General features: G+C 48.6%; 3 protein-coding genes and 1 long non-coding RNA gene across 6 annotated transcripts; 1 reads left to right on the top strand and 3 right to left on the bottom strand.

Annotated features, from left to right (window-relative positions):
- Window positions 1-5943: 5943 nt before the first annotated feature.
- LOC138768622 (forkhead box protein E3-like) lies at window positions 5944-6606 on the bottom strand. Its single transcript, XM_069946573.1, has one exon. It carries the CDS (start codon window positions 6604-6606, stop codon window positions 5944-5946), a length of 663 nt encoding a protein of 220 aa, XP_069802674.1.
- A 5114-nt stretch (window positions 6607-11720) lies between these two features.
- TMEM201 (transmembrane protein 201) lies at window positions 11721-30749 on the bottom strand. 3 transcript variants are annotated; one of them, XM_069947118.1, is made up of 11 exons: window positions 30585-30749; window positions 27148-27268; window positions 25355-25549; window positions 25058-25234; window positions 24343-24692; window positions 23810-24013; window positions 17919-18136; window positions 16512-16583; window positions 15565-15843; window positions 14141-14325; window positions 11721-12056 (listed from the first exon to the last, which is right to left on the bottom strand). In XM_069947118.1, exons 1-11 carry the CDS (start codon window positions 30674-30676, stop codon window positions 12036-12038), a joined length of 1914 nt encoding a protein of 637 aa, XP_069803219.1. In that variant the 5' UTR covers window positions 30677-30749; the 3' UTR covers window positions 11721-12035. The 3 variants fall into 3 exon arrangements, with proteins under 3 accessions (XP_069803219.1, XP_069803217.1, XP_069803218.1); XM_069947116.1 differs by having other exon boundaries at window positions 14191-14325; window positions 30585-30747; XM_069947117.1 differs by having other exon boundaries at window positions 14191-14325; window positions 15586-15843; window positions 30585-30747.
- A 7569-nt stretch (window positions 30750-38318) lies between these two features.
- SLC25A33 (solute carrier family 25 member 33) lies at window positions 38319-59952 on the bottom strand. Its single transcript, XM_069947585.1, has 7 exons — window positions 59750-59952; window positions 46547-46729; window positions 44302-44379; window positions 43768-43868; window positions 40859-40925; window positions 40486-40769; window positions 38319-38820 (listed from the first exon to the last, which is right to left on the bottom strand). The coding sequence occupies exons 1-7, from the start codon at window positions 59791-59793 to the stop codon at window positions 38618-38620; spliced, it is 960 nt and encodes a 319-aa protein (XP_069803686.1). The 5' UTR covers window positions 59794-59952; the 3' UTR covers window positions 38319-38617.
- A 111-nt stretch (window positions 59953-60063) lies between these two features.
- Window positions 60064-68399, top strand: LOC138769245 (uncharacterized). Its single transcript, XR_011359228.1, has 3 exons — window positions 60064-60149; window positions 64171-64575; window positions 67896-68399. It is a non-coding gene; the product is annotated as an uncharacterized lncRNA (long non-coding RNA).
- Window positions 68400-72089: the final 3690 nt, after the last annotated feature.

The raw sequence follows: 72089 nt of genomic DNA, 5'->3' as shown, positions 1-72089 counted from the left end.
GGAGAATGTTGTATGAGAAAAACAGGAAGTCTGAGGCTTCTAAGGACTCTATGCTGCCGGCTGCCTCCAATCACACTCCATCCTGCACCAAAAAGTCCCCCCAGCTCCCACCAACGCATTGTGCCACTTACTGGTAATTCCACCAGTTCACATTTCCACACCAGCAGCTGCTCACTTATTGGTACACTCATTCACAGTCGTACACCAACGTATGCACACTGCCATACCCTCCCACAGTCCTGCCATGGGATTGCAAAAGGATGGGGGCTTAAAGGGGTTATCAACTAGTATCAAAAAGTTATATAGATTTGTAATTTACTTCTATTAAAAAAATCTCAAGTTTTCCCATACTTATCAGCTGCTGTATGTCATGCAGGAAATGTTGTTTTCTTTTCAGTCTGACACACTGCTCTCTGCTGACATCTCTGGCCGAGACAGGAACTCTTGTCTTGGTTTTCTATGAATGCCCACAGAAAACCTCACCTGCTCTGGACAGTTCCTGTCTCGGACAGAGGTGGCAGCAGAGAGCACTGTGTCAGACTGGAAATAAAACAACATTTCCTGCATGACATACAGCAGCTAATAAGTATGTGAAAACTTGAGATTTTTTAATAGAAGTAAATTACAAGTTTCTGGCACTTTCTTTCTGATTTGAAAGAAAAAGATTTTCGCTGGACAACCCCTTTAAGGAAACTCACATCTCTATGGAATTTGTGGGTGCACCAAAACAGAATGGGGATTTGATGAGGTGATGAGTATCTGATCGACAAGTAATATGTATCTGATCCAAAAAAAGGGTAAGGTGTATCTGATCCACAGGACAGGTGTATCTGATCCACAGGACAGGTGTATCTGATCCACGGGACAGGTGAAGTGTATCTGATCCACGGGACAGGTGAGGTGTATCTGATCCACGAGACAGGTGAGGTGTATCTGATCCACGGGACAGGTGAGGTGTATCTGATCCACGAGACAGGTGAGGTGTATCTGATCCACGGGACAGGTGAGGTGTATCTGATCCACGGGACAGGTGAGGTGTATCTGATCTAACCATAAATACCAGGTGTAAACTATCTATCTCCTATCTATTATTTATCTATCTATCTATCTATCTATCTATCTCCTATCTATCTATCTATCTATCTATCTATCTATCTATCTATCTATCTATCTCCTATGTATCTATCTATCTATCTCCTATCTATCTATCTCCTATCTATCTATCTATCTATCTATCTCCTATCTATTATTTATCTATCTATCTATCTATCTCCTATCTATCTATCTATCTATCTATCTATCTATCTATCTCCTATGTATCTATCTATCTATCTCCTATCTATCTATCTATCTATCTATCTCCTATCTATCTATCATCTATCTATCTATCTATCTATCTATCTATCTATCTCTCCTATCTATCTATCTATCTATCTATCTATCTATCTATCTATCTATCTCCTATCTATCTATCTATCTCTCCTATCTATCTATCTATCTATCTATCTCCTATCTATATATCTATCTATCTCTCCTATCTATCTATCGGTCTATCTCCTATCTATCTCTCTCCTATCTATCTATCATCTATCTATCTATCTATCTCCTATCTATCTATCTATCTCCTATCTATCTATCTATCTATCTATCTCCTATCTATCTATCTATCTATCTATCTATCTATCTCCTATCTATCTCCTATTATCTATCTATCTCCTATCTATCTATCTATCTCCTATCTATCTATCTATCTTTCTCTCTATCTATCTATCTATCTATCTATCTCCTATCTATCTATCTATCTATCTATCTATCTATCTATCTCCTATATATTATCTATCTCTCCTATCTATCTATCTATCTATCTATCTATCTATCTATCTATCTATCTCCTATCTATCTATCTATCTATCTATCTATCTCCTATATATTATCTATCTCTCCTATCTATCTATCTATCTATCTCCCATATAGCAGTACACTAGGAGGGGGTATATAGTCGGTGTATCCGGGTATTATTGTCAGTACATCCTGGGCAGAGGGCACATGAGGGCATCCAGATCCCTGTGGAATACAATTAGCCTCCTCCAGCTCCTTCAGTACCATGGACAGGGATGTGGCATAGAGGAGGGGAGGATGGATGGATGGTCCTGGGGAGGATACGGTGTATACTTGTTTGTTCAGTGTCACGTGCACAAGATATAAAGAATCTGCCATGTGGACCAGTATGGGGGTGTATAGGGGGTGAGGGAGCGAGGGTAACCCCAGCCCTGGGAGCTTACTGCCGCCATCTCTGCTGTCACCCAGCTTTCCTGGAGACTGATCATCTCAGGGATTCTCTTTACTGTTGGTTTTATACAGTTTGGGGGAGTCGCTGTATATACAGTGTATATACAGTGTGTAGTCAGCGCAGGTTGTTGTTATTTGTGTCTGTGTGGGAGTCATTGCTGCAAACACCTCGCGGCTCCGCTATGTGGTCGGTGTGCAGAGTCAGAAGAAGCATCCGCTGATAGCGAAACAACCTCTGCTACCTCTGTAGCCTTATAAATCAGGTCAATGAACACAAACTATGCAGAGGGGTCAGGACTGTAAGAAACAGCACCCCCTTGTCTGCAGGCGGTGCCTGGTATTGCAGCTCTGTCCCATTCACTTCAGTGGAGCTGAGCTGTAAGACCAGACAGAACCCATGCCATGTTTTACTAATCCTGTACAACCCCTTTAAGTCTTGCATCAGCCAATCAGATTACACCTATCATATGCTAACCTTTGTTATAAGAAAAGCAGCTTTCTGATTGGTTGGGCAGCTGCTTCATTGTATATCCTGGAATCATGACCCCCACATATATATACTGCAACATTGTACATCACTAAGGACGGGTCTTCTGATTGCTTTACAGTGAGACAATGTAGCAAGCCGGATGTGGATTTGCCACCACTTTCCCTCCAGGTAATACTGTGGCCCTATAGGAGAATACCGCACTTATGGCGCTATATATATATATATATATATATATATATATATATATATATATGAGGACACAGCACTTATGGCACTATATATATATATATATATATATATATATATATATATATATATATATATGTGTGTGTGTGCTGTTTCCTCCTATATATATAGTGCCATAACTGCTGTAACCTCATATATATATATATATATATATATATACACATACTGCACTAATGGCGAGAATCTCTGGATTTTCTGTGCACAATTTACAGATATGAGAAACTTCGATATTGTTTTTGCGGCATCAAAAGTCTGCGTGGAAATTTTGCATGTGAGGAGACCACAGGGGCTGAGTGTGTAATCAGGCGAGTGTGACCTCACATGTCCTCTGACCTCATCACTTGCTGCTTTGTTGCTTTATAACCATGTAAATAGCTCCATCTAGTGTCCACAACTGGAACTGCAGTAAGTATATGTCGCAGAGATAATACAATAATCTTTGTAGGAGGAAAAATTCTACAATTTTCCAGTATACTTCCTATATGAATACCTCAATTCTGCAAGATCTCTGCTTGCTGTCACCTAATAGGAATCTTCATAGATTACTCACAGGGAAGGTAATTCTGCCTTTGCTGACCATGTAATAAAGGATGAGTGAAACATGAGTAAAAACAGCGCCACCCCAGTGCTCAGGCTGTGTGTGGTATTACAACTCAGCCCCATTCACTTCAATGGCACAGAGCTGCAATACCACAAACAAACTGAGGACAGGCGGGGTGCTATGTCTGAAAGAAAGCAGCTATGTTTAGGATCTGCCCCTCTCCTGAGGAGAAGGTCGGACCCCCGGCGGTCATACGTAGTTGATCAATCCTCTTAGGCCATGGTGGTTCTCTAGAAATAATCATTAGTTGGGTTCTGGCTTCTGCACAAAGCTAGAACGTCACATAGGAAGAGGTATAACACTGTAACCCGTATCAGCCAATCACAGCCCACAACCGTCTGTCCTGTCCTAAACTCTGATTGGATGATAAGGAGGAGAGCAGAGGCTCCGCCCACACTATGACATAATCTGCAGAAATAACAATGTAACATTTAATGAAAACATCTTCATATAAACACAGTATAAAATATAGAAAACAATCTCCATGGTAACAAGAGAACATTCCAATATATAAACACATCAAACTCCGCCCCCACCTGTACACAGGTAGATCGACAATACCCAGAACATACCACTCCTCAGTGTTACTGGATGCTGAGGTATTGGGAGCTGTTTGTCACAGAACTACAACTACCAGCATGCACTGCTATTAGAACATGCTGGGAGTTGTAGTACTGCAATGGCTGAAGAACTGTGGGAAGGCTGTACTGGCTCCCCCTATGCTGCCCGCAATATGGGAGACCACTATGGTGGGAGCAGCACGGGGGGGGGGGGGGGGGGGGGGGGCTACAGCTGCAAACAGCTCCATCTATCTCAGCTTCTGTCAGTATGCCTGAGGATGAGGGAATATGGGGGTCAGTATAGGATACACAGAGACGGTAGATGGTGAAGCGGATGCTCCAAGGTGGCAGTGCCAGGCACACAGCTGTCATGGGGCACACAGGGCTTGTTGTACTGATGCCACCATGTCCGGGGGTCTATCTGTGGGCACAGGTGGTAAGGAGACACAGGAGAAGCCACTGGTCAGGGCAAAACTGGAGCTGGTGGGCACAGAAATACAGTCATTGCAGATGCCAGCTGTCAGGTGCCAGGCGGTGCTGAAATAGTATAGTCAGTAGTCATAGGTAGATCAAGGAGGCACAGGAGGTCAGATGCCGGGCACAGAAGGTCATAGATGGCAGGTACAGGAGGTCAGAGATGCCGGGTACAGGAGGTCAGAGGTGCCGGGTACAGGAGGTCAGAGGAGCCAGGTACAGGAGGTCAGAGATGCCGGGCACAGAAGGTCAGAGGTGCCAGGCAAAGGAGGTCAGAGGCTGGAGATGTCCGGCACAGGAGGTCAGAGGCTGGAGATGTCCGACACAGGAGGTCAGAGGCTGGAGATGCCGGGCACAGGAGGTCAGAGGCTGGAGATGCCGGGCACAGGAGGTCAGAGGCTGGAGATGCCGGGCACAGGAGGTTTGAGGCTGGAGATGCCGGGCACAGGAGGTCAGAGGCTGGAGATGTCCGGCACAGGAGGTCAGAGGTGCCAGGCAAAGGAGGTCAGAGGCTGGAGATGTCCGGCACAGGAGGTCAGAGATGCCGGGTACAGGAGGTCAGAGGTGCCAGGCACAGGAGGTCAGAGGCTGGAGATGCCGGGCACAGGAGGTCAGAGGCTGGAGATGCCGGGCACAGGAGGTCAGAGGCTGGAGATGCCGGGCACAGGAGGTCAGAGGCTGGAGATGTCCGGCACAGGAGGTCAGAGGTGCCAGGCAAAGGAGGTCAGAGGCTGGAGATGCCGGGCACAGGAGGTCAGAGGCTGGAGATGTCCGGCACAGGAGGTCAGAGGTGCCAGGCAAAGGAGGTCAGAGGCTGGAGATGCCGGGCACAGGAGGTCAGAGGCTGGAGATGTCCGGCACAGGAGGTCAGAGGCTGGAGATGCCGGGCACAGGAGGTCAGAGGCTGGAGATGCCGGGCACAGGAGGTCAGAGGCTGGAGATGCCGGGCACAGGAGGTCAGAGGCTGGAGATGCCGGGCACAGGAGGTCAGAGGCTGGAGATGTCCGGCACAGGAGGTCAGAGGTGCCAGGCAAAGGAGGTCAGAGGCTGGAGATGCCGGGCACAGGAGGTCAGAGGCTGGAGATGTCCGGCACAGGAGGTCAGAGATGCCGGGTACAGGAGGTCAGAGGTGCCAGGCACAGGAGGTCAGAGGCTGGAGATGCCGGGCACAGGAGGTCAGAGGCTGGAGATGCCGGGCACAGGAGGTCAGAGGTGCCAGGACCCAGTCGGAGGTAGATGCCGGTTGTCGGGCTGTAGTCGGGGGAGCCCTGCAGGCGGTGTAGTCAGTCTATGAGGAGGGATCGGAGGCTGCACAGGGGCAGAGCCGGTGGCGGGGGGCACATCTCCAGCCTGGGGGGCAGCATGGCTCCGTACTGCTCCGGTTGCCAGTAGTGGGGAGCCGGCAGGTCGTTGTGGAGGTTCCCCGGTGGGGCGGCGGGGTAGGCAGGGTTGGGGCCCTGGTGATAGATGAGGTGGCTCCCGGGGCCCCAGGCTCCGCCCATCAGCGGGTAGTGCGCGGGTGGCAGGTGGTACCCGGCGGGATCCTGGTAGCGGAATGCGGGCGGTGGGGCTCCGGTGTCCGGGAGCTCAGGCTTTCCCCTCCAGTACCGCCGCCGCCGCCTCCTCCGGTAGTTTCCGTCCTCAAACATGTCATGCACCGAGGGGTCGAGCAGCCAGAGGCCGCCCTTGTGCCCGGGCTGGCGGGGCAGGCGGATGAAGCACGGGTTGAGGCTGAGGTTGTGGCGGACGCTGTTCTGCCATCCCTTCCCGGGCAGCCGGGCATAGTACGGGAAGCGGCGGGCGATGGCCTCGTAGATGCCGCACAGGGGCAGCCGCCGGCCCGGGCTCTCCTCCAGCACCAGGGCGATCAGAGCTACGTAGGAATATGGCGGCTTCTGCAGGGGCTCGTTCTCCTCCGCCGGCTCCATCATCACCGGGACAGACATCTCCGGTCCTCCGTTACTACACGTGTATCATAAGACACGCCCACAACTCTCTGTACACGCCCACTTCGGCACCATTCTAATACAACCTGTTATGAAACCGCACCCACAAGACGCCTGACCCCGCCCACCACATTAAAACTACTTTCAACTTAACCCGCCTCTCAATACCACGCCCCTTAGACTCCACCCACAGAGCGCACTACACTTGTAAACACGCCCACTGAGCGCTAACTGCTTGTGTAAACCACGCCCACAGCTGTCAATTATGCTCAAACTGTAAACAAACCGCCGCATTAGCACCGCCCACTGTGACGCCCACAGTGTCAGCTAGAGGTCGCCGCATCCCACGCCTGACCCGGACAGCAGTAACATTGTATTCAGGACGCTGCCCGGGTTTAACCCTGCGAGTGCCGGACACTGCTGACAGGATAACAGCCATGGTGGTATACAGCTCACTGCTGGCAGCATAACAGCTAAGGGGATATACAGCTGCGTGCAGGACTAGCTGTGCTGGGAGTTGTAGTTATATAACAGCCAGAGAGTCTGCTGCACTCAGGACATGCTGGGAGTTGTAGTTATATAAAAGCTGGAGAGTCTGCTGCACTCAGGGCATGCTGGGAGTTGTAGTTATATAACAGCTGGAGTCTGCTGCACTCAGGGCATGCTGGGAGTTGTAGTTATATAACAGCTGTAGTCTGCTGCACTCAGGGCATGCTGGGAGTTGTAGTTATATAACAGCTGGAGTCTGCTGCACTCAGGGCATGCTGGGAGTTGTAGTTATATAACAGCTGGAGTCTGCTGCACTCAGGGCATGCTGGGAGTTGTAGTTATATAACAGCTGGAGTCTGCTGCACTCAGGGCATGCTGGGAGTTGTAGTTATATAAAAGCTGTAGTCTGCTGCACTCAGGGCATGCTGGGAGTTGTAGTTATATAACAGCCAGAGAGTCTGCTGCACTCAGGACATGCTGGGAGTTGTAGTTATATAACAGCTGTAGTCTGCTGCACTCAGGACATGCTGGGAGTTGTAGTTATATAAAAGCTGTAGTCTGCTGCACTCAGGACATGCTGGGAGTTGTAGTTATATAACAGCTGGAGTCTGCTGCACTCAGGACATGCTGGGAGTTGTAGTTATATAACAGCTGGAGTCTGCTGCACTCAGGACATGCTGGGAGTTGTAGTTATATAATAGCTGGAGAGTCTGCTGCACTCAGGGCATGCTGGGAGTTGTAGTTATATAATAGCTGGAGAACCTGCTGCACTCGGCATGCTGGGAGTTGTAGTTATATAATAGCTGGAGAGTCTGCTGCACTCAGGACATGCTGGGAGTTGTAGTTATATAATAGCTGGAGAGTCTGCTGCACTCAGGGCATGCTGGGAGTTGTAGTTATATAACAGCTAGAGAGTCTGCTGCACTCAGGCCTTGTTGGGAGTTGTAGTTAGGCCTGGGAGTTGTAGTTATATAACAGCTGTAGTCTGCTGCACTCAGGGCATGCTGGGAGTTGTAGTTATATAACAGCTGGAGAACCTGCTGCACTCAGGGCATGCTGGGAGTTGTAGTTATATAACAGCTGGAGAACCTGCTGCACTCAGGGCATGCTGGGAGTTGTAGTTATATAACAGCTGGAGAACCTGCTGCACTCAGGGCATGCTGGGAGTTGTAGTTATATAACAGCTGGAGTCTGCTGCCCTCAGGGCATGCTGGGAGTTGTAGTTATATAACAGCTGGAGTCTGCTGCACTCAGGGCATGCTGGGAGTTGTAGTTATATAACAGCTGGAGAACCTGCTGCACTCAGGGCATGCTGGGAGTTGTAGTTATATAACAGCTAGAGAGTCTGCTGCACTCAGGCCTTGCTGGGAGTTGTAGTTAGGCCTGGGAGTTGTAGTTATATAACAGCTGTAGTCTGCTGCACTCAGGGCATGCTGGGAGTTGTAGTTATATAACAGCTGGAGAACCTGCTGCACTCAGGGCATGCTGGGAGTTGTAGTTATATAACAGCTGGAGAACCTGCTGCACTCAGGGCATGCTGGGAGTTGTAGTTATATAACAGCTGGAGAACCTGCTGCACTCAGGGCATGCTGGGAGTTGTAGTTATATAACAGCTGGAGTCTGCTGCCCTCAGGGCATGCTGGGAGTTGTAGTTATATAACAGCTGGAGTCTGCTGCACTCAGGGCATGCTGGGAGTTGTAGTTATATAACAGCTGGAGAACCTGCTGCACTCAGGGCATGCTGGGAGTTGTAGTTATATAACAGCTGGAGTGTTACAGGATGGAGAACTGCAGGTCATATCCTTCTCACCTGGCGGCATCTGTTACATTATATCCAGGGATGGTGACGCCTGCAGGCGGATACAATGGCTGATGGATTCCTGAGTCTGTGAGGAATGAAAGGTGGAATCTGATTGGTTGCCGGGGGCGACTGAGCCAGTATCACTTTACACCATGTTTGATAAATCTCCCCCAATGACTATTACTATGAAACCTATGAGGGCAGCGGGCTGGGATGCGGTTACTATAGACAACATGTCAGCCATAACATTACAACCAGTCTCCTTACATTGTGCCACCACCTTGTGCTCTGATCCCCAAATCCCAGACCGCACAGCCCTATGATGGCTCCCTCTAGCATGGCTCTGCCCAGTGACAGGGAGTACCTGTGTCCTACAGCGCCCCCCTCAGGCCCCCTCACAGTGTATCAGCCCTATCCCTCAGTGCTCACACGCTGTAGCAGTCAGGGGCCATACAGCGGCACTGATCACAGGCCGGGCGGTGACACATGCGTCAGGATCAGTTACTCTCCACCATGCGCTCCAGGTGTCTGTGACGTCACATGATGTGGATTATATTGCTGGAGCATAGCCACCCAGGAACGAGGGAGATCCTCGCTGTACTCGGCTAATCATCCTCTATAGGTCACCACCTGATCATTACTGCTCTGGAGACGACAAGAAATACAACCGATGTGCAGAGTATAGATTATTAATCTCTCACCGTTTTAGGTATGCAGCCCTTCTGCAGAGCAGCGGCTCCATTGTTGTACAGCAGCCATGGAGCAGGGGTGGTAAAGGCAGGCTCCCCCGGCTGGTGCAAAATTACATGCCTGGACAGCCAAAGCTTTAGCTGGCAAGGCATGATGGGAATTGTAGTTTTGCAACGGTTGGACGGCCTAAGTTTGACCCCTCTGGTGTAGACCATGGTCTGAGCCCTGGTTTCCATAAACACCTGAAGCCTCAGACTCGGCTATGGACAGAGCGGCAGACTGAGTTTTCCAGAAACAGCGCCTCTCATGTTCTCAGGTTGGGGGTGGGGGAGTTCTGCAGCTCAATTAAAGTGAATAGAACTGAATTGTAATACCACACACAACCTGATGACAGGGGTGGCGCTGTTTTTGCAAAAAAGCAACTTTAAAAAAAATAAAAAAAAAATTATATTATATATATAAATAATTTATATTCCTGGATAACCCCAATAAGAATTTGAAAACTGATGCAACAACATTTTGCAGATTTTATGCTATATGTAAGCTGTGCATATATCTGCAAAATGTCTCTGGATGTACAGTGCAAACGTCTGGAGAACACCAGGTATATGTGATGCAATATATAAATATCTGTACAATAGTCGCTGTCACTTCAACAAACCTTGTGTAAAATAGTACAAGTGAAAGTCTAGACTTTTGTGAAATATCTTATCAGAGAAAAGTGCCTCTTTCTTCTCTTATCAGACGCCATTCCTACTTTACCCCCTTCTCCAACTATTGGGGTTACATGCTGGCCATAGGTCATTAAAGGAAGCTTAAAATAACTATCCGCTCCCACCCCTGCTGTGGATCCATGGCTTACACTGCTTAATACTGCTGTATAATGTCCTGTAGAAGTGTATGCTACAGCGACATAGGGAAGCAGGATCCCCTTTGTGTATATAGGAGATGACATGGCAGCCAGTCTATACCCACCAGCTCAGGGAAAACTGAAAATTAGAGATGGAGCCTGCAGAGGGGAAAACTGGTGCAAAAAGACGTTATATAATGGTCACATGACTCCTCACATACACAGGGCAGCTTATCCTGAAGTTACCTTAATATACAGATAACTTTTAACCATGATGCACATCCACGCAGTGTGTCAGTTTCCTGATCTCTATAGATTAGTATTACCCACAATTATCGACCATCTGCTGGAGATGCCTCCAGACACCCTGACCTCTACACCGAGATCCATCAGGAAGAAGGACGACGCACGAGCACCAGGAGATTTTGAAACATATTTTTTGTATTTAGACAATGACATAAGACGTACAAACACGACAACTTATTTACAGATCACCGAACTGCGGTGAATAAAATTATTCTGCTCCACCCAGAAAAGATCAGAACAGCTAATGGCCATGGTCAGCGGCGGCCTACAGGGTGGAGGGCCGGCCGGATGCCCCATGTCAGCAGCGGCCTAGAGGGTGGACCAGACGCCCCATGGTAAGCAGAAGCCTACGGGCAGTAAAGGGCCGGACGCCCCAGGTCAGCAGCAGCCTAGATGTTGGAGAGGGCCAGATGACACCATGGTCAGCAGAGGCCTACAGGGTGGAAAAGGCCGGACGGACAACCCATGTCAGCAGCGGCCTTGATGTTGGAGAGGGCCAGATGACACCATGGTCAGCAGAGGCCTACAGGGTGGAGAGGGCCAGCTGGGCGCCCCATGGTCAGCAGCAGCCTACAGACAGTGGAGGGCCGGACACCACCATGGTCAGCAGAGGCCTACAGGGTGGAGAGAGGCGGATGCCACTGTGATAAGCAGTGACCTACGGGGAGGGCCATTCAGCTGCCACCATGGTCAGCAGCAGCCTAGATGTTGGAGATGGCCGGATGCCCCATAGTCGGCAGTAGCCAACAGGGAGGAATGGGCCGGATGACCCATAGTTAGCAGCGGCCTAGATGGTGGAGAGGGACGGCTGGACGCCCCATGGTCAGCAGCGGCCTACAAGGTGGAGAGGGCCAGACGCCACCATTGGCAGCAGAGGCCTACAGGGTGGAGAGCACCAGACACCCCCCCATGGGGTTAGCAGAGGCCTACAGGGTGGAGAGAGCCAGACACCCCATGGTCAGCAGTGGACTAGAAGGTGGAGAACACCAGACACCCCATGGTCAGCAGTGGACTAGAAGGTGGAGAGGGCCAAACGCCACCATGGTCAGCAGAGGCCCGGACGCCCCAAATCTAGTGAGATACAACAAATGGTTGTCTTGGAGTAGTCATGACCCTGAACCAGGAGTGTCAGAGAGCACCAGTGATGGGCAACACCAGGAACACAAGAGAAAGCCCAGATGATGGGGAGCACCAGGTGAAACCAGGACTGCAGATGAGGTCACAGGAGTTTTTGGTAGAAGACGACGATCAGCACCACATTCATGGCGAAGCTCAGAGCCAAGAAGACGCTGGTCAGCGACATCCCACCACAACCTGGGGGTAAAGCGGAGTGAGTGAGAAGGGGATTCAGAGAGGGGTGTCAGGTTTTAAGTTAGTAATGCTTAAAGGGATTATCCAGCGTTAGAAAAACATGGCCACTTTCTTCCAGAGACAGCACCGCTCTTGTCTCCAGTTCAGGTGCAGTTTGCAATCAAGTTCCATTCACTTCAATGTTGAAAAACCCAGCCCAAACTGGAGACAATAGCGGTGCTGCCTCTGGAAGAAAGAGTGGCCATTATTTTGTAGAGCTGAATAACCCCTTTAAAGGGGCAGTACACCAATTAATGGAGGCATTTCACCTTTAAGGGCAATAAGACCACACAGCAGCAATCTTGGAATTATGTCACAGAAATGACCAAGCAGACTGTCACAAACTGAACTCTTGACCTGTTAAAGAAGTCAGACATCAGACTTTTTTTTTTCCAAAAGAGCTGGGGAGGAGCTGAGTTGGAGTCCACTGCCCCCCACTCGGGTTCCCAGTCCCCCGGCCACTTCCTGGTCTAAAGGCCCTATTCCACGGAACGATTATTGGCTGTATTCGGCCGATAACAGCCAGTCAGCAGCCGTGGGATCCCGCTCAGACCAGGAAGTGGCCGGGGACAGCGGACACCAGCGCTGGGGAGCCGGGGAGGTAGGTGCATGTTCTTCTGTTCAGCCATTTCCTCTCTGGCTCTTTTGGGAAGAGAAAAAAAAAAAAAAAAAAAAAAAAAGGCGGCGGCATCAAACCCTGGACTTCCTCTTTAAGGAACTTTGGCATCATTTAAAGCGACTCTGTACCCACAATCTGACCCCCCTCCCCCCTTTTACCTTCGGATAGCTGCTTTTAATCCAAGATCTGTCCTATGGTCTGTTCGGCAGGTGATGCAGTTATTGTCCTAAAAAAAATACTTTTAAACTTAAAGCCATGTGCCCAACGGGAGTATCTGTGCCCTAACTTTGCACCACCCCTCCGTCCCTCCTCATCATTAGGAATGCTCCAGGCAGATTGCCTCCTATCCCCCACCTGTGGCAGCTGGGCACATGGGCTGGATTGTTAAGGACCTGTGGCATTCCTAATGATGAAGAGGGTGGGGAGGAGGGACAGAGGGGTGGTGCAGAGTTAGGGCACAGATACTCCAGTTAGGCACGGGCTTCAAACTTAAAAGTATTTTTTTAGGACAATAACTGCATCACCTGCCGAACGGACCCCAGGATAGATCTTGGATTAAAAGCAGCTATCCGAAGGTACAAGTGGTTTGGGGGGGACAGATTGTGGGTACGGAGTCGCTTTAAAGGAACTCTTTAAGGTACTCTAGCATCTTGATTTATTATGATGCCATCGGAAACAGCTTTTCGTTGCTGCTAAGGTGACACGACTGTGCCAATACAGTAGCAAAAAGTTTTAACTGTTTCAGAACTCTCCGGCATCCTAATAAATGACAGAGTCCCTTAACAGGTCCAGAGCTCAGTTAGTGACACACAGTGCACTTGCAGACCGTATATCACAGACTGGTGCATGCAGCCTTACTGGTCACACAGGTGCCATTATCCCTTTAAGGGAAGGCATACTGGGGAATGATGCAGAGATACTTGCTCTCAGTAAATGGAAGGGATGTGGATACAACTGTATCTAATCTAGACAATCCTGGACTCTAGACTGGTACATTGTAACAAATCAGCAGAAGGATCTGTGCGCCTGACGTGTTTAGCTCAGAGCATTGTCTAGATTGTATCCACTTCTCAGGTGAGAGCAGCAATGGTCGTGCACACAACAGCATGCCCATTCACTGACAGCAAGCAGGTTATTCCCCAAACATGACCAGATAGTCCCCCCATAAATCATTCCGAATAGTCTGCATAGGTGCAATCTATTGTGGGGGACAAATCACATGGATCTCTATGAAGACACACTACATCACCCACAATGCATTACAGCAGAAGCTACTGAGGATAGGAACAGCCTGACATGCACTGTGAGGATGGACCTAGCATGTTGTGTGATAAAAGGGGGTATAATGGGGGCCTCCTCACATGCTGGAGTTATGTACATAGGTAATAAGGGCCCAGGGCCCCCGGGTGGAACAGCAGCGTATACTTGCATTAGCTCGCTCCAGTGATAACTGAGTAGCGGATGGGAGAAGCCACTCACTTTTCCACTTGGATGGAGACTCCAGGAAGGCGGTGGTGGAGTCCACCTGACAGGCGGAGGAATGAGAGGAGTTCTCCTTCTTGGGGGTGTGATTGCTGGATAGGCTGCCGGCCTCCGTCATAAGCTTCATGGTGTCTGAAAGATGAAGAACAATGTGCGTTAGGCATCAGGGTGGATGATGAAGTAGTAGTGGTACTGGGAGTCTACAGGCTTATTGTATAGCAGGAATGGGGAGCCTTTGGCCCTCTGGCTGTTGCACAACTACAATTCCCATCATGCCTGGACAGCCAAGGCAAATTGTAGTTTTGCAACAGCTGGAGGGCGAAGGTTCCCCATCCCTTTTGTTTAGTATATCAGAAGTAACAGGAGGAGACTACATGGTTCTATATACACACACTCCTGGAAATTATAGGAGCTATACCAAGACGACAATGTAAAGAGGTATTCCACCTAATGCTGCCCATGGAGAGTCTAACAATTCCTTCCTGTACTTATTATCTATTCAGTCTCCTTCCCCCAGTTCTCAGCTGCTGCTTTCTGCTGAAGAGACAAAAATCTGTGTGTGATCCTTTCTTTCCGTCTCCCCCTCCTCCCCCCCTCTTTTGAGATGACAGATATAAACAAGTCCCTGGCAGGCTGTATCTGCAACACTGTAGCTTCTTTGTAATACTGGGAGGGTTAATCACAGTGAGTTCATTAGAAACTTGACCTCAGATTATCCCTCCCAGCATTACAAAAAAGCAACAATGTTGCAGATACAGCCAGCAATGGAATGAATTGGTAGTCTCACCATGGTTATGTTTGAGTGGAATACCCCTTTAAGTCTGAAAGTCTGATGGGTCTCAGTGTCTAATGGGTGGAGGCCCAACTGCCGAGACCCTCATCTATCAGGATCAGGAATTCAAAAGTCCCAGTGACAGCCAATCACGTGCACCGTTGCTCTATTCACGGACTATAACACTCGGCTGTCGCCACAGCAATAATGAAGCAGCAACACAAATACTTAACCAACACTCCATTACAATGGTGCCCCCCTCCCTTTATTCTTGTGATCCATGGGGGTCTCTGTAGTCAGACCTTTATCACTTGTCCTGAAGGGTCATAAACTGTAATCATAGGACAAGGCCTGTCCTGTCCTCAGGTTGTGTGCGGCATTGCAACTGTTTCATTAAAGAGAATGGAGCTGAATTGTAATACCACACACAACCTGATGACAGGGGTGGCGCTACTTTTTCAAGAAAGTAGCTGTACAGTAGGAAATCCCTTCTAATTGGGTACTGTGGATAACAGCATGGCACCGAAATGTCATGTGACACAACCGATCACTACAAGAACGTCCCCCCAGTAATAGAGGTAAATCGGTCCTATACTTGCCCCAAATGCCCAGAAACGCACTTTGTGCAAACTTGTGTGAGAGCTCATGTGGGCAGAGGCTGCTGTCGGGGTGATAGGCATCATCGTAGCTGGTGCGGGTCGGGGTCCTGTTCAGGGAGAGGCCCAGCTTCTGTCCTTGCAGGTTGAGGCGAGCGGGGCTGATCAACGGACGTCGGTGGAGCAAGGAGCCGCAGCTGGAGGTGGCAGAGCCGGCAACGGACGGGGTGGGAGACGGCAGAGGAGAGGCCGCGCAGCTTCCAGACAGAAGGGAAAAATAATCTGAGGAGACAGAGATGGCTTCCATTAAAGGGGGACAACGGTGACAATATATATTATATATATTTTATTTTTCCAAATCTGGTGTCAGAAAGTTAGAGATATGTTTTTACTTCTATTTAAAAATCTCCAGTGTTCCAGTACTTATCAGCTGCTGTATGTCCAACAGGAAGTGGTGTATTCCCTCCAGTCTGACACAGTGCTCTCTGCTGCCACCTCTGTCCATGTCAGGAACTGTCCGGAGCAGGAGAGGTTTTCTATGGGGATTTGCTGCTTCTCTGGACAGTTCCTGACATGGACAGAGGTGGCAGCAGAGAGCACTGTGTCAGACTGGAGGGAATACACCACTTCCTGCAGGACAAACAGCAGCTGATAAGTACTGGAAGTCTGGAGATTTTTACATAAAAGTAATTTACAAATCTATATAACTTTCTGACACCAGTTGAACTGAAAAAAATAATTTTCTTTGCTGGAGTACCCCTTTAAGGAGTACTAAAACTAGTGAATAGTGATGCACTGCGACATGGTGGATTTTTTTTGTTGCTGGTGACTTTTGCCACCATTGGCCTTAATGTATGAGACAACCAATATGGACGTCACAGTCACTGTGTGAGGACTGTAATGGTGGCCGCTTAGATATATTCATATCCATGACTGGTATCTGCTCTTACCTGATCCTGGAGACTCTTTAAGCACTGAAGAGCGAGAAGGCGGGCGGCTCCCGCTAAAGAGGTATCCAGAATCTACAGAACACAAGTACAGGGTCAATCATCAGCAGACGTCCCCTATTGGCCATACAGCCCAAAGTCTTAAAGATGTGTCTGCAAGTACAGGCGGGGGGCGTACGGGTAACTGATTATAATGGGAGAGCTGACTGTAATATTAGAGTTCACTTAAAGGGTCCCTGTTACAAAAACGTCAAAAGTTATTGATCACAGAGGGTCTCACTGCGGACACCCACTCTTAAGGCATATAGCCGGGGAAATATTGCTGCAGGAGCGCAGGCTGTCAAAAGTCTATGGGCCATTTAAAGGGAACCTGTCACCCCCCGTGCCGGGGTGACAGGCTCCCGACCCCCAGTTAGAGCACCCTATACTCACCTCATCCCGCCGGGTCCCGCTTCTGGAGGTGGTCGGGTGATGAAGATCTCAGCCGCTGCAGCCCGGCGCGCGCGCTGAGAGAGGAGTCCAACACCCATAGAGAATGACAGGAGAGTCCAGCGCTCCGTCATTCTCTATGAGCGTTGGACTCATCTCTCAGTGCGCGCGCCGGGCTGCAGCGGCTGAGATCTTCATCACCCGACCACCTCCAGAAGCGGGACCCGGCGGGATGAGGTGAGTATAGGGTGCTCTAACTGGGGGTCGGGAGCCTGTCACCCCGGCACGGGGGGGGGGGGTGACAGGTTCCCTTTAAAGGGGAGAGTGCAATACCACATTGATCCTGAGGACAGATGTGGCGCTGGTTATGGTAGAAAGCAGCCATGTTTTTTCTAATTCTTTACAATCTGCCATCTGTTTTTTTATAATTCAGACAGAATATGAAGCATTGTGGGAGAACACAGATCAGCAGTGGGGTTAGAACTTGTACAGAAGCCTACCCCTGGTCACTACAGGGTTAATAATCCTTCCCATTTCCTGTGTAAGTGGCCCCTGCACATACCGGGCATTCCAGCCAATCTAACGGCATAACAAAGGGGAGGGGGCCCGATGATCACTGCTCCGAGCCCAGAGGCAGAGAGGAGCCAATCACACACAGGAAATCCGGAGATTATATATATAGAGATATATACATACATACACACACACACTATATACGTACATATCTGGACTTACGGGTTTCCTTTGTTTTCGACTAAACAAGCCTGTATTATACAGTATATAGTGGCAGCAAGGGCTCATGGGATACCCCTAGGGCTACTTTCTGTAATAACCCTGTGTTCTGCCATATACCGCACTGTGGCTGCACGTAGTCGCCTAGTGATCTCTGAATACAGCTTTATTCTTATACTCCCATAGATACACTGTATACCATCTATATATCAATATCCCCCCCCCCATTAGTCTATAGGAATAACTTACCCGCCCGCGCCAGGGAAGGGATGGTGCCCAGGGACAGGGCTCTGTTCAGACGTCCGGGCAGAGACGAGGGTGATGCTTTACGTTCAGCCCGATAGGCCGGATGGCTCAGCAGGTGCAGGAGACCGGGCGGGGTGGACAGCAATGGCGTGGGCTGGTCTGGAAGAACTATACTGCCATTCATGCGTCCGAAGGAAGATACCGAGTCCCCAGAGAGATATCTGAAGGAGGAAGGAGGACGCTAAACAAAAGGACAGAGCGCAGCGCCGCAGGTCCCTTTAAGGGAAGGGGTATAGGGATTATATAGGAATTAGTCATTGTATAATAGTCCTGCAACTCTGTAATAATATTCTTACATGCTTTCCTTCAACTGCTGCAAACCAAGCACATCAGCAGCTTTGCTACAATGTATCAGTCGGGGGGGCACAGGCTTAGACTGGATACAGATGCAGCAGAGTATCCGCTCCGGACAGGTTTACAAGATCTGAATGTCCCCGATGGGAAGCAGAAGTCATGCAAACAATGAGGAACAAAGTAACAGAAGAAATCCCCAAAGTGTGATAAGAGGGAAGAATGATGGGAGCCGAGCGCTGCAGAGTGTCCTACTGCGTGATGGCCGCCCCTTACCCTGCACCTGACCCTCCCCAACAACAAGAGCAGCAGCCACATCTGCTATATACAACTGCTGCGTCTATACACAGGCCCTTTGTAATGAAGGAAACCTGTTCCAAAGAGTGCGGTCAAGTGAGTCTCCCCCGGACTAAGAGCGGATGACGCTGAGGGCAATGGATTGTATATTAGCAGTATGGCTGAGAACGGACACAGCAAAGCCATGGCATCTGTAGGACGTCTGTATATGGCAATTTATTGAATTAAAAGGAGTATCACAGAGAAAGTGTTACTTCTAGTTAAAAATCTCCAGTCTTCCAGTACTTGTCAGCTGCTGTATGTCCTGCAGGAAGTGGTGTATTTTCTCAAGTCTAACAACGCTCTCTGCTGCCACCTCTGTCCATGTCAGGAGAGGTTTTCTATGGGGATTTTCTGCTGCTCTAGACAGTTCCTGACATGGACAGAGGTGGCAGCAGAGAGCACTGTGTCAGACTGGAGAGAATACACCACTTCCTGCAGGACATACAGCAGCTGATAAGTACTGGAAGACTGGAGATTTAATGGAATAAAAATACCAATCTATATAACTTACTGGCATCAGTTGATTTGAAAGAAATGGGTTTTTTTTGCTAAAAACTCCCCCATTTCCTTCGGGCTGTCCTCTAACCTGCTGGACAGAACTGTCTATACAGTGAATACAAGACAAGATGTATACATTCTCTGTAGATTCATCCACGCTCACCTCTGTGGTCCTCATCAGTCGGCCAGGGATTTAAGGCAATGATCGTGTATGGGTCACGATAAGCAGGGGAGACACCGAGCTGCAGAAGGGACTGGCAAAGCAAGCAGAGGAATGGACAATGGCGGCGGAACCTTGTGTGTTACTTATCATTGTCCATGTGATAGTAAAGCTACAGACGGTCCCGGCTATTCTACATACAATGTCACTGACCACGAGTAGAGTGACGACCTATGACACAGGCGCCAAATGCACGGCCCACCAGCTCCTGCAAAACTACAATTCCCATCATGTTGAAGCTTTGGTTGTCCAAGCATGATGGGAATTGTAGTTTTGCAGTGATGTGGATGATGTCAGACATGGAGGACGTTGTATGATTAGACCTGGCAGATCAGCCATCAATGCCCACCTCCTGGCATCCTGTGTGGGTACGCCCCAAGTCTTTATACCCCTTTAAATGTGAGACATAAACACACCGATACTTGTGCCATGTTGTATCAATGCAGTTTTCGTGACATGTTACTTTCTATGCACTGACTGCAACAGCCAGTTGGCTACATGTCCCATCAGGTACACTGGACTGCACTGTAAGCAACATGATGAAGGCACAAGTGTCCGTGTAGACCACCCAGAGCCGTGTGTGTGTGCACAGTGTGTATTGGTGAATGAAGAGTGACAGACATGGAACATGCCGGAACAGAGTGAAGACCCCTCCCCCTTCCCCCCACCACAGCAGCGACACATTCAATAGGAAAGCACGGCTACTGGAGTCAGGTGGTCGGCTCTCGGGCCATTTATTGAACATATAATCAGCTGCGGGTACAAAGCGTTCACATCATATCACAAAGAACAAGAAATATATATATGTATATAGTGTGTACAGCATGATAGAAGCATGGGCATCACATGAGCGGACGGCAGCAGACGGGAAGCCAGGCACAGACATGGAGCGAGAGCAGAACAAGAGCACACAGACCCCAGTGCCCCCCGACAGTGATTAGGATGTCAGTCACCGACCACGGGGTGAGCTATTCCCTGCCGCAAGAATAGTAAAGCACCGAGGCAGCAATGAGGCAAGACACCGGGAGACGTCCTCCATCATAACTAGGTCTATGCCTCATCAATGGAGGCCAATGGAAACTAGCTTCATCAATAAAGAGTCACTTTAAGGCCATGTTCATACACAGTATTTGGACAGGTTCCGTATTCTCTCCCCATTCCTGGTTTTGGCTGAAAAAAAAAACCCTGTTGGGAATTCTATGTGAACATGGCCTTAAAAAACAAAACTTTTGGCACGTCAGAAGTTTTGATCTGAACTCCCAGACCTGACCAATCAAAACTTTTCACTTGCTCAGTCTTTTAAAGTGACAGCGCTAATAATTTACATATAGCAAAAAAAGTAAAAAAAAATAAAAATAAATCACAGCTACACTGTTAGGCCGGGTTCACACTGAGGAATTCTAGCGGATTTTCCAACAGATTCCGCGGAAAAAATGCGTGCGGAATCTGCCTGTAAAGAATACTGGGAGTTGTAGTTCTGCAACCGCTGGAGAAGCACAGGTTGAGCATCATAAATATAGGAGGGAACTGCCCGAAGTTCTGAATGTGACAAAATATGCAAAATACACACACCGCCACTATCTGTTCACCACCAGGGGTTCCCCAATATTAGGAAAATATGGCCGCCTTCGTTCCAAACCAGCGCCACTTCTGACCTTGGGTTGTGTGTGGTATTACAGCTCAGTACTATTGTATTGAATGTAACCAAGTTGTAATACCACATGAAACCTGAGGACTAGGGTGGAGCTGTTCTGCATCAAAAACAGCCAGGTCTCTTTAATCCTGGACACCCCCTTTAATATAAAGCGTCTCTCTGCCATGATCCCATCCATAAGACTAATATAGACACAATAAGCGCAAGAGCGATGATGTCACAGCGAGCCTCACGCCTCCAATATACTGTACACCCAGGATAGCTTATAAAGTGAATAAATAACGTAAGTAAATCACAACAGGCGTCTACCTACCTCACATCGGGACGGGATAGAAGGGGATTAGTGCTCATTATATAGTTGTGCTTTGCACGCGTCAAAAAACTAAGAAAAACTATTATAATACCATAATATAAAAAGGTCACGCTTATGTTATAGCGGCTCTACGTATGGCTGACTAACTCCAATACTGATCAGCTATATAGGAGGAGCCACCCGCCTGTCTCACAGGGAATGGTTTTGGCCGGCTGCAATTCCTCTGTTACTCCCCCTAGAATGGGCATGTCTGGATTGTCCCCGTAAAAAGGGGTAGTTCACCACAAACTTTGTTTCTTTCATATCAACTGGTGCTTTGTAATTTAAGGTTTGTAATTTACTTCTATAAAAAAAAATATATATATATTAAAAAAAAAAAAAAAAAAAAAAAAAAAGTATTTACCAGCTGCTGTATGTCCTGCAGGAAGTGGTGAATTCTCTCCAGTCTGACAGTGCTCTCTGCTGCCACCTCTGTCCATGTCAGGAACTGTCCAGAGCAGCAGCAAATCCCCATAGAAAACCTCTCCTGCTCTGGACAGTTCCTGACATAGACAGAGGTGGCAGCAGAGAGCACTGTGTCAGACTGGAGAGAGCACACCACTTAATGCAGGACATACAGTAGCTGATAAGTACTGGAAGACTTTTTTAATATTTATATATTGTTTTAATAGAAATAAATTACAAACATCTGGCACCAGTTGATTTTAAATAATTTTTTTTTTGTGAACTAGCCCATTAAGGGTTTAACACTTTATCGCTCCACTATTTTGGCCAGAAGTAGAGTTCTTTTTAGTTACATTCTAATATACTGTGAGCTGCTACATGAATAGTGCCCCCTATAGGCAATTAAAAAGGTAGCGTATCTTCACCTCCATTATAAAGTGACATTTATGCTACTAATACGATGCCGTGTAATCACGGACTACAAGCTACATCTAATCACGTTTAGAAGTAGTAAGATATATAAATATATAAAACAACCCAACAACTAATTAAATCAATCAGTTTTCTGTAAAGCAATCAGGCCTGGCCTGCGTTCACACATGTAATACGTTTGATTTTCTGGATAAGTGGAATTCATGAATCAGACCGCCCAATAGTCCAGCTGCAGCGCCATTCACCTCTATGGACTGGACAAAGATGGCGGTATACAGCACACGGCCATCTTGTCCGTCCCACAGAGATGAATGAAGCAGCGACAGGTCTGATTGACACTTTACACATAACACGGGGGACATGATACCCTTGTTCATGTGATCAGGCGATCAGACCCCCATCGATCAGACAGTCCTTACCTATCCCATTAATACTCCCCTCCAACAGCTAATGTATATAACATGGGAGTTACACTCCAATCATCAATAGTGTTAAAGTAAAATTATACTTAGAGGGGCAAGATTTACAAAATTCATATTTAGGCTAAGTTCACACGCGGTGGATGACGCCAGCCTCCCAGTCATAATGACAGTCTATGGGAGGCTCTGCGCTGAAGAATAAACATGAGAGAGGAGTCGCACGAGCCTCCCATAGACTGTCATTATGACAGGGGGGGGCTGGTGGTGCACCGCAAAATTCCACCACTTTGGCTGTGTGTGAATGTAGCCTTATACCACACAGATATATATATAAAAAAAATAATATCCAGCTGAACTACTTATACAAATCTGGAAGTAGCAACATTAAAGAGGTACTCCAGCAGGGAGCCGCTGCTGGAACCGGGGAGGTGATTGGACGTCTTTTCCCTCAGCCACCTCATCCCCGGTCCGAGCGAAAAAGTACCCCCCCCCCCGCTGGAAGTCAAGGGCTTAAAGGGGTTGTCCAGGCTTATAAAAACAGGGCTGCTTACTTCCAGAAACATCGCCACTTTTGTCTTCAGTTTGTGCGTGGCTTTGCAGCTCAATTCCATTGAAGTGAATTGGACTGAATAGTAATACTGCACACAACCTGGGAAAGTGGGGTGGCGCTGTCATTGGATAAAAACAAAAAAACACAGCTGTTTTTTTCTTATTCTGGATAATCCCTCTAATAAAATGATGATTTGTCACCACACATTATAAAAGGGTACGTTCACATATATCCAGTACAATTTCTCCCCATAAAGCAGGGATGCGGAACCTTTGACCCTTTAATGCAAAACTACAATTCCCATCATGTCTGGGCAGTCAAAGCTTTAGCATTGGCTGGCATGCATGATGGGAATTGTAGTTTTGCTACAGCTGGACTGACAAAGCTTCCCCTTCCCTACCATAATGTGATACATCTAGTTTGCATCCTATCCGGGGTGGCTTAGATATACAAGAACGAGCCCTAAAAGTGTAGCCTACAGTGCAATGACTAGAGTGACTGGCATCACAAAGCCATCAGGAAGAGCTCAATGCTTAAGAAAAGGGCCCCAAGGCCTGTTGTACTTGCAGACGGCATAAAAGAGAAGTACAGCAGTCTACGGGTCCAGCAGAGACTGAACAGTATTCAGACAGGACATTGACTCCAGGGTCACGGCTCACTGCTCTGGCTCTGACCTTCGAGGGCGTTGTCTCCGTTGACTAATGGCTTTCTTTGTCGCCATTGCAGAGGTGAGACCGACCAGGCAACACAAAGACGTGGTACCGAGCTTCGCTGTATCCATCCAGCTAGGAGAATCCTTCAGTAGATACATCTCTGAGAGATATAGTCCCGTCACAAGGACCCAGAGGAATGAGGCGAAGGCGTCAACACGTCGCATCCTAAAATTAACAAAGCAGTAAAGTATAATTATTATTACACATCACCTGTCTATTCTAAAGGAAGACACGGAGAAAACAACCACATAGGGCCAATGTTTGTACCCATTGCGGTACCTAAACTTGTACTATAGTCATCCGCAAATAAAAGATTTGATATGAAGGAGCAGCCAATATAACGGTTAAAGTATTATTTTCAGCGTCACTTCCCAGCTGTTGAATCAGACTCTCTTTATTACAGTCTATACAGTGACTACACTGGGTCTCAGTAACTTTCAACATATCTGATTACAACAATTTAGCAAAAATGATGGTTCCTGAAAAGGACTGACCTGATACGTCCAGCAAGGAACATGGCAAAGACACAAGTCAAGAGGCCGCCAAACGCCAAGCCGATCTGATTGTTGCGTCCGAAGCGCCAGGCCTGGTTGAGGTTTTCTAGTGTATGCTCGGGCAGAACACCGATGACCTTCTCGATGAGTGACGGCCTCTCGGCATTCCCTGGCTGAGACTCGTTCCTGGACTCTGCTGTTAAGTTTGTAGAGTCCTTTATGGAGAGGGAGAATAGGTCCCTCGTGCCTAACCGCGCTACAGAAACGAGGAAGACGCAGCTCAGGAATGCAAGGCAGCGGAGGAGAACAACCTTGGCGGGGATCCGGATAAAAGAGGAATTTGAAGAGCTCTGAAAAACAAGGACAATGCAGCTTAATTCCTTGATGTAGTTGATGACGATCTTCACGAGAGAAGAAGTGAGGTTTAAGTGTCCAGCTGCTTCCTTACCACCAGACCGCAGGTGACTGATGAACTACAGATACACTATACCAACAGGAGAAGAATCCTGTTCGTAACGCCACTTTCCACTGAGTGTGAAGACAAGTTGCAGCCAAACTGTGGTTTTCCAGATTTTCCAGATTATGTTTTTAGTTTAAGTCACTAGACAAGGTCAGGTTGGAATTGACATGGTGTGAATATTGCCTAAAGGCTAGCTGCCATTCCCCAATATGACCTGACCAGACTACAAAGTGGAAGCATCTGGTCTCCTCTTACCTGTACATAACTTTTATCCAGCTCTCGACGCTTGAACTGCTGGTTCAGCATGATTGTCCTCAGCTGCCGGTTTTGGTACTTGATATAGCTGTCTATGGCGGTTTGGCACGGCCGGCACAGCTTGTACATCTGCTCCAGGTGGTGTTTATAGACCTCAATCTCCTCATCGTATCGTTCCTGCAAAATACAGAACGGAACAACATGCGACACCTGAACTCACAGAACTTGCCAGAGTCCGTCCTGTAATTGCAGGGTTAAAGTGACAACAATGAACCTTACGCTGGGCACTATACCCACCTCCTCTCTGGGTAAGAAGGATGCCAGCTGCTTTATCTTGATACTCTGGTTATTGTTACACTTTTTACACAGCAGAGTCCCACAGTTCACCCATTGCTGCGGCTTCGTGGCTTCTGCGATCGTGTTCCCACCGGACACCAAATGGTTAAGATGTTCGCTGTGCTGGGCTGGGATTGGTTTATTGTAGTCGCCATTCTGGAATCAGACCAATCCAACAATGTCAGCAAATGGCAAAGTAAGAATCTAATACTCTCAGGTCTAGACAATGCTCTATGGCAGGGATGGGGGAACCTGCGGCCCTCTAGCTGTCGCTAAACTACAATTCCCATCATGCCTGGACAGCCGAAGCAAAGCTTCGGCTGTCCAGGCATGATGGGGATTGTAGTTTTGCCACAGCTGGAGGGCCGCAGCTTACCCCGTCCCTGCCACAGAGCAGGTGAAATTTAACCAACTATCCAGACAGACAGATTTGTGTCTTTCCTACACATAGAAACAAGTCCTCAGCTGTGGGAAATAAACTGCATATCCCCATTCACTGACAGTAAGAAAAAGATCGTGCAGGAACCATACAGACCCCTCACTATAAAAGCCTCTTGGTGCACCCTAACTGATGCCTGTACTAAGCCGCAGTATGTGCAGGAGCCATAAAACCACATCAATCATTGACTGGAGAGATAAAGGGTGTAAAGTCTGAGTGTAACTTTGTAACTCTGATAAGGGGGATATAAAAATGTTCACTTTTCACACTACAAATAAAGTTTGGTGTCTACATAAAGGGTGCAGTGCATGCTGGGATTTGTAGTTCTGCAACAGAGCCAAAGGCTGGGAAACAAATGGTAGAAGAGAAGGCAGATGGAGTGGAGTTACAGCCAAATCAGACTACACAAGTTCTGTTTGTAGTCTGTTACCATGGAGATATATAATTGGCCAGGTCCCCACTCAGATCAGAAAAAGCTGGGGACTTGAGTGGCAGGATGCGGCCACCAGCACTGGAGCCGGAGAGGGGAGAGCATGTTGTTTCTTTTATCCTCCCCACCAGCTCTGCCCGGACTTCTCCTTTAATCCTCTTTTTCTTCTCCAGGTAATTAAAACAAAGCCTGTAATCCGCCTCACAGACGTCAGCGCCAGGATTACACCAGACTCGGACAGGGAACCTCTAGTCGTACAATGAAGACCCCGACATCCATATTACACGGCCTGATCATCAATGTAAACGGGTGATCTGCTAGATCAGCGCTTGTTCACTGCGCCTAGTAGGCTGGGTTCACACTACGTTTTTGCAAAAAAAAAAAAAAAAAACGGATGCAACTGTGTGCTTTGTATTTTTTTTTTATAATGGAAGTCAATGGAAATACGGATGCACACAGTTGCATCTGTTTTTTCCATTCGTTTTTAATAGTTTTTTTTTTTTTTTTTTTTTGCAAAAAACGGATTGCAAGAATGGTGTGTGAACCCAAGTTTACACGGCTCTACTATTGTGCAGCAAGGGCGGTATATATATCTATATCTATCTGGTATCTTCCAGGCTTCTGCCCGCAGCCGAACTGCAGAGCCTCTCTCTGAAGTGACAGACTGCTCAGCCAATCAGTGGCCGGGACAGGACAGTGCTGTGGCCAGCTATTGGCTGAGCAGTCTGTCACCTCAGAGGGCGGCTCTGCAGTTCAGCCGATCATCATTGTCTTTATTACATGGAGCGGATTGGGCAGATTATCGCTCCATGTGCGGGCGCCATAACTCCCAGACGATCCTGCAGGTAAGTCACATGATGCAGATAACATGGCGTCCCCTCTCACCTCCTGGAAGCCGTTGTACTGTTCACAGTTGGGGCAGTCCCAGCAGTTCCGGTTTCCATAGGGCACCACAGTGTTCTGGCTGCAGAACCAGCAGTTCACCTTCACATGGGTGGGAGGTTTCCTGTAAAAAAGAACACAAACACGTCTCCATCATCACGTATGGGGTTAACCCCTTAGTGCCCATCAGGGTGAAACATCTCCAACTGACAGACGTCCAAGCCGATGATCCGTCCTCCGCTCACATCCAAAGCAGCATTAAATGTTTTCCCAGCCGCCCTGGGAAATTTAGCTCAGTAGTTTAGCTCCGCCCCACCGTCAGTCACATGACCAGTGACACTTTGTCACTGTCATAAGGACTCCCACAATGCACCACTGTCCACAAACAAGCAGGATTCTGAACGCAGCTTCGGATGTGACTATATGCGGAGTGATCCCCTACGACGAGACGCCAGACACCTGTGCCGCAACAACTGTTCTCCTAATGCCCCCACGCCAGCAGCCGGATGAGAGAAGAAACAAAGGCTTTATACGAACGTCACCGAGCGCCGACGGACCCCCAAACAGCTGGAGAGACAGGCGCCTGGGGGGGGGGGGCAGGGGGAGAAGTGATGGATGCTGGGTATCGTTACCTGCAAATCTACAAAAATGGCCGGGGTGAGCCGGCACACAGGGGTCCCCCAAATAGCGCCCAGCTGACACCGGGCACCCCCCAAATAGCGCCCAGCTGACACCGGGCACCCCCCAAATAGCGCCCAGCTGACACCGGGCACCCCCCAAATAGCGCCCAGCTGACACCGGGCACCCCCCAAATAGCGCCCAGCTGACACCGGGCACCCCCCAAATAGCGCCCAGCTGACACCGGGCACCCCCCAAATAGCGCCCAGCTGACACCGGGCACCCCCCAAATAGCGCCCAGCTGACACCAGGCACCCCCCAAATAGCGCCCAGCTGACACCGGGCACCCCCCAAATAGCGCCCAGCTGACACCAGGCACCCCCAAATACCACCCCGCTGACACCGGGCACCCCCAAATACCACCCAGCTGACACAACATGGTGCACTCACAAAATGTATCATAATGTGAACCCACTAATATTACCCCCAACTGAAACACAGGGGGCAGATTCATCAGTCAGACATCAACGGGACACAGACAGCAGCCAATCACAGCGCACTCTGAGTAATGGAAGCTGAGCTGTGATTGGTTGATTGTCTTAATAAATCTCAATACAATGCACCCACAAATACCCCCTCCCCAATACAATGCACCCACAAATGCCGCCTCCCCAATACAGTGCACCCACAAAAATCACAATACAGCATGCCAAGTACTAACCCTATAAGCTGAGAGCGTTTGCCCCAAAAACTCCACCTCACCATCACCTCAACACCGTGTACCCACATATCACTTGCCTGACAGACACTGTGCCCCCCAAATACCCCCATGCGACAGCGTGCTACACTTCAGATAGCTTCATTTACCACTTGCGCTGAGAGCTCAGCCTGCACACCAGTACACGCGCGGGCGCGTGTATACGCGCGCGCGCGTGTATACGCACGCGCGGGCGTGTGTATACGCGCGCGCGTGTATGCGCGTGCGCGTGTATGCGCGTGTATGCGCGGGCGTGTGTATGCACGTGCGTGCGTATGCGCGTGCGCGGGTGCATGTATGCGCGGGTGCATGTATGCGCGTGCGTATGTATACCTGTGTGTGTATGAATGCGTGTATGTATATGCATGTGTGTGTGTGTATATGCATGTGTGTGTGTATATGCATGTGTGTGTGTGTGTGTATATGCATGTGTGTGTGTGTGTATGTGTGTGTATGTATATGCATGTGTGTGTGTATGTATGTATATGCATGTGTGTGTGTATGTATATGCATGTGTGTATGTGTGTGTATGCATGTGTGTATGTGTGTGTGTGTATGTATATGCATGTGTGTATGTGTATGTATATGCATGTGTGTGTGTGTGTGTATATGCATGTGTGTGTGTGTATGTATATGCATGTGTGTGTGTATGTATGTATATGCATGTGTGTATGTGTGTGTATGCATGTGTGTATGTGTGTGTGTGTATGTATATGCATGTGTGTATGTGTATGTATATGCATGTGTGTGTGTGTGTGTATATGCATGTGTGTGTGTGTGTGTGTATATGCATGTGTGTGTGTGTGTGTATATGCATGTGTGTGTGTGTATATGCATGTGTGTGTGTGTATATGCATGTGTGTGTGTGTATATGCATGTGTGTGTGTGTGTATGTATATGCATGTGTGTGTGTGTGTGTATGTGTATGCATGTGTGTGTGTGTGTGTATGTGTATGCATGTGTGTGTGTGTGTATGTGTATGCATGTGTGTGTGTGTATATGCATGTGTGTGTGTGTATATGCATGTGTGTGTGTATATGCATGTGTGTGTGTATATGCATGTGTGTATGTATATGCATGTGTGTATGTATATGCATGTGTGTATGTATATGCATGTGTGTATGTATATGCATGTGTGTATGTATATGCATATGCATGTGTGTATGTGTGTATGTATATGCATGTGTGTATGTATATGCATGTGTGTATGTATATGCATGTGTGTATGTATATGCATGTGTGTATGTATATGCATGTGTGTATGTATATGCATGTGTGTATGTATATGCATGTGTGTATGTATATGCATGTGTGTATGTATGTGTGTGTGGTATGTATGTGTATGTATGTATGTGTGTGGTATGTATGTGTATGTATGTATGTGTGTGGTATATATATATATATATATATATATATATATATATATATATATATATATATATATTTATTTTGTACACCCCTGTACTCACCCTGCACCCCAGCATCTCGGATACACATATACACACACGGTACACCCCCTGTCCTCTCTGTATACACACGGTACACCCCCTGTCCTCTCTGTATATATACGGTACACACATGTATATATACGGTACACCCCTGTCCTCTCTGTATATATACGGTACACCCCTATACACACACATGTATATATACGGTACACCCCTGTCCTCTCTGTATATATACGGTACACCCCTATACACACACATGTATATATACGGTACACCCCTGTCCTCTCTGAATATATACGGTACACCCCTGTACACACATGTATATACGGTACACCCCTGTCCTCTCTGTATATATACGGTACACACATGTATATACGGTATACGCTGTCCCCCGGCCCGTGCCCGGCTCTCAGCTGACACAGCGCCCCCTCCGGTGAGGAGGGGGCGGGGGACACTCCCCTCAGCACATGGTGAGGCACATGCAGCGGCCGGAGGCGGCGCTCACACCGGGCCCGCTCTCGGGCAGGAGCTGTCACTCGGCTCCGGTACCGCAGGGGTTAATGTCCCCTCCCCCAGTCCTCTCCTAACAAAGCCCCCCGGCCGTGCCCCCTCCTCACCTCCGGAGCAGCCGGTACAGCAGCAGCCCGGTAGCCCCGGCGGCGGCGGTCAGGCCGGCCAGGGGCAGCAGCAGTTCTGTCCGGTCCTCCATGCGGCGGCCGAAGTCCCGCTCCTTCCTCTCCGGTGCCTCGCGCCGTCTGCACCCCGTCCCCCTACCGGCCAACCAATAACACGGCTCCGTCTACAAACCCGGGACGCGGGCCACGCCCACCCACACGGCGCGGCCAATCACAGGGGCGGGCTCGGCGTTGGTGGGGCGGGCTCAGGACTTGGCGCACACGTGGGCGTCCCCGTTCTCTGGGGGCGTCAGTCGTGAAAGGCCGAGATCGTGCGGGGTCCGGGGGGAGGGGCGGCTGATTCACGGGGTCGTGATGGCATCGGTGACTCATCGGCGGGGATTCCCTGGCACGGTAATGGTTAATGGGCAGAGGAAATGATGAATGGAGCGGACGGGAACCGGAGGATCGGGAGCCGCAGCCAAAACATCCGAGGGAGGCGATCTGCAGCGTGTGAACAGGGGGGAACCAGCAGGTGGTAGCGGTATATAGGGAGAGAGGTACAGGGGTATATAGGGGCGATCAGGTGAGAGGTACAGGGGTATATAGGGGTGATCAGGTGACAGGTACAGGGGTATATAGGGGCAGTCAGGTGACAGGTAGAGGGGTATATAGGGGTGATCAGGAGAGAGGTACAGGGGTATATAGAGGTGATAGGTACAGGGTTATATAGGGGTGATCAGGTGACAGGTACAGGGGTATATAGGGGTGATCAGGTGACAGGTACAGGGGTATATAGGGGTGATCAGGTGACAGGTACAGGGGTATATAGGGGTGATAGGTACAGGGGTATATAGGGGTAATCAGGAGAGAGCAAGAGGGGTATATAAGGGTGATCAGGTGACAGGTACAGGGGTATATAGGGGCGATCAGGTGAGAGGTACAGGGGTATATAGGGGCGATCAGGTGAGAGGTACAGGGGTATATAGGGGTAATCAGGAGAGAGCAAGAGGGGTATATAGGGGCGATCAGGTGAGAGGTACAGGGGTATATAGGAACGATCAGGAGAGAGCAAGAGGGGTATATAGGGGTGATCAGTAGAGAGGTACAGGGGTATATAGGAACGATAAGGTGAGAGGTACAGGGGTGATCATGTGACAGGTACAGGAGTATATAGGGGTGATCATGTGACAGGTACAGGAGTATATAGGGGTGATCAGGTGACAGGTACAGGGGTATATAGGGGTGATCAGGTGACAGGTACAGGGGTATATAGGGGTGATAGGTACAGGGGTATATAGGGGTGATCAGGTGACAGGTACAGGGGTATATAGGGGTGATAAGTACAGGGGTATATAGGGGTGATCAGGAGAGAGGTACAGGGGAATATAGGGGTGATAGGTACAGGGGTATATAGGAACGATAAGGTGAGAGGTATAGGGGTATATAGGGGCGATCAGATGAGAGGTACAGGAGTATATAGGGGTGATTAGGAGAGAGATACAGGAGTATATAGGGGTGATCAGGTGACAGGTACAGGGGTATATAGGGGGTGATCAGGTGACAGGTACAGGTGTATATAGGGGTGACAGAGGGGTATAGGGATATATAGGGGGGGGTGTCAGGTGCCAGATAGAGGGGTATATAGGGGCATACAGGTGTGAGGTACAGGGGTATATAGAGGGTGATTTAAGAGATTGGTACAGGCGTATATAGGGGTAATCAGGAGAGAGCAAGAGGGGTATATAGGGGCGATCAGGTGAGAGGTACAGGAGTATATAGGGGCGATCAGGTGAGAGGTACAGGTGTATATAGGGGTGACAGAGGGGTATAGGGATATATAGGGGGGGTGTCAGGTGCCAGATAGAGGGGTATATAGGGGCATACAGGGGTATATAGAGGGTGATTAAGAGATTGGTACAGGCGTATATAGGGGTAATCAGGAGAGAGCAAGAGGGGTATATAGGGGCGATCAGGTGACAGGTACAGGGGTATATAGGGGAGATCAGTAGAGAGGTACAGGGGTATATAGGGGTGATCAGGTGAGAGGTACAGGAGTATATAGGGGCATCCTGTGCTCCTGGCGGCTGGGAGTGCCAATGCTATCTCCGCTATCCGCTTGCATGGTATACTACAGTATAGGAAGGCAGATCAAGGGTTAATGTGAGATGTGTGACGCTGGTGATGGAGGGGAGGCCGGTGTGGTGTGTGACGCTGGTGATGGAGGGGAGGCCGGTGCAGTGTGTGATGCTGGTGATGGAGGGGAGGCCGGTGTGACGCTGGTGATGGAGGGGAGGCCGGTGTGACGCTGGTGATGGAGGGGAGGCCGGTGTGACGCTGGTGATGGAGGGGAGGCCGGTGTGACGCTGGTGGTGGAGGGGAGGCCGGTGCGGTGTGTGACGCTGGTGGTGGAGGGGAGGCCGGTGCGGTGTGTGTGACGCTGGTGATGGAGGGGAGGCCGGTGTGACGCTGTTGGTGGAGGGGAGGCCGGTGCGGTGTGTGACGCTGGTGATGGAGGGGAGGCCGGTGTGCTGTGTGATGGAGGGGAGGCCAGTGTGGTGTGTGACACTGGTGATGGAGGGGAGGCTGGTGTGACGCTGGTGATGGAGGGGAGGCTGGTGTGGTGTGTGACGCTGGTGATGGAGGGGAGGCCGGTGAGACGCTGGTGGTGGAGGGGAGGCCGGTGAGACGCTGGTGGTGGAGGGGAGGCCGGTGTGACGCTGGTGATGGAGGGGAGGTCGATGTGAAGCTGGTGATGGAGGGGAGGCCGCTGCGGTGTGTGACGCTGGTGATGGAGGGGAGGCCGGTGTGGTGTGTGACGCTGGTGGTGGAGGGGAGGCCGGTGTGACGCTGGTGATGGAGGGGAGGCCGCTGCGGTGTGTGACGCTGGTGATGGAGGGGAGGCTGGTGTGGTGTGTGACGCTGGTGATGGAGGGGAGGCCGGTGCGGTGTGTGACGCTGGTGATGGAGGGGAGGCCGGTGTGGTGTGTGACGCTGGTGATGGAGGGGAGGCCGGTGTGACGCTGGTGGTGGAGGGGAGGCCGGTGTGACGCTGGTGATGGAGGGGAGGCCGCTGCGGTGTGTGACGCTGGTGATGGAGGGGAGGCCGGTGTGACGCTGGTGATGTAGGGGAGGCCGATGCGGTGTGTGACGCTGGTGATGGAGGGGAGGCCGGTGCGGTGTGTGACGCTGGTGATGGTGGGCAGGCTGCTGCGGTGTGTGACGCTGGTGATGGAGGGGAGGCCGGTGTGCTGTGTGACGCTGGTGATGGAGGGGAGGCCGGTGTGCTGTGTGACGCTGGTGATGGAGGGGAGGCCGGTGTGCTGTGTGACGCTGGTGATGGAGGGGAGGCCGGTGTGACGCTGGTGATGGAGGGGAGGCCGGTGTGCTGTGTGACGCTGGTGATGGAGGGGAGGCCGGTGTGCTGTGTGACGCCGGTGATGGAGGGGAGGCCGGTGCGGTGTGTGACGCTGGTGATGAAGGGGAGGCCGGTGTGGTGTGTGACGCTGGTGATGGTGGGGAGGCTGCTGCGGTGTGTGACGCTGGTGATGGAGGGGAGGCCGGTGTGGTGTGTGACGCTGGTGATGGTGGGGAGGCCGGTGCGGTGTGTGACGCTGGTGATGGTGGGGAGGCTGCTGCGGTGTGTGACGCTGGTGATGGAGGGGAGGCCGGTGCGGTGTGTGACGCTTGTGATGGAGGGGAGGCCGGTGCGGTGTGTGACGCTGGTGATGGAGGGGAGGCCGGTGCGGTGTGTGACGCTGGTGATGGAGGGGAGGCCGGTGTGCTGTGTGACGCTGGTGATGGAGGGGAGGCCGGTGTGCTGTGTGACGCTGGTGATGGAGGGGAGGCCGGTGCGGTGTGTGACGGAGGGGAGGCCGGTGTGACGCTGGTGGTGGAGGGGAGGCCGGTGTGCTGTGTGACGCTGGTGATGGTGGGGAGGCTGCTGCGGTGTGTGACGCTGGTGATGGAGGGGAGGCCGGTGTGTTGTGTGACGCTGGTGATGGAGGGGAGGCTGCTGCGGTGTGTGACGCTGGTGATGGAGGGGGGGGGGGGGGGGTTGGGGCGGCCGGCTGCCTCGTGTCTCCATCCTCATTGAGAAGCTGCTGTATGCGGAGTAGTGATGCTGGGGAACACCGCCCACACACCGGGATACACGGCAGCAGATCAGGAATCCTGCACCACTACCTGCAGCAATGGGAGGCCAGTGTCTATGTATACAGTATATACAGCCAGAACATAAAAACCACAGACAGGGGAAGAGAATAATCTGGATTATCTGGTGACAATGGAAGAACGTGTGAGTCTGAGCAATAAAGGAAGGAGTCTGGTCTGATGGGCCACGTCCTCCATCATGTGGACGGCTGGGTGCGTCACTTACCTGGGGAATATAGGGGCGATCAGGTAATAGGTACAGGGGTGATCAGGTGAGAGGTAGAGGGGTATATAGGGGGGATCAGGTGAGAGGTGCAGGTGTATATAGGGGGTGATCAGGTGAGAGGTAGAGGGGTATATAGGGGGTGATCAGAAGAGAGGTACAGGTGTATATAGGGGGTGATCAGGTGAGAGGTACAGGTGTATATAGGGGTGATCAGAAGAGGGGTAGAGGGGTATATAGGGGGTGATCAGGTGAGAGGTAGAGGGGTATATAGGGGTGATCAGGAGAGAGATACAGGGGTATATAGGGGATGATCAGGTGACAGGTACAGGGGTATATAGGGGGTGATCAGATGACAGGTACAGGTGTATATAGGGGTGATCAGGTGACAGGTACAGGGGTATATAGGGGCGATCAGGTGACAGGTAGAGGGGTATATAGTGGTTATCAGGTGAGAGGTACAGGTGTATATAGGAGAGATCAGGTAATAGGTACAGGGGTATATAGGGGTGATCAGGTGAGAGGTAAAGGGGTATATAGGGGCGATCAGGTGAGAGGTACAGGGGTGTATAGGGGTGATCAGTAGAGAGGTACAGGGGTATATAGGGGCAATCAGGTGAGAGGTACAGGTGTATATAGGGGCAATCAGGTGAGAGGTACAGGGGTATATAGGGGTGATCAGTAGAGAGGTACAGGGGTATATAGGGGCGATCAGGTGAGAGGTACAGGTGTATATAGGGGCAATCAGGTGAGAGGTACAGGGGTGTATAGGGGCAGTCAGGTGACAGGTACCGAGGTATATAGGGGTGATCAGTAGAGAGGTACAGGGGTATATAGGGGGTGATCAGGTGACAGGTACAGGGGTATATAGGGGGTGATTAGGTGACAGGTACAGGGGTATATAGGGGTGATCAGGTGACAGATACAGGGGTAAATAGGGGTGATCAGGTGACAGGTACCGAGGTATATAGGGGTGATCAAGTGACAGGTACAGGGGTATATAGGGGCAGTCAGGTGACAGGTACCAAGGTATATAGGGGTATACGGTCTCTGTACAGATACAGATGTTTCTGCGTTCATGGTGATAACTTGCTGTGTTATAAGTTCCTGCAGTCCTATGTAAAACTGTAAGTTGGTACCATGTGACCAGGGGTGATCAGGTGGGAGGTACCTGGGTATGGAGACGCCAGGTGATGCCAGACGGCGGTGTACACAGATGAGCCACAAAACAATTCCTATCATGCCTGGATAGTAAAGCTTTTGCTCGCAGAGCATGATGGGAATTGTAGTTTTTCTGGAGCTGGAGAGCTGTGACTTTGACACCTGTGTCTTAAAGGGTCAGTCCTACATGGAGAGAGGGAGCTGATGGCTGGTGGTCAGGTTGCCATGCCAACCAAACAACACCCTTTGAGTCCTGTGCATGAATCCTGGACGGTTACCTTGGCAACCTGACTGCTACTGAACTGTGGAGAGCATCGGTGGACGGACCCTTTAATTATACCTAATGCAAGGTGTGAGGAGGCGGAGGGTGACACAGACAATGCTCCGCCTCTATAGGCCTTGCACTACAGGGTCTGCTCCTAGTGTTGTAGACGTAGACAGGGGTGGGGGGTCCATATCAGGGACTGGTCATCGCTATGAATGGCCTCCCCCACTGGATATAGGGCAGCTCCGGCAGTGGGTAAATATAGACGGCTGGATGTGACGCCGGCAGCAGACCACCGTATACTTAGGTCAGGCTGAGCGGACCCCGAGCCCCTATGGATAGTGGATCTTATATAATATCCCATAATCCACTGGGGAAATATTATTCGTCTTCATCCATTCCTAATTCTTCCCGCTGACGCATTTGACACCTGGAGGATTTTCATGCGATTCCACAGAACGTTTATGTCTGCCGCTGTGATATTCTGGATTACACCACATGGATGTCTGATAACAGCTGCAACTGTACAGCAAAGACCACATAGGGGGTGTCCTATAGGAGGATCTGATACAGCAAGACATACTGTACATTACTTATCCTGTATTATACCCCAGAGCTGCGCTCACTATTCTGCTGGTGGGGTCACTGTGTACATACATTACTGATCCTGCACTGATCCTGAGTTACATCCTGTATTATACTCCAGAGCTGCACTCACTATTCTGCTGGTGGTGTCACTGTGTACATACATTACTGATCCTGAGTTGCATCCTGTATTATACTCCAGAGCTGCACTCACTATTCTGCTGGTGGGGTCACTGTGTACATACATTACATTACTGATCCTGAGTTACATCCTGTATTATACTCCAGAGCTGCACTCACTATTCTGCTGCTGGGGTCACTGTGTACATACATTACATTACTGATCCTGAGTTACATCCTGTATTAGGGTGGGTTCAGACTGAGGAATTCTCGCAGAAAATGTCCGCGGAATTCCGTCAGCTGTCGGGCCGCACATCTGGGCGCTTTTCCGCCGGCTCCATAGACACTATTCTATGGGCTGGCGTATTCCGCTATACGCTGAAAGAAGTGTCATGTCACTTCTTTCAGCAAATCGCAGAATACACCAGCCTATAGAATGGTGTCTATGGAGCCGGCGTAAAAGCACCCAGATGTGCGGGCCGACAGCTGACGGAATTCCGCGGACATTTTCCCCAAGAATTCCTCAGTCTGAACCCACCCTTATACTCCAGAGCTGCACTCACTATTCTGCAGGATTAAATCTCTGTTGAAATCTGGGTTCACATTAGTATAATACTGATTTTTTTTTTTTTTTTTTTCCCCATCCGTATCCAGTCCTGACCGCGGATCATCTGCCCTGAGAGCTGTTATGTGATCGGGCCAGAAATGGTGGTCGTAATAAAAAAAAAAAAAAAAAAAGTATCAATATTATAGTAGTGTGAAGCCAGCCTTACAGCCAGAACTCATAGGTGGAATGTCCGACGGCCTCCTGGCTGCATCGTTTCCTTAGATGGACAGCTAAAGCCACGGTGGTCTCTCAATTTCCCCTTAAAGGGATTATACAGGCTTAATAAAAAAAATAAAAAAAACATGGCTGCTTTCCTTCAGAAACAGCACCACTCCTGTGTACAGGTTGATTGTGGTATTGCAGCTCAGTTTCACTGAACTGAATTCAGCTGAACTGTAATGCCACACACAACCTGAGAACAGGGGTGGCGCTGTTTAAGTAAGAAAGTAGCTGTATTACTTCTAATCCTGTATAACCCCTTTCATACACACACTATATATAATTCAGCTCCACCCGTCTCCACTGCTGAACATTGGGGGACCCTGGATGGGGGCAGTGCTGCCCCTTCTCCCCTCACGGGCACAGACCTCGCCGCCGTGCTCAGGGAATCACAGGACCAGACGCTTTTTGCTTCTTTCACTCCGGTTCTTTATAGATATAAATTAGATGCAACTTGTGAAAAATCCGGGATCAGCCACGGCTGAATATTAAATAACGGTGGGGGGAGGGGCGATCAGCGTTTCTGGCAGCGTCGCTGGGATCGGACGCTGTGAGGTTTAAAATAACAAAATATACAAATTAACAACTAAACGTGAATGAGAAATAAAACTTCCCAAAAAGATAAAGGTGGCGATGGGGGGGCGGGCCCCCTTACAGTACTGCAGTCTGGGTTTGGTCAGTGTCCGTGCGGGGGTCCGGCCGCTTTACTTGGGTTTATCACGGAGAAAATAGACTATGAGTTCATACGTAGATAGGACAATGGCCGTGTTGGGAATCTGCCGGAAAAGTTGAGCTAAAAGTCCTCTGTAGAAGGCGGCGTAGCCCTCCTCCCGCGCCACCAGCCGCGCCGTCTGACAGAACCTCTTGTACTTGCTCCCTTCTTCTCGAAGCCTCGTGCGGATGACCTCTGTGAGGAGAGACGGGACGGGGTCAGAACATGCAAAGCATCATGTCATGGGAACTACTACTAACATAGATGGAATTCACTACAACTCCCAGCATGCCCCCCCCCCCCGCAATGGTTAGTGGTCAGTGATATTGAGATCAGGAGACAGACGGCCACTCCAGAACCTTCAATTTGTTCTGCTGTAGCCAATAACAGGTCAGCTTGGCCTTGTGTTTTCGATCATTGTCATGTTGGAACGTCCAAGTACGTCCCATGCGCAGCTTCCGGGCTGATAACCTTTCCTTTATCTTTGACCAAGTTTCCTGAGTCTTTGTAGCTCACACATTCCCAAAACAGCGATCCACCTCCTATATACCACATTATATATATATATTATATATATATCACACTCACCGGCCACTTTATTGGGTACACCTGTCCAACTGCACGTTACCACCTAATTTCTAATCAGCCAATCATGGCGGCAACTCAGTGCATTTAGGCATGTAGACATGGTCAAGACAATCTCCTGCAGTTCAAACCGAGCATCAGTATGGGAAAGAAAGGTGATGTGAGGCCTATGAACGTGGCATGGTTGTTGGTGCCAGAAGGGCTGGTCTGAGTATTTCAGAAACTGCTGATCTACTGGGATTTTCACGCACAACCATCTCTAGGGTTTACAGAGAATGGTCCGAAAAAGAAAAAACATCCAGTGAGCGGCAGTTCTGTGGGCGGAAATGCCTTGTTGATGCCAGAGGTCAGAGGAGAATGGGCAGACTGGTTCTAACTGATAGAAAGGCAACAGTGACTCAAATAGCCAACCGTTACAACCAAGGTAGGCAGAAGAGCATCTCTGAACGCACAGTACGTCCAACTTTGAGGCAGATGGGCTACAGCAGCAGGAGACCACACCGGGTGCCACTCCGCTCAGCTAAGAACAGGAAACTGAGGCTACAATTTGCACAAGCTCATCGAAATTGGACAGTAGAAGATTGGAAAAACGTTGCCTGGTCTGATGAATCTCGATTTCTGCTGCGACATTCGGATGGTAGGGTCAGAATTTGGCGTCAACAACATGAAAGCATGGATCCATCCTGCCTTGTATCAATGGTTCAGGCTGCTGGTGGTGTCATGGTGTGGGGAATATTTTCTTGGCACTCTTTGGGCCCCTTGGTACCAATTGAGCATGGTTGCAACGCCACAGCCTACCTGAGTATTGTTGCTGACCATGTCCATCCCTTTATGACCACAATGGACCCAACATCTGATGGCTACTTTCAGCAGGATAATGCGCCATGTCATAAAGCTAGAATCATCTCAGACTGGTTTCTTGAACATGACAATGAGGTCACTGTACTCCAATGGCCTCCACAGTCACCAGATCTCAATCCAATAGAGCATCTTTGGGATGTGGTGGAACGGGAGATTGGCATCATGGATGTGCAGCCGACAAATCTGCGGCAACTGTGTGATGTCATCATGTCAATATGGACCAAAATCTCTGAGGAAGCTTCCAGCACCTTGTTGTATCTATGCCACCAAGAATTGAGGCAGTTCTGAAGGCAAAAGGGGGTCCAACCTGTTACTAGCATGGTGTACCTAATAAAGTGGCCGGTGAGTGTAATATTATATATATATTATCTATAGAGATGATCCCTCCCTGGATATCAGATACACTCCACCTACCGTGTGGGTACGCGATGCAGGAGGCGCAGCCCTTGGAGAACGCAGCCGCCAGCATTAACCCTAGGAAGTTGGCCGAGGTCTTGTCTCCGGTCGTGGCATTGGCCGCAGACAGGTGCAGCTCCTCCAGACGCTTCTTTAACCCTTCGTATATGACGAAGCAGATAATGGTCTCAGAGATGCCGGCGTACGAGGCGGTGAGACCCCTGTAGAAGCCCCTGAAGCCTTCGGTCTGGTATACATAGCGGGCACACTGCAGAGCGTTCATCTGCTTGGATCCTCTCTCCCTAATAACACGAGACAAGGAAGAATGAATATCCTAGATGTGACTGGCAGAGTAAGAGAAGACTGTGGTAGGATAGTCCGGACCCCCTACCTCCTCTCCAGCTGCATTCGGGTTTTCACCATCCAGATTGGATTCATCATTGTATTTGTAACAAATGCTGCAAGACAAGAGCAGAGCACCTCCTTATAATACAGCCACAAGCAGAGCACCTCCTTATAATACAGGAAAGAGCAGAGCACCTCCTTATAATACAGGAAAGAGCAGAGCACCTCCTTATAATACAGGAAAGAGCAGAGCACCTCCTTATAATACAGGAAAGAGCAGAGCACCTCCTTATAATACAGGAAAGAGCAGAGCACCTCCTTATAATACAGCCACAAGCAGAGCACCTCCTTATAATACAGCCACAAGCAGAGCACCTCCTTATAATACAGGAAAGAGCAGAGCACCTCCTTATAATACAGCCACAAGCAGAGCACCTCCTTATAATACAGGAAAGAGCAGAGTACCTCCTTATAATACAGGAAAGAGCAGAGCACCTCCTTATAATACAGGAAAGAGCAGAGTACCTCCTTATAATACAGGAAAGAGCAGAGTACCTCCTTATAATACAGGAAAGAGCAGAGCACCTCCGTATAATACAGGAAAGAGCAGAGTACCTCCTTATAATACACGAAAGAGCAGAGCACCTCCTTATAATACACGAAAGAGCAGAGCACCTCCTTATAATACAGGAAAGAGCAGAGTACCTCCTTATAATACAGGAAAGAGCAGAGCACCTCCTTATAATACAGCCACAAGCAGAGCACCTCCTTATAATACAGCCACAAGCAGAGCACCTCCTTATAATACAGCCACAAGCAGAGCACCTCCTTATAATACAGGAAAGAGCAGAGCACCTCCTTATAATACAGGAAAGAGCAGAGCACCTCCTTATAATACAGCCACAAGCAGAGCACCTCCTTATAATACAGGAAAGAGCAGAGCACCTCCTTATAATACAGGAAAGAGCAGAGTACCTCCTTATAATACAAGAAAGAGCAGAGCACCTCCTTATAATACAGGAAAGAGCAGAGCACCTCCTTATAATACAGGAAAGAGCAGAGCACCTCCTTATAATACAGGAAAGAGCAGAGCACCTCCTTATAATACAGGAAAGAGCAGAGCACCTCCTTATAATACAGGAAAGAGCAGAGCACCTCCTTATAATACAGCCACAAGCAGAGCACCTCCTTATAATACAGCCACAAGCAGAGCACCTCCTTATAATACAGGAAAGAGCAGAGTACCTCCTTATAATACATGAAAGAGCAGAGCACCTCCTTATAATACAGGAAAGAGCAGAGCACCTCCTTATAATACAGGAAAGAGCAGAGCACCTCCTTATAATACAGGAAAGAGCAGAGCACCTCCTTATAATACAGAAAAGAGTAGAGTACCTCCTTATAATACAGCCACAAGCAGAGTACCCCCTTATAATACAGCCACAAGCAGAGCACCTCCTTATAATACAGGAAAGAGCAGAGCACCTCCTTATAATACAGCCACAAGCAGAGCACCTCCTTATAATACAGGAAAGAGCAGAGCACCTCCTTATAATACAGGAAAGAGCAGAGCACCTCCTTATAATACACGAAAGAGCAGAGCACCTCCTTATAATACAGGAAAGAGCAGAGCACCTCCTTATAATACAGGAAAGAGCAGAGCACCTCCTTATAATACAGGAAAGAGCAGAGCACCTCCTTATAATACAGGAAAGAGCAGAGCACCTCCTTATAATACAGGAAAGAGCAGAGCACCTCCTTATAATACAGGAAAGAGCAGAGCACCTCCTTATAATACAGCCACAAGCAGAGCACCTCCTTATAATACAGGAAAGAGCAGAGCACCTCCTTATAATACAGGAAAGAGCAGAGTACCTCCTTATAATACATGAAAGAGCAGAGCACCTCCCTATAATACAGGAAAGAGCAGAGCACCTCCTTATAATACAGGAAAGAGCAGAGCACCTCCTTATAATACAGGAAAGAGCAGAGCACCTCCTTATAATACAGAAAAGAGTAGAGTACCTCCTTATAATACAGCCACAAGCAGAGTACCCCCTTATAATACAGCCACGAGCAGAGCAGCTCCTTATAATATAATATGCGGCAATCACTTGTAGTTCCCCATTGTGACACTAGAGGGCAGTGTACCACCAGAAACTCTTCTCTCCCCATTACACAACCTCAGCCCTTATATGCTGCACATTTAGCTCCCTCTGCAATTATTACAATGGATCAATGTACTGCAGAGCGGCACATCCCTGCAATGCTGAGGAAGCCACTGCGGATAGCAAGCAGCAGTCTACTGCAGAGCAGGGGCCGGCGGGTTGGGTGCATGGTAATGGCTATGCCCACGCAAAAAAAAAAAACAAACCTCAGAAGGATTTATGGATAGAGAATTACAACATTGGGCAATTGCATGAAGAGCAATTCCACACATAATGGTATCTTCTCACTGTGCACATGCATTACATCAGTTATCCTGTATTATACTCCAGAGCTGCACTCACTATTCTGCTGGTGAGGTCACTGTGTACATACATTACATTACTGATCCTGAGTTACATCCTGTATTATAGTCCGGTACTGCACTCACTATTCTGCTGTTGGGGTCACTGTGTACATACATTACATTACTGATCCTGAGTTCCATCCTGTATTATACCCCAGAGCTGCACTCACTATTCTGCTGGTGAGGTCACTGTGTACATACATTACATTACTGATCCTGAGTTACATCCTGCATTATACTCCTATTATACAGCTCCAGCACTGATGACACATATAAAGTTATACTAAGACCTCCCCTCCCCCCACACTGACAGCGGTTTTAACCATTGTATTCGGTTCTAGATTTTACAATAGGGAACAGTCTGGATGAGGGGTCATCCAAGGACGCAGGATGACACAGACGGCGGGGGTCAGTCATACGATGTAACATGATGCGTCCGTTACCTGCACATCCTGCAGAACACATGTGCACCACGTTGCTGTTGGGAACAAATATGGCATTAAACTGCTCCTTGGCTTTCGAGTACGATGCAAAGTAGACGGCCCTGCGGAAAAAGAGGAGATCCTGAGCGGCGGCAGAACAGACTGTGTACAAACACGAGCGGCTGACATGTGTGCTGTACCCGAGCCAGCGGGGAAACCGCGCCAGATGGGCTTAAAGGGGCAGGAGCCGAAGATACAAATACACTGAGGAAGGGGTTAAATGGCGGAGCTAGAATCCCCTTCTTGTTAGGCCCATACAGCACCTGGATCCCCCTTTACACAAACAACCCCCCCCTGTATCTGTATAGCACATGGGACAATGTGCACAGGATGTTGTGGTGTAGGAGCGGCAGTGCATTATCGCCTACAGATAACAGAACGGACAAGGCCGTATAGCGAAGGGGAAAACAACTCAATGGCCACAGGAGGGGAGAGGGGGCCACAACTCCCTGCAGTTCCACTTCTGACCACTAGAGCAACTCATCCTCCACTCACCTGGAAGGGGCCACTCCGACTAGATTAGGACCCAGCCCCCGGAAGAGAGATTTTGGTCCTTCTTTTTCAAGGATGGATCTAAAACAAAATGGGAGATAAAGAAAGCGTCAATAAAGCTGGAAGATTTCACACCGTAGGAATATACAAGGGCAATAATGTGCAATCTGCGGCAAGCTGACAACTCGCCTCAGCTGGACAGACACAGGTCCGAGATCTTTGCTTGATTGTTGCAACACTACAACCTGTACAGCGCCCACACGCTCATTCCCCTGTACAGCGCCCGCACGCTCATTCCCCTGTACAGCGCCCGCACGCTCATTCCCCTGTACAGCGCCAGCACGCTCATTCCCCTGTACAGCGCCCGCACGCTCATTGCCCTGTACAGCGCCCGCACGCTCATTCCCCTGTACAGCGCCCGCACGCTCATTCCCCTGTACAGCGCCCGCACGCTCATTCCCCTGTACAGCGCCCGCACGCTCATTCCCCTGTACAGCGCCCGCACGCTCATTCCCCTGTACAGCGCCAGCATGCTCATTCCCCTGTACAGCGCCCGCACGCTCATTTCCTTACATCATGTTACTTTTATCTAAAGTTTATGTTGCAGTTTGGCTTTTACTCAATATCAGACATCGCCAGGAATAATATGAGGACTTCCTGCTCTGCTGCTGTAACCAAAAACACAAGGGCCCTAATGCCGCATGTGCTGGGGCCCCACCTACCATGAGGTGGGGAGATGACTTATGTGGCAGAGGAGTGTTTAAAGGGGTTGTTCAACATTTTTTATTTAAATCACCTGGTGCCAGAAAGTGTCAGAGATTTGTCATTTACTTCTATTAAAAAATCTCCAGTCTTCCAGTATCTATTAGCTGCTGTATGACCTGCAGGAAGTAGTGTATTTTCTCCAGTCTGACACAGTGCTCTCTGCTGCCACCTCTGTCCATGTCAGGAACTGTCCAGAGCAGCAGCAAATCCCCATAGAAAACTTCTCCTGCTCTCCAGACTGAAAAGAACACTTCCACTTCCTGCAGGACATACAGCAGCTGAAAAGTACTGAAAGAGTGGAGATTTTTTAATAGAAGTAAATTTAAATCAACTGGTGCCAGAAAGTTCCAGAGATTTGTAAAGAAAAACAATTTTGGTGAACTAGCCCTTTAGGCATCAATGTACTGCGGCGACTGTGAGACCCCTCTGCTACATAAGCTCAGTGCACATCTGGGGGTGCAGTGGGATCCTGGATGGCAACTCCAGATGCAAAAGTGCTTAATATGCTGGATTGAATCTCCTATCTGAAGCCCCATAGGCTGGATGGGACATGGCACCAGACCTATGGATGATTCCGGTATAGCTGCTATTTATTTATATGGCACCTGCACAATGGAGAGCAACTATGCCGAATCACTGAACATAGGCGAGTCCGGCCCAGGTGGAGCGTCATACATATCTGTCTATACAGCCCTGATATGGGCCCCATCTATCTGATAGGCCCGCAGCCGGGCTGAGATATGAGGCGGTGATGATGGAGGAGCCTCCTACGCTCCGTGCCTGGTGTAGATGAAATGATGGCGACGTCTGTCAGTAATATTCCGGGAGAACAGGTTGCAGCCGGTTTCTGTGATTCAGCATAACATGGAGGTCATTGAAGGGGACAACTATGGGCGATGAGACATAGGGACGACAAAGACACCTGTCCTCCTATTACAACTGGGCTCCATTCATGTCAATGGAACTGAGCTGCAATATCACTGACAAACTGAGGACAGGGGTGGCGCTGTTTGTGGAAGAAAGCAGCTGTGTTTTTACTAATCCTGGACAATGAAACGCTACAAGGAAACCTAATTTTCCCCAATGTTAGACTTTGTAAATATTATGGAGGAGTACGGGCTACATGCGGCGGTGGGTACGGGCTACATGCGGCGGTGGGTACGGGCTACATGCGGCGGTGGGTACGGGCTACATGCGGCGGTGGGTACGGGCTACATGCGGCGGTGGGTACGGGCTACATGCGGCGGTGGGTCGCTCTTCATTGGGGAGGCTTCCCGGGCCGGCTATGCTACCTCACCTCTGCTGTTATGTAACACGACCGTGTACCCTGTAAACCTGTTCCCTGAGAAATCAGAAGAGTCATCTGCTGAAAGCCGCTGGAGCCGGTTTATTTTACGAGTAAACATATCGAGAGGAAAGCGGCACAGCAGCCAGGATGGACCGGATTCAGCAACCCCGGGCCATGGACTGTACAGGGACTTACTTGAGAACCTGCAGCACGCTGGGGGAGACGGACGTGGCGGGTCTCACAACTCCTCCTCCGCTGAGGGTCCCCAGCTGAACCTGAGAGTAGTAAACGGGTTGGAGAGCGACTCCCGAGGACTGTAAGCGGGTCTTGATCACCTCCAGGGGACAGGTGACGATGGCGCCCACCGTACCCGCGCACCTACAGGGAGACAAGAAAAGATTAGGATCAGTACATGAAGGCCGCGCCGGAGTCTAAACAAAGAGTCCTCAAGGGTTTCCCACAACAAAGATGTCCGGTCTGGCCGTACCGAGGGCGATAAACCAATTACACAAGGTCATAAAAACCCATCGAGCACAATATTTACAGATAGGTGTGGGAAGAGAGGACGGGCGAGAGGTTAAATGTTACTGAGGAAGATGCCAAAACGGCGAGTACACAACCAGCCCGAGACTGAATGTTCCCGAGCGTCCTCCCTCATGTTCACACTGTGCTGGAAAATCATTATACAGGCGACTGTGGGGGGGGACTGCCCCGGGGACGGGGGGGACAGAGGCAGACCGCCCCGGGGACGGGGGGGACAGAGGCAGACCGCCCCGGGGACGGGGGGGACAGAGGCAGACCGCCCCGGGGACGGGGGGGACAGAGGCAGACCGCCCCGGGGACGGGGGGGACAGAGGCAGACCGCCCCGGGGACGGGGGGGACAGAGGCAGACCGCCCCGGGGACGGGGGGACAGAGGCAGACTCCTCTCTACACTGTAACTGCCCCAGGAGGGGTACCAAAAATCTTTTTCTTTCAAATAAACAGGTTTAAAAGTTAGGTTTTGTAGATTTGCAATTTATTTCTATTTAAAAATCTCCTGTCTTCCAGTACTTATCCGTCCTGCAGGAAGTGGTGTATTCTTTCCAGTCTGACACTGTGCTCTCTGCTGCCACCTCTGTCTATGTCAGGAACTGTCCAGAGCAGCAGCAAATCCCCATAGAAAACCTCTCCTGCTCTGGACAGTTCCTGACATGGACAGAGGTGGCAGCAGAGAGCACAGTGTCAGACTGGAGAGAATACACATCTTCCTGCAGGACATACAGCAGCTGGTAAGTACTGGAGGACTGGATATGTTTAAATAGAAGTTACAAATTACAAATCTATAAAACTTTCTGAAACCGGTTGATTTGAAAGACAAAGATTTTTGTCAGAGTTCCCCTTTAAGGTGTGCGGCCCTTTGTGCCTCATTCACTGAGTTTGGAAAGTCCCATCTATTAAACGGTTAAACAGTTTTTAAGAATGTTTTACTTGAGGTAACACATGCATCATCCTCACCCGTCCGTGTCCCCCCCCCCCCCCCCTTTACTCCAGTGTTTGTGATGATCCCGCTGATCCTGCACCTTTACTCTAATGTTTTTGTTGTGGTCTTTGACTTCTGCGTCTTATTCCAAGAAAAGATCAATTTCACCAGAATTTCGTGGTTCCCTGCACCGGGGCGGCTGCCCATGAACCTCTTTTCTTGGAAAGAGTTGTGGGAGGAGAAGACAAGACCCTGAGCTGTGTACAGGGATCGGACTAATATTCGGGGGCTGTCACCCTGGACAACCAGCTGGAAGCTTCTTGTATTGCAGGCCCTGCTGCAGCCATCTTGTATTCTGCATGTCCTCATACATCCCTTCTATCATAGCTGCAAGTTGCAATACCAGACACAGCCCCTGGACAAGAGTGGCGCTATTCCCAAGGCAATTTTTTTCTTCTTCCATGCAATGTCCCTTAAAGAGATTCACAATTTTTTTTTCTTTTAAATCAACTGGTGCCAGAAAGTGCCTGAGATTTGTAATTTACTTCTATGTAAAAATCTCCAGTCTTCCAGTACTTATCAGCTGTTGTATGCTCTGCAGGAAGTGGTATATTCTTTCCAGTCTGACACAGTGCTCTCTGCTGCCACCTCTGTCCATGTCAGGAACTGTCCAGAGCAGCAGCAAATCCCCATAGAAAACCTCTCCTGCTCTCCACACTGGAGAGAATACACCACTTCCTGTAGGACATACAGCAGCTGATAAGTACTGGAAGACTTGAGATTGGTAATTTACTTCTATTAAAAATAAAAATCTCAAGTCTTCGAGTATTTATCATCTGCTGTATGTCCTGCAGGAAGTGATGTATTCTCTCCAGTGTGGAGAGCAGGAGAGGTTTTATATGGGGACACAGTGCTCTCTGCTGCCACCTCTGTCCATGTCAGGAACTGTCCAGAGCAGCAGAGGTTTTCTATGGGGATTTGCTGCTGCTCTGGACAGTTCCTGACATGGACAGAGGTGGCAGCAGAGAGCACTGTGTCAGACTGGAAAGAATTCCCCACTTCCTGCAGGACATACAGCAGCTGATACGTACTTGAAGACTGGAGATTTTTACATAGAAGTAAATTACAAATCTCTGGCACTTTCTGACACCAGTTGATTTGAAAGAAAAAAATTTGGGTGAACAAGCCCTCTAAGGACTAAAATACGTCAGCATTCATGCCCCCCCGCGCCTTCCATAGAAAACACTGGGGCACTCTGTATAGTGTATTTGCCCCCATGTGATGCCACCTGACACAGAACGGGCACATCCACATTTTATTTGCCCATTGTCTCCTGGGTGACATCAGCCGCTGAATCACACTGCAGGTCATGAGTGGCTTTTATATGACCCCCCCCCCCAGTGTCTGCCCAGCGAGGCCGCAGTCCTGGCAGCTGTCGCCATCACATGTCCGTCTATTTAAATCCACGTGTCCCTCTTTAACCCCTCACAAATTTGAGTCCAGGAGCGCTAACACAGCAGCACGGTGCGGGCAGGGTGTATTCTGGGATGTGCTTGTACAGATTACACCCTCAGAGCTGCATTCATCATTCTGCTGCGTACTCTCCACATCAGCCCAGTCATATGACAGATCTGCAGATGAATGGAGGAGGACACACCGGTGTAAAGGGATCCTCCGCAGCCGCCATCTCTCCTGGATAACATGCAGTCATTTTCCAGCACAGTCACTCAGCATTTTCCAAATTTGCAAGTGAAATCGTCCGCAGAGGCTTTTCAGGCTAATAGTGATCTCTGGAATTGTTCTGTCTCCATGGACATCGCCGTCTATAACCACCTGCATCATCAACGCATCACCGGACAGAGCCGGAGCCTGGGGCACAAAGGCTGCCCACCCCAACCTGCAGGAGCGTATGCCAACCCCAGGGGAGCAAGTCACCGGCAACCTGATGGAAACAGCACAACAAAGCATGTTGGGGGTTGTAGTAGCAGCGGCACAAAATGTCCTAGGCCAGAGTTCCCCAATAACTACAGCTTCCAGCATGCCCCCAACTACAGCTCCCAGCATGCCCCCCTCGCCCAACTACAGCTCCCAGCATGCCATCTCACTACATCTCCCACCGTGCCCCGCCCCAACTACAGCTCCCAGCATGCCCCCTGCCCGCACTACAGCTCCCAGCATGCCCCCCCCCACTACAGCTCCCAGCATGCCCCCTGCCGGCACTACAGCTCCCAGCATGCCCCCTGCCGGCACTACAGCTCCCAGCATGCCCCCTGCCGGCACTACAGCTCCCAGCATGCCCCCTGCCGGCACTACAGCTCCCAGCATGCCCCCACTACAGCTCCCAGCATGCCCCCACTACAGCTCCCAGCATGCCCCCCCCCCACTACAGCTCCCAGCATGCCCCCTGCCGGCACTACAGCTCCCAGCATGCCCCCCCCACTACAGCTCCCAGCATGCCCCCTGCCGGCACTACAGCTCCCAGCATGCCCCCTGCCGGCACTACAGCTCCCAGCATGCCACCTGCCGGCACTACAGCTCCCAGCATGCCCCCCCCCCACTACAGCTCCCAGCAGCCACAGATCCTTCAGCTATTGCAAAACTACAACACCCAGCATGCCAAGAGAGCTTTGAGCAGAAACCAGTACTAATATTATTTATATATTATATATTATATATATATATATATATATATATATATATATATATATATATATACATACACACACACACACACACAGTGACAGTATAGTGACATCACTGGCTCCCTGGTAGTGCTGAGTGGAGTTGCTGAACTGTTCGGGTTGGTCAATGTTCTCCAAACCAGAACACACAGCGACTCCACCCAACACTACTCCCTGGGAATCTACTACGCCTGTCCTGAGGCTGCAGTGTGATTTCAGCTCTGGAGGCCTCATCGTCTGTGCTCTGACTAATCTCTTCTCTATCGCTCTCTCTGTCCCTGGTCACACACAATGATCCTCCCGGGCCCAATCCTCTCACCGCCGGATAATAAATATTTCATTGCAAGGAAATGAACAAGAGACAATTAGTCAGGAAAACTAATGAGAAATCCATCACCTGCTGGTATATCTGTGTCACTATGGCTGCCAGTACTCCCACCCAGCTGTCCCAGGCTCCTGAAAGGCAACATTGCCACATTATACCTACCAAGTCTAAGCCATTGAGGACTCTAGAAAAGCTGGGCACCTGCAATATTCAATCAGTCCAGGTGTGAACAGGTGCCTGTCAGAGCGAACAATGCCCTTTAAAGCGGTTGTTCACCAAGTGCCAGAGATTTGTAATTTACTTCTATTAAAAAATCTTAAGTCTTAAAAGTACCTATCAGCTGCTGTATGTCCTGCAGGAAGTGGTGTATTCTCTCCAGTGTGGAGAACAGGAGAGGTTTTCTATGGGAATTGGCTGCTGCTCTGGACAGTTCCTGACATGGACAGAGGTGGAAGCAGAGAGCACTGTGTCAGACCACTTCCTGCAGGACATACAGCAGCTGATACGTACTGGAAGACTTGAGATTTTTTAATAGAAGTAAATTACAAATCTCTGGCACCAGCTGATTTAAAAGAAAAAAAAATTGGGTGAACAACCCCTTTAATAACTAATCACACTCAGCCTTTGTTTTCCGTTCTCATGCTGTCGCTTTAAGGGACGATGCCCAAGTGTGCACAGAGTTCACGTCTCTGTTTCGGGGACATGATGCAACGTTGCACCAGCTTCGCTGCCGGCAAATGTACTCAATGAAAGCTTTCTGTCCTGACCTGTTACCGAGAAGACGACCGGGAACAGGGACCCATCCAACAATAAGAGAGTCAGGGTATCCACTCCCCAGGAGCTGGTAGTGCCACCCTGGCATCATGTGGGGTATAGCTGTAAATTGGAAACAGATGGACGGTATGTTCCTTGGGAAAAATCTGCAGCGTGTGAACATTCTCTTAGGGTATGTTCACATGGGACGAAAGATTTAGACTTATAGGGGTTGTCCAGGCTTACATAAACATGGCCGCTTTCTTCCAGAAACAGCGCTTACTCTGTCCCCAGTTTGGGTTTTGCAGGCAAGTTTTATTGAAGTAAATGGATATGAATTGTAATACTGCACACAACCTGCGGACAGAGGTGGCGCTGTTTTGCAAGACAGTAGCTGTACTTTGTCTGAGAATGTACGAGCACATGGCATGACGAGCAGATATCCGGCTGTGCATTCCTGTCGGCGCCCCCTTATAAACACTCACGTGATTAGTCGGAACGTTGCGTGCAAAGAAAATGAGGAAATTACAGCTGAAAAAAAAATACACAAAGAAAACCATAGAGCCGTGTCCCCTTCCTGCGTGTTACAGAACTACAACTCCCAGCATGCTCTGATCATATGCGGATTAGAGGGAGGGGACACTATCCCGTCACACTAGTAGCCGTATACTGGAGGACAAGATAGAGAGTGGGGGTGCAGCCGCCTGTCTACAGTCACTTCCTTAGCTAATGGTAGTATCACCATCACACCCTTCCTCCTCACCGCAGACCACGCCACACCGACTATGCAACACTGTCAGCACTGCTATGTCCTCGCACAGTGCTGACATATCACCGGCTGCAATGGTTACATCTAATGGAGCCCGAGGCTGTGGCTCTCCAACCGTTACCACACTACAACCGTGTCAGGGCATGCTGGGAGTTGTAGTTTTGAATCACTGTACTATTGAACCATCACAGTACTGCCCACCCATCCCACAGGAAACCTATAAATGTCTAAAGGACATCTCATGGCTGCTATCTTCTAAACAGCGCCACCCTTATCCCCAGTTTGTGTACAGTATTGCAGGTCTGTTTTATTAAAGTGAATGGAGTAGAGTTGTAATACCACTCCCTGCCTGAGGACAGGGGTGGCGCTGTTGTTGGAATTAAGCAGCTATGCATGTCTAATCCTGCATAACCCCCTTTAACTGGAACCCATGAATAGAAGCGTTCTTGTAATGCCCCCCACCCATGTCACGCCTCATTGAGAGCGGCGGCAGCAGTCACAGAACCATCACGGCCGTTCCTGTCACTTTGTTATGGCAACACGTCTTCTAAGGACCTAAACATTGTTATAGAATCTGCTTCAGCGAGATGAAGGCCGAGATACTGTGTGCGCCCTCCTGCAATATTGTGGCCTATGGATTAGAGCAGTCATGTGATTCCGCACTCCAATGTTATGCCTGCATGGAAGCCGCCTTCACCACCATGACATGCAGGAGCTGCCATGCAACCCCAGAGCACCAGTACTGCAGGGCGGCGCATGGGCCTAGTCTTAAAGGGAAAGTTCACACAAAAAAAAAAATTCTTTCAAATCAACTGGTGCCAGAGATTTGTAATTTACTTTTACTACTATTAAAAATAGAAAAAAAAAGAAGTCTTCCAGTACTTATCAGCTGCTATATGTGGTGTATTCTCTCCAGTCTGACACAGTGCTCTCTGCTGCCACCTTTGTCCATGTCAGGAACTGTCCAGAGCAGGAGAGGTTTTCTATGGGGATTTGCTGCTGCTCTGGACAGTTCCTGACATGGACAGAGGAGGCAGCAGAGAGCACTGTGTCAGACTGGAGAGAATACACCACTTCCTGCAGGACATACAGCAGCTGATAAGTACCGGAAGACTGGAGATTTTTTAATAGAAGTAAATTACAAATCTCTGGCACTTGCTGGTACCAGTTGATTTGAAAGAACAGTTTTTTGTGAACTTCCCCTCTAAAGGGGCTCCGTCACTGTCCGGCAGGAGAAGCTGCTTTATGGGCTATGGAGAAGACGTCAGCATTTCTGCTGTAGATTGACTGAACTGGTGGAAAAGTAATCATTCAGGAAGGATCCGATATCCTGAGGGTCAGCAGTTCCTGACCATACGGTGACAATGCACTGCCACGTGACCCGGGCCGCCATCATCATCATCAGGCGGAATATTCCAGCACGCTGATCCTGGGAGCACAGACCAGGCGCAGTGCACTGTGCGGCAGGGAGGTTATGTAAGGCTCGGCCGCGCACACAGGACGGAGGGGGGTGTTATATAATCACAGGGACACAATGTGCACTAGAAGGATCCGCACCATCGCGTTTCCTTCCCCCTCACACTGGTGTGAGCTCCATCTAATATTGTTGGGGTCCTCAGGTTAGAACAGAAGCATGCTGGGAGTTGTAGTTCTGCAAGAGATGCAGCGTCACAGGTTGCATAAAAGAAGGCAAAGCGATAATGAAGTGGAGGGGGCCATCTTATCCTGGCACAGGACGGGCCCCATATGTAATAGACACCCAGGAGACGGGTGCCCTCACTTCTTATCCTGGCACAGGACAGGCCCCATATGTAATAGACACCCAGGAGACGGGTGCCCTCACTTCTTATCCTGGCACAGGACAGGCCCCATATGTAATAGACACCCAGGAGACCGGTGCCCTCACTCCTTTTCCTGCCACAGGATGGGCCCTATATGTAATAGACACCCCGGAGACCGGTGCCCTCACTTCTTATACATCCACAGGACGGGCCCCATATGTAATAAGACACCCAGGAGACGGGTGCCCTCACTTCTTATCCTGCCACAGGAGGGGCCCCATATGTAATAGACACCCAGGAGACGGGTGCCCTCACTTCTTATCCTGCCACAGGAGGGGCCCCATATGTAATAGACACCCAGGAGACGGGTGCCCTCACTTCTTATCCTGGCATGAGACAGGCCCCATATGTAATAGACACCCAGGAGACGGGTGCCCTCACTTCTTATCCTGGCACAGGACAGGCCCCATATGTAATAGACACCCAGGAGACGGGTGCCCTCACTTCTTATCCTGGCACAGGACGGGCCCCATATGTAATAAGACACCCAGGAGACGGGTGCCCTCACTTCTTATCCTGGCACAGGACAGGCCCCATATGTAATAGACACCCAGGAGACGGGTGCCCTCACTTCTTATCCTGGCACAGGACGGGCCCCATATGTAATAAGACACCCAGGAGACGGGTGCCCTCACTTCTTATCCTGGCATGAGACAGGCCCCATATGTAATAGACACCCAGGAGACGGGTGCCCTCACTTCTTATCCTGGCATGAGACAGTCCCCATATGTAATAGACACCCAGGAGACAGGTGCTCCCACTTCTTATACATCCACAGGACGGGCCCCATATGTAATAGACACCCAGGAGACGGGTGCCCTCACTTCTTATCCTGCCACAGGACGGGCCCTATATGTAATAGACACCCAGGAGACGGGTCCCCTCTCTTCTTATCCTGGCACAGGACGGGCCCCATATGTAATAGACACCCAGGAGACGGGTGCCCTCACTTCTTATCCTGCCACAGGACGGGCCCTATATGTAATAGACACCCAGGAGACGGGTCCCCTCTCTTCTTATCCTGGCACAGGACGGGCCCCATATGTAATAGACACCCAGGAGACGGGTGCCCTCACTTCTTATCCTGCCACAGGACGGACCCTATATGTAATAGACACCCATGAGACGGGTGTCCTCACTTTATGCTGGGAGTTGTAGTTCTGCACCAGCCACAGGTTGCAGATTACTGCCCTAAAAAGAAGTAATGGGCATCTTTACCAACATGCCGCCACATTGGCAAATTCCTATGTAATGTTCTTTAGGGAAGTAGCCTGTAACCTGTGACCCAGCGGCTGCTTCAGAACTACAACTCTCAGCATGCAGTAACAGTGCTTCAGAGTGTACCTGGGACCCGGCGGTGAGGACATCCATCTCCATTAGTGCCCGGCTCCTTCTACATTAGGAGACTATGGCCTGAGATTACTGATGTGGCACGCTGCCATCTGCTACTTTTGCCCGCCCATGCCAGGATGCAACCGCAAATCTAGGAGGATGCAATCTCATCCTGGATCAGGCGGACATAGGTAACAGATAGTGAATATGCCCCAACAACCTGACTGCTATAGTCCAGATTAAAGCATGCCTATATGGAGTAGAGGCTTGGCACTACCAGAGATGGATGAGTAGTGTCCCAGGAATCCTCATGTGACCCATGCCTCTCCAGTGCATGCTAGGAGTTGTAGTTCTGCAACAACTACCAGGTCAAAGGTTGCTAGCAAGAGGCACGGTATAGTTAGAACAGGCATGGTATGTGATGAGGTAGCATGCCATCCTGTCATGTAGGTGCCATGTGAGCAGGTATCACCCATGCCCTGGCACACCTCCTCCCCAGGTCATACCAGGACTATATGACATATAGGTGACGGGTCACAATGGATGCCGAGCAGCAGCCGCCTCCCCGCCCCGGGCTGTGCCGATAAGATAATCCCCTATTCTCTAACCTGCTTCAAGGACAGGAAGTAATGCAGAGGAGCAGATAGGAGAACGCAGCGGCACACTAAGGGTTAACAGAGGGAGAAGGCAGCGAGGGCGGAAACTACGCCTGACTCACTGGAAAGTAACACACATTAAATAAAGAGGCTTCAAAGGGAATCTGAAAAACGGAGCCCGCCCTGTGACACCAGCGGGGGGCGCCACATGGGGGTTACTGTAACACATGGCGAAACATGCTGGATGCACAATGGCCAGATCACCCCACTAACTGCAATGGGATGGACTGCATCCTATAAGAGGGGGGGGGGGCAGCTGAATAGGCTGGGGCAAGACTACAACTCCCAGCATGACAGCCTAGGGCATAACCCACCAGAACATACTATATCCCAACCCGCTGCAAAACTACAACTCCCAGCATGCCCTGACAGCCTTCTCCATATCAACCAGAACATCCTATATCCCAACCTGCTGCAAAACTACAACTCCCAGCAAGCCAGGAGCTGTAGTTTTCCAGCAGGTGAAGAGTCATGGAGGCCCCTCCACCCCACACAGACACTATGGGGCCCATCTCCCCTTACACATAAGATGGTGCAGAGAGGCCTTACAGAGGGGGCGCGGAGGGGGCGCTGTCCGTGACATCACAGATAGTGGGAGTGAGGGGGTCACATTACACTCCTGGTAGGGGGTGTGTGTGTCACATGATCTTCTGGATCTTTGACAAGAGGGGAGTAATGGGGGGGGGGGGGGGGGCGAGATCCGCTGTACTCTACCACATCCTCCTCCATCATGCACCAGCATCTGCATCCGTTGTAGAATATTTCTGAGCTACGACATCCATCACTGCATTGTATTTTAGTTTTTTCTGTGCTGCAATACAATAGGGTATAGGGTATACCATGACCTTTATTCTGTATTCCCCCTGTCCTGTGACATCACTGTGTGTATTCTCCCCCCTGTCCTGTGACATCACTGTGTGTATTCTCCCCCCCTTTCCTGTGACATCACTGTGTGTATTCTCCCCCCCTTTCCTGTGACATCACTGTGTGTATTCTCCCCCCCTTTCCTGTGACATCACTGTGTGTATTCTCCCCCCCTTTCCTGTGACATCACTGTGTGTATTCTCCCCCCCTTTCCTGTGACATCACTGTGTGTATTCTCCCCCCCTTTCCTGTGACATCACTGTGTGTATTCTCCCCCCCCTTTCCTGTGACATCACTGTGTGTATTCTCCCCCCCTTTCCTGTGACATCACTGTGTGTATTCTCCCCCCCTTTCCTGTGACATCACTGTGTGTATTCTCCCCCCCTTTCCTGTGACATCACTGTGTGTATTCTCCCCCCTGTCCTGTGACATCACTGTGTGTATTCTCCCCCCTGTCCTGTGACATCACTGTGTGTATTCTCCCCCCTGTCCTGTGACATCACTGTGTGTATTTCAGGGGGTCTACTGACAAGGGTCTCCAACCTGCGGCTCTCGGGCGCTCCCATCTTGGACATAGGAGTGATGACCACTGCTATATAAGATACCTTGAAGAACCCTAAGGCAGTCAGTCTGGACGGTATAACTGCAGAGCCCTTTAAAATGTTTAACCCTTCCATGTCTGACCATCTCCATGCTATAAACCAATCATCACAGGCCTATATGTAGCCGAGGTAACGACACCTGAAACCATGTAACACTATCCGGACATGAATATGTAATCTCCGGCTACACAGTAACAGATCCTCAGCAGTGATCCCCAGCCCTGTGTGTCTCTATAATCTCCGGGTGACCTTGCCAGAGCCCGGCCTCCTCCTGTGACCCTGCCGCTACCCTCATGGTGATGAAGAAAAGAGGACGGCGAAGTATGAAGACACGAAGATGGATCCACAGCTGATGCCACCATACCAGACTACACACCATGCTATTATATACTACCTTACTATATAGTATATCATACTTATATATACTTTAGATCACATCATACTATATTACTGTTATATCATATCATACTACCTTATATCATATCATACTATATTACTGTTATATCATACTACCCAATATCACATCATACTATATTATTCTGTTATAGCATACTACCCAATATCACATTATATTCCTCTATCACCTTATATCTATTATATTACATTACTATAGCACACTATATTAAATAATTCCATATTATATCATATTACATTGTTCTGTTATATCATACTATATTATATCACACTACCTTATATGACAGCATATACTTTATTACACTACATCTCACTAGCTGATATAATAATATATACACTATACTATATCATACTATGTTACATCACCCTGTATTAGCTATATATTATACCACCTGGTATCCCAGTATATCCACTATACTATATCACACCACCTGGTATCCCAGTATATCCACTATACTATATCACACCACCTGATATCCCAGTATATACACTATACTATATCATACCACCTGGTATCCCAGTATATATACTATATCACACCACCTGGTATCCCAGTATATATACTATATCATACCACCTGGTATCCCAGTATATATACTATACTATATCACACCACCTGGTATCCCAGTATATACACTATACTATATCATACCACCTGATATCCCAGTATATACACTATACTATATCACACCACCTGATATCCCAGTATATACACTATACTATATCACACCACCTGATATCCCAGTATATATACTATACTATATCACACCACCTGATATCCCAGTATATATACTATATCATACCACCTGATATCCCAGTATATATACACTATATCATACCACCTGATATCCCAGTATATACACTATACTATATCATACCACCTGGTATCCCAGTATATATACTATACTATATCACACCACCTGGTATCCCAGTATATATACTATATCACACCACCTGGTATCCCAGTATATATACACTATATCACACCACCTGATATCCCAGTATATACACTATACTATATCACACCACCTGGTATCCCAGTATATATACTATATTATACCACCTGGTATCCCAGTATATACACTATATCATACCACCTGGTATCCCAGTATATACACTATACTATATCATACCACCTGGTATCCCAGTATATATACTATATTATACCACCTGGTATCCCAGTATATACACTATACTATATCATACCACCTGGTATCCCAGTATATATACTATATTATACCACCTGGTATCCCAGTATATATACACACTATATCATACCACCTGATATCCCAGTATATATACACTATATTATACCACCTGGTATCCCAGTATATATACTATATTATACCACCTGGTATCCCAGTATATACACTATACTATATCATACCACCTGGTATCCCAGTATATATACTATATCACACCACCTGGTATCCCAGTATATATACTATATCACACCACCTGGTATCCCAGTATATACACAATATACACTATGTTATATTATACTATACACTGTCCCTAGGTCCAGGCAGATGACATAACAGCCTCCATACTATATACCAGCCTATATACACCTGCATTACAGCTTCTGCTGAACTACTAGTCCCAGCAGTGTCAGGAGCGTCTGTGTATTCCTCTCTCTGATACCCACACTGTATTATACTCTATGGTCTCTATACTGTGGTGTCAGGCGCCGCTCTTACCCTCCGGCCAGGAGGTGCAGTAGGGTGTCCTTGCTGTGAGCCATGTCCCCGGCTGCTGTGTCCGCTCAGTCCCTCATACCCCCGCCGCTCTTCTCCGCTGTGTCCCGCTGGCCGGTAGGAGCCGGTTTTCTCCTCGATGCCGGCTGGTGATATCACGTCACTATCCCGGGGGAGGGGAGGGGGTGTGCGGGGACGGAGCGACGTATGAGGGGGCGTGGCTACTGGAGACCTGCCGCCTCATCCGCAGCCATAGAGACGGAGGGGGCACGGAGGGGGCGTTGTCCGTGACGTCACTGATCGATTGCAGAAGTATGCACCATGCTGGAAGGAGAGGGGGGAGGTCACGTGATCACCTGGCTGTATGACAAGAGCGAACAGAGAGGGCTGCTGTCATCTATAGGTCCTCCATCATGTGCCATGTGCTATCTATCTATTATCTATCTATCTATTATCTATCTATCTATCTATCTATCTATCTATCTATCTATATCCTATCTATCTATCTATCTATCTATCTATCTATCTATCTATTATCTATCTATCTATCTATTATCTATCTATCTATCTATCTATCGATCTATCTATCTATCTATCTATCTATCTATCTATCTATCTATCTATATCCTATCTATCTCCTATCTATCTATCTATCTATCTATCTATCTATCTATCTATCTATCTATCTATCTCCTATCTATCTATCGATCTATCTATCTCCTATCTATCTATCTCCTATCTATCTATCTATCTATCTATCTATCTATCTATCTATCTATCTCCTATCTATCTATCTATCTATCTATCTATCTATCTATCTCCTATCTATCTATCTATCGAAAAGGCATCAAAGTAGTAAGAAAAGCTGAAGGCACTCACCTATCTGCTGCAAAAATGTTTTTTATTTTTTTTATTTTATGACGGCCATTTCACGCGCATGCGCGCTTCCTCAGATCTTCCCTCCGATCTGAGGAAGCGTGCATGCGCGCGAAATGGCCGTCATGAGAATGTTGTTTGTGTAGGATCGTGGCATCTGCCGTCCCGCAAGACACATGTCTATGCTTTTACCCACAACAAAATAAAGAAATTTTGCATCAGATCGGTGAGTGCCTTCAGCTTTTCTTACTACTTTGATGCCTTTGCGTTATACCTATTAAATGAATCCAAGGTTTACTTTAGAGTGGTGGAAGTAGTGTCGGTGATTTCTCCTTAAAATTGTGTTTCCTATCTATCTATCTATTTTTGATAATTCCACAAAAACGTGAATAACCCTAGATGACACCTGTAGGTTATAGCGGTGTTCCCCTGACCAGTGGCATTACAGCTTTTGCAACACTACAACTCCCAGCATGCCCTGACAGCCAAAGCCACCAGTTGGGTGAAATTGTGTAATAGGAATATCATCCATGCTGGCTCAGGTTAGAGAGCACTGGATTATAGGAATACTTATTATCAAAATAGACAGCATCCTAGCTATAGGGGGGTGGGGGCAACTTTCAGCAGCCTGGTCCCTAATGTAAACCATAATGAAAGGGTTAAAAGAAATGACTCCAACTCACCAGGCAACATGGAAAACCTGAGCGGTGCGACTCCACATTGTGGATTTTACTGACATGCTCACAACGTCTATGTGGTGTGGATGAGTGCGAGAGAAACAATCTATTACAATGTTATACGGAAAGTACACACCCCCCCCCCCCCCCCCCCTTAAAAAAAAAGAAGAAAAAAAATTACATCTGTTTCTGGAAAAGTTGGGTGACAACCAATAAAGGCGCCGCTACAGCTTCTAAAAGCTTGTCTATATAGTTATGCAATGCTAAAAAAAGGGGGGAGGGGTGACGACGTTGGGTTTGGTGGGAAAGCTGAGTGATGGCCATGTTGCATTTGGTAAGAAAAGCTGGGTGACGATCGCTTGGTGTGCTTGGTGCCAAAGACCGCCACTGACTGTATATGTCCTCCATGTGATGTGTACAACATTCGCCATGTACATAAGGAATAAAAGGGTTAAACAAGCAGAATCATCTATTGTTGAAGCACTGTAATATACCTGCCATGTGGCACTACAGTTGTTGCGAAACTACGACTCCCAGCATGCTCTGACAGCCAATGGTTTTGTCACAGGTCAGGTAACACAGCCCGGGCCTAGAGCTGTAACCCATAGCAACCAACCAGATCACTTTCATTTTCAAAGAAGTTCAGGAATGAGGCTGGATTCTGGTTGCCGCGGGTAACAATTTCCATCTTTACCTGAGGCCCTGACGTCCTGCCAATTATTGAACTGAAGGAGACCTATCTGTGGCACATATTATGGGGGCCACCTGTTGCTGATACACTTATGGGGGTCCCTGTAGCTGAGGAGGTTATTGGGGGAAAAACATGTGACTGATACACTTATGGGGGTCTCTGTAGCAGAGGAGGTTATTGGGGGGGGGGGGGAACATGTGACTGATACACTTATGGAGGCACGTCTATGGCTGAAATACTTATAAGGGGAAAACCTGTCGGTGGTACACTTATGGGGGCACGCTTGTGGCTGAGATACTTATAAGGAGAATACCTGTCGGTGGTACACTTATGGGGGCACACTTGTGGCTGAGATACTTATAAGGGGAATACCTGTCGGTGGTACACTTATGGGGGCACACTTGTGGCTGAGATACTTATAAGGGGAATACCTGTCGGTGGTACACTTATGGGGGCACGCTTGTGGCTGAGATACTTATAAGGAGAATACCTGTCGGTGGTACACTTATGGGGGCACAATTGTGGCTGAGATACTTATAAGGGGAATACCTGTCGGTGGTACACTTATGGGGGCACACTTGTGGCTGAGATACTTATAAGGGGAATACCTGTCAGTGGTACACTTACGGGGGCACGCTTGTGGCTGAGATACTTATAAGGGGAATACCTGTCGGTGGTACACTTATGGGGGCACACTTGTGGCTGAGATACTTATAAGGGGAATACCTGTCTGGTACACTTATGGGGGCACACTTGTCTCTGAGATACTTATAAGGGGAATACCTGTCGGTGGTACACTTACGGGGGAACACTTGTGGCTGAGATACTTATAAGGAGAATACCTGTCGGTGGTACACTTACGGGGGAACACTTGTGGCTGAGATACTTATAAGGAGAATACCTGTCTGTGGTACACTTACGGGGACTCGGCTTAGGCAGTATTGGGGTTTTGAAGCTGTAGCTGATACTCTTATGGGGGGAGATCTGTGCCTGAGGCACTTAGAGGGCATCCTGATACACTTGTGGGGCGCACATATAACTGGGGTACCTGCCTGTAAGTGAGATTAGTGTTAAGCAGACCTGTCAGGTTTGGCAACGTTCTCTGAACATTCGCCATTTGATTCCTGGCCATTTGATTCCATGGATATAACCTATGGCCTATGGCTGTCTCCATGTCTTCCAGGACTCCCTAGGGCTGTATCCAACCTGTGCAGCCGCAGGAAATCAAATGCCGAATGTTCAGGTTTGGAGAACGTTGCAGAACCACAAAAGTTTGACACTACCCGTGCGCAGTGCCTGAGCATACATCCACACAATTCACTTTTTCCCCCCACAATTTTTAGCGATTTTGGCAAAATTTTTCTTATTTAGAACAATGGTCTCCAACCAGTTACTCTCCTGCCATTGCAGAACTACAACTACCAGCATACCCTGACACTTGAAGGCACTACGGTATCGTTTCTCTATGCCTCATTTGCCTATGAGGATCTGGGTCATACGTTATACATGCACATACAAGTCCGTTTCCTAAATTACACAAGAGTCGTCGTGTTCCTAGAAATTAGAGTACGGAAGATTTGTGTCTGTACAATGTGTGTTCTGAAGAATTGATGGGAGTCTGGGATGGAAAATGGATAAATTGCTGCGTGTATACATGGATCTATAATTCAGGGAAAGCTGGGTGACATCCTCTGGGGAGTGGTAATGGAGGTCATATAGGTTGTCACCCAGAAATCGCTAAATACAATGTCTAAAGCACAGATGGGGACCCTCACCCCCCCCCCCCCCCCCCCCCCCCTTCCCCCAGCTGTTGCAAAAGTACAATTCCCATCATGCCTGGACAGCCAAAGCGAAGCTTTGGCTGTCCAGGCATGATGGGAATTGTGGTTTTGCAACAGCTAGAGGGCCACAGGTTCCCTATCCCAGCTTCAGAGTATTGCACTCTTATTGGGCCGGGTTCACACTTTTTCATCATGGCCGTCCTGGTCCTGGCATGATGGGAATTGTGGTTTTGCAACAGCTAGGGGGCCACAGGTTCTCCATGCCTGGTCTAAAGTGGCTTATTATTTCCAAAAAGAGCGCCACACCTGTCAGTGGTTTGCATCTGGTACTGCAGGGTATAAAACTTTTTAACTTTTTAACTTTCCACATACTTTAATTAATTTTATTTTTACCTGCAGATATAAGGAATCCTACGCATCTTCATGGACGGTATAGACTTGGTTCCTGCTCGGTTGCCCCATTTTGCCGGCCTGATGTTACTTAACAAGTGAACTATAGAGCAAAGATGATGAGATAAAGACCACCGCCCCTTGTAGTTAGAGTTACAACATTCATCAGTGTGACTGGTGTGACCTTCACCAATGCCGGTGCCAGGGAAGTTGGTCAATGTGTTGCACCAACTGATCAATGAGACAGCTCCCACAACATTATATAGCATTGTGCATAGATCAGCATGGCCCGACGAGAGGTCATCGTGTGAGACTGGCAGGAATACAAGAGGCCGGAGCAAGTGACGTTAGGAACCACCTATGTGCGTGGTACCAGACAGCGGGTCCAAGAGGGAGGGCACCATGGAGTGCAAGGTACAGGAAACCTGTCTGTATCCCAAAATCTAATAATTGTGGTTTGATATGAGATAAGATTAATAGCCAATGTGCTGCAAAGCCTTAGCCAGGGGAGTCTGGGAAGCGGAGATTTGGGATGCTGTATTTAGGGTCCTTGTAGGGTTTATATACTGTAGCTGCTCCTGTGTCTGTCTATGATGTAGATAAAAAAAACTTAAAGGGGTAGTTCACAAAAAAAAATCTTTCAAATCAACTGGTGCCAGAAAGTGCCAGAGATTTATAATTTACTTCTATTAAAATATCTCCAGTCTTCCAGTATTTATCAGCTGCTGTATGTCCTGCAGGAAGTGGTGTATTCTTTCCAGTCTGGAGAGCAGCAGAGGTTTCCTATGGGGATTTGCTGCTGCTCTGGACAGTTCCTGACATGGACAGAGTTGGCAGCAGAGAGCACTGTGTTAGATTGGAGAGAATACACCACTTCCTGCAGGACATAAAGCCACTGATAAGTACTGGAAGACTGGAGATTTTTAAACTGAAATAAATTACAAATCTCTGGCATATTTTGGCACCAGTTGATTTGAAATAAGTGGGTGAACAACCTCTTTAACGCTTAAAGGGTTATACCCACCTGAGCTTGCTATACCCTATCCATAGAATAGAGGATAACAATCTGATCTCTGGGGGTCCGACTGCTGTAAAAAAGCCCCCAATGAATAGAGTGCTCAGCACACCTGCGCTCCATTGATTCTCTTTGGGGCCATTGAGTGCCTCCGAGTTCAGCGCTCTGAATTGTCCGGTTCCCCTATAGAGAATGAGTGCAGGTGATGGTGGATGTGCAGACAGACTCCAGTCATTGTACAGTGATTGGGTTCTTGCCTTCGGGATCGTTGGGGGTCTCTCCACTCGGACAACTGGTGATCAGATTCCCTATTCTCCGGTGCGGCCGGTCACTTGCCAGTTGGTTAAGTGTGACGCCAGTCCTGTGGTTGTTGGCCGAGATATAGCCTTGCCTGGTGGTATTGTGTCATGACGCCAGTGCCGGTTGGGCACACAGGTATGGTGGCACACCTGCTTTTATTTTAATGGGCTGGCTATACCTTGTTCCCCTGTGTACAGTGTCCTGCCGGGTTGTAACAGGGTCCATTGGGTACTTATCACGGTGGTCCGGAGTGGAGTAGTGACACACCCGGACTACTGGTACTGCCACCCACAAAAAGTGGAGATGACCCAAGGAAGAATACTTGAGAAGGGAGTGAGAATACTTGTGCCTGTGTTTTGCACCACCTATTGCCCACTAGTGTCGGTTGATCCATCCTAGAGGGTGACACACGCCCCAGACCTTGTTACCTGGGATAAGCAGAATGCTGAGGGTTCTCTGTTGACACCCGCGCTGCAAGATAGAGTTCATAGGCTTCTAGCAACTTTGCTCTATCCGGCGTTTTGCTGTGAGGAGGAGCTTGATAAAGGTTGTAGTCCAACACCAAAACGTGTTGCTTATTTTTGAGCCCAGTGTGAATAAACGCCCAAGAAAGACACTCGTGAGGTCCTTGGAGTCATTTTGAGAGTCCAAAATACTCTTAAAGGGGTAGAACATATTCCCTTACCATTGATATAGAATACATTATAGATTATAAGGGGGACTGTCTAATTGTTATTAAGAGAACCCCTGTCTACCTCTGGCCGCACACCCATTGAGAGGAGGAGATCCATCACTCCCATACAGCTTGGCTATGGCAGCCGCACACATGCTGGACTGCTGCTCTATTCAGACTTCTCTTTACCACGCTCCCCTGCAGTTGTTGGGGGGTCTCAGGGGGGGGGGGGACTCCCACCATTCATGCTTTCAGTAGACAGATGATAAATAGTTTGTCTGGAGCATGTAAGTAATTTCTGCCATGTCCGTACTTCAGGCAGTGGTCAGGATCCGACATACAGCAGCCTACGCCTCAGCTTCCTAGAATTGCTTCATTCCCCGAAGAAGAATAAAGTGAAACTAGACTCATATCTATCCCTTTAAATTACATGATCGGCCAACCCCATGTACAATATAATGGCTGTTATTATCCCCTACTATGTTCTCCTTGTTATTATGATGATTCCTGGTAATGATGAGACCCAGTGATACGTCTCTAGAACACCTTAAGTCTCCCTCCATCGCTGGTTGTATGTCCCATCATTCCAGCATGAATAGTATATAGCACCCATTGTCATATCCTATATGATATATTCCGTGTGATACCCGTCAGTAACATTTAGTGACCCCAGCGTTGCTTATTTTGGCTGTTTTCGTCTTTCTCCCTTGAAAATTGATCCGGGCAGGAATATGACACACCTAGAAGCGTGTGGAATGTCTATAGGTCACGGCATGTTATTCACATGTGGATATATATAGAAGACACATGTCATACGCTGAGAAGAGGAGGGGGCGCCGCCGTCACCTCCTCCCGTCACTACACACAGGCTATATGTTATTCTAACCAGGTATACTGTAGGTCCAGGTGTGCTATGGACCAGGACGGCCATGATGAAAGAGTCACCTGATGCAGTGTGAACACAACCCAATAAGCAATACTCTGCAGCAGGGATAGGGAAACTATGGCCCTCCAGCTGTTGCAAAACTACAATTCCCATCCAGAGCAGGAGAGGTTTTCTATAGGAATTTGCTGCTCTGGACAGTTCCTGACATGGACAGAGGTGGAAGCAGAGAGCACTGTGTCAGACTGGAGAGAATACACCACTTCCTGCAGGACATCCAGCAGCTGATAAGTACTGGAAGACTAGATTTTTTTTTTTAAATAGAAGTAATTTAAAAATTTATATAACTTTCTGGTACCAGTTGATTTGAAATTTTTTTTTTGCTCCAGAGTCTCCCTTTAATCTAATGACGCTGCACAGCGTCCAAGTGTGAACAGATACTAGCTCACATCTAATGTTATAGTGGGAAGTGTAGACTTGCAGCAGCTTGAGAACATAAGATTCCCCATCCCTGCTTTATTCATACATAGGATCCATCTGTGATAGGGTGCTGTATGGAGACACCATATGGCGGCACATGGTTCTCTAGACTCTAGTGTGCATGAGGCCTTACCAGTACATTGTTCATTGCATTTATTCCCTTATTGGTTTCACAATCTCTGCTTGCTGTCAGTGAGTGCGGCTCCCAGCTCTCACCCAGTAACCCTGCAGCCAGTCATCCGTCTCTCTGGTCACCTTGTAAACATGTTATTGATCAGCTATTGATGTGTTATTTGCAGTTCTCTCATACTTTGCATATCTTAGACACTATTTACTAGCGGATATATGTTTTATAACACAATGTTCTCTTGCTTCTTCCTTAGAGCCGCCTGAGGGAACTTGTACCTAAGTAACAACCCAACTGCAAAAAAACACCAAGATATATGATGGTCACGTCCACGACCCTGCAGTGCAATAAACAAGAGTGAACCCTGATCTGCCCGGCTGCTAGGAGGGCCGCCATTGGCTGAGGAGCCGCACACCCTCCAGCTATTAAAAACCTGCAGAGAAGCCACATAAACAATGCAGCCAATGCAGCTTCTATGGGACGTCACAACCCTCTGCCCTACATGCACTTTGTATCCTCCTCTATATTGTTTATCACCCAGGATTGTTGAAGTGCAACTCCGCTGTTACCAATATACAGACGTGAGAAGAAGAAATAACAAAAAACAATACAAAGGTTACAGAAATGACCAAATCATCTTATTTTAGAAAAAAACTATATTTTGTGTACTTTTGTGCATTTTTGTAATTGTAAATCTCGTGTAATTTTCCGCAACTGCTTTTTTTGTTACATTTTTTCTTCTATAAAACATAACTTATTGCAACTAGGTCATAAAACATGAAATAAATTACTGTTAGGCCTCAGGCTGGGCTCACACTACGTTTTTTCATAGAAACATAGAAGATTGTCGGCAGAAAAAGACCACTGGGTCCATCTAGTCCGCCCTTTTAGTATTTTTTTCCTTATTATCTTAGGATAGATATATGTCTATCCCAGGCGTGTTTAAATTCTGTTATTGTAGATTTACCAACCACCTCTGCTGGAAGTTTGTTCCAGGTATCTACTACTCCTACAGTAAAATAATATTTTCTTACATTGCTTCTGATCTTTCCCCCAACTAACCTCTCACTGTGTCCTCTTGTTCTTGAGCTCAGTTTTTTACTAAAAACACTCCCCTCTTGAACCTTATTTAGTCCCTTAACATACTTAAAGGTTTCAATCATGTCCCCCCTTTCCCGTCTTTCCTCCAGACTATACAGATTCAAATCCTTAAGTCTTTCCTGCTATGGTTTATGCCTTACACCCTCCACCATTTTTGTAGCTCGTCTTTGGACCCGTTCTATTTTATCAATGTCCTTTTTTAGGTGAGGTCTCAATTGTTTTTGCAATTGTGTAATTTTTTTTTTTGTTTTTTGCATCAGAAGTCAATTGAGATCAAACGGTTTGCATCCCTTTTTCTATTCGATTTTTGCAAAAACTAATGAAAAAATGGAATGCAAAAAGTAGTGTGTCCCTAGTCTTATTCACATGTCCCGCAAAGTTGTCAGCAATCACGGATCAACTTGGTGCCCATTGATTTCTATTGTGCTCTTCACATATTCTACTTCTTCAGTGATTCACAATCCAGTCCATGAAAAAATAGGACATGTCCTAGTGTAGATCAGGATTGTGGTACGGATTACCAATAGAAGCCTATGGGATCCGTGTTTTTTGCGTCCCTGAGCATGATTTATGACACTTTAGTTCCCTGATTAACCTGGATAACACTGTACAGGGGAAACATGTTGGAATTGCTTTATGTTTCCTATTGCTCGTACATTTTTTTTGTTTGCATTTTTCACTATATATTCTGTATTTTTCCTGGACTGTCACTGGAATCATTTTTGTCTATCTGTGTAATGGATGTGCGATGCCCTGACCCGTGAGGGTCACTTCGCAGTGCAGGTGTTGTGAGCGGGCAGGAACCGGGGCAGCTGCAGGGTGTAGGATTGTCACAGTACAGGGCATGAGGATGGCACAGCTGAGGGACCGTCTGCGGATACTGCGGTAGAATTGCTACTGGGCATGCGATTCTTCGCTGTACCTAGTCAAGGCACCAGTAAACGGACACCAATGCCAGGGTTGAGTAACAGCGGTGGTTACACTTTTCTTGTAACTGAGGTAACTGGTAGCAACAGTCTCTTCCGGATGCAACCGGGTATATAGCAGACTTGTAAAGACAGAACTAAGGTGGTGCTGCATAGGCTGAGGTGAAACGTGCTGGATGATGGGAGTAGTAATGAGAGAAGAATAGAGATGCTGGGTGGACTTAGAGTACTTGCGGTATGAATCTTGACTTGATGAGGAGATGAATAACAGGAACGACACCCAGATGAGAGGATACTCCAGGCACTTGAGCAGACGGACAGCCAGGATCTGTTACAGCAGAGCACCAGGTCCACTCTTCTGAAGGTGAAGAGAGACACAAACACACAACTTGGCTCCTGAAGGTGGAGGACAAGACTGAGGTAGAACAGGAAGTCACATGGTACTCCTGGCCAAAGCTCTACGGCCATTGGAGGAACCATGGTTACAGGGCATGGTCACGTGATCCTCAGCCTTAGCATACCACTGCACAGAGTTAAACACATATACAATATACATGAACCTGAGAGTAATAGGGACTACATAGTCACAGTTGCAGTGCAAATAGTTTCCAGAACAGGCATGGCTGTAATAGCAAAAATAAACTGACAGTGAGAAACAGACAGCGTGTTCTGGGACACTGCAGATGTCAGACCCTTTATTAGATACTTACTAGCCATCTTTCTGATCTCTGGTCCTCTGCTAGGTGACACAACAAGGATGGGGAACCTGCGGCCCTCCAGCTGTCGCAAAACTACAATTGCCATCATACCTGGACAGCTGAAGCTTTAGCTATGGTGATGGGAATTGATGGGAATTGTACTTTAGCAACAGCTCGAGGGCCGATGGTTATCTTCACAATTTTTGACAAAAATATCTGCAAAAAATAACTGATGATGCCCTGCCATTTTCTGATGGTACCCAATACACCCCCCCCCCCCCCTGCAATATGCCATCACGCCATCACTTGTTAGCACAGCAGCTAGGGTTCACCAGGCTGCTGCAACGTCTCTCGGGTCTATCATCATCCATCACACAATGAGCAGGATTAGTCTTCAGTGTTACAGGAACTCCTGGCTATTAATCACTGTGCAGTCAGATGGATGCATGAACCCGGGTTAATGGTTAGCTCTCCTGGAGTCTTCACAGGGAGAACACCTTGTGCTGGGGACTATGGAGGTGTTAGTCTTATGTAAAAAAGCCACCTAAAGCCTGAACTATAACACAAAGGGATTTTTTTAACCTTTGCTTAAATTTGCAACACAATCTTGGAAATATTCTCCTGTTAGGTATATACATATGATGTGACCCCTTCATGACCGAGGCTGTAAGGCTGTCAATTGTCCACCCACTATATAGGCTCATGCTTTTTTATCCCCCAGAACCCACAAGCCCAAAATTTCTGTGGCATGGTGGTCCTAGGTCTGCAATGAAATCTGTCTGGATTTTGTTGGGATCAATGACTCTCAGGTACAAGTGGCGTCACTTATCCCTGAGCAAATGGGTTAAAATCCAACCTGTTTACTTGCTGTTTCAAGGTAAGCGCCCCCCCCCCCCCCACACACACACACACTTACAGGGAGGAGCTGACGCTTGCTGTGCCTAGGTGATGAAAGCCGCACACAAGAAAAACACAAAACTAAACAAATTCCTATCACATAACAAGTGACGTGCAATGCAAAACTCTAAGGGTCCTATCCCAGGACGGGTAGTCAGTGCCCCCAGCTATCACTGTGAGTACAGGGCCTCAGGCTCCGGAGAGCAGGTACCCCCCCCCCCCCCCATATAATACCCCTGGTGAGACGCTTCTATCAGCCTGCAGGGCAGCCTGGAAATGTCAGTGTTATGTAAGAGCAGAGGACGGGGAAGTGAGGGCGACCTTTACAGTAAACAGCACATGCATTGTGGGATAGCATTTCTCTCTTTCTCTGGGTTTGTTTCACTTGAGATGTGGAATGATGAGAGATGAGGTCTTTACCTCATCAGCCATTCTCCAATATACTTTTTTGTACAAAAGTGTATTATTACACAAAGCGATTACCGTCCGTACATGGCCGATTATCAGCTGTTCCAGTGATAATCGTTTTGTGTAATAGCTCCTGTTGAAAGACAACAATCAGCTTACACAATGTCGGCTGATCGTTGTTTTCAAACATGAACCAAAATCTTGACAACAATAGCGACGGTCTGCGGGCCGTGTAAAGGGAGCCGTGGCAGCAGCTGCTGCTATCTTCTGTGGGCCACACGGACGATCAAAAGATCATCCGGGCAGAACCTCCTCCTCATATCATCAGAGCCGTCTTTCCTATTGGGTAGGGTAGGAAGCTGCCTGGCTTAGGCATTGGTTGTCAAGGCATGAGGATGGGAATTGTAGTTTTGCATCAGA

This window comes from Dendropsophus ebraccatus, chromosome 12 (assembly GCF_027789765.1).
Source record: "Dendropsophus ebraccatus isolate aDenEbr1 chromosome 12, aDenEbr1.pat, whole genome shotgun sequence".
In the NCBI taxonomy this organism is placed as follows: Eukaryota; Metazoa; Chordata; class Amphibia; order Anura; family Hylidae; genus Dendropsophus; species Dendropsophus ebraccatus.
The sequence above is the reverse complement of the archived record's forward strand: the minus strand, read 5'-3'. Positions and strand labels throughout refer to the sequence as shown.

What these genes read in the sequence shown, in the direction of transcription:
- LOC138768622 (XM_069946573.1), bottom strand. Translation starts at nt 6,606, where the DNA reads ATGTCTGTCCCGGTGATGATGGAGCCGGCGGAGGAGAACGAGCCCCTG.
- TMEM201 (XM_069947116.1), bottom strand. Translation starts at nt 30,676, where the DNA reads ATGGAGGACCGGACAGAACTGCTGCTGCCCCTGGCCGGCCTGACCGCC. An exon ending in CCCTTCCCTGGCGCGGGCGG is followed by an intron (nt 16,584 to 17,918) that starts GTAAGTTATTCC and finishes TGTGTTCTGTAG; the next exon opens with ATTCTGGATACCTCTTTAGC. An exon ending in GTCTCCATCCAAGTGGAAAA is followed by an intron (nt 12,057 to 14,190) that starts GTGAGTGGCTTC and finishes CTTTACCCCCAG; the next exon opens with GTTGTGGTGGGATGTCGCTG.
- SLC25A33 (XM_069947585.1), bottom strand. Translation starts at nt 59,793, where the DNA reads ATGGCTCACAGCAAGGACACCCTACTGCACCTCCTGGCCGGAGG. An exon ending in CTGCACCTCCTGGCCGGAGG is followed by an intron (nt 46,730 to 59,749) that starts GTAAGAGCGGCG and finishes GTCTCCCTGTAG; the next exon opens with GTGCGCGGGTACGGTGGGCG. An exon ending in GTGTTCTGCAGGATGTGCAG is followed by an intron (nt 40,926 to 43,767) that starts GTAACGGACGCA and finishes CTTGTCTTGCAG; the next exon opens with CATTTGTTACAAATACAATG.